We start from the raw sequence: 72,089 nt of genomic DNA on the forward strand, positions 1-72,089 counted from the left end.
ATGTTTCTATAAGTTCCCCTCTCATTCTTCTGAACTCCAGAGACTATAGTCCCAGGCAACTCATCTCTCCTCATAAGTTAACCCCTTCATCCCTGGAATCAACTTGGTGAACCTCCTCTGCACCGCCTCCAAAGCCAGTATATCCTTCCTTCCTCAAGTAAGGAGACGAGAACTGCACACAGTACTCCAGGCGCATCCTCACCAGTACCCTGTATAGTTGCAGCATGACCTCCCTGCTCTTGAATTCAATCCCTCTAGCAACGAAGGCCAACATTCCGTTTGCCTTCTTAACAACCTGTTGTACCTGCAAGCCAACTTTTTGCGATTCATGAACAAGTACTCCCAAGTCCCTCTGCACAACAGCATGCTGCAATCTTTCACCATTTAAATAATAATCTGCTCTACTATTATTCCTTTCAAAGTGGATGATCTTGCATGATGGAATTGATGGCTTTATTGGAAAGTTTGCAGACGATATGAAGATCGGTGGAGGGGCAGGTAGTTCTGAGGAAGTAGAGAAGCTACAGAAGGACTGAGACAGATTAGGAGAATGGGCAAAGAAATGGTAGATGGAATACAAGTGTGGGGAAGTGTATGGTCATGCACCTTGGCAGAAGAAATGAAAGGGTAGACTATTTTTGAAACAGAGAGAAAATATAAAAACTTAGGTGCACAGACTTGTGAGCAATGTTCCCTCTAACTTTCAGTAGTCAGTGTGCGCAAAAATCTTATGTTGTACAAATGTTTTTCCTGTGACAAAAGTATATGCGCACTGAATGCACACGTGGCACAGTTTATGTAGGTTTACAAAATATGTAGGTGCACAAAATGACATACATGTTTAAGTCACTGTTATTTTTTCTCTCTCCTGTCTTTGGCATTTACCCATTCTTTGTAAACTCTATTTCGACTAATAGAACTTTCATCCAATTGATAGCTTTTGATTCTCATTAACATATCCAAATGACATTCACCTAAACAGTTTCTCAGCTTGTTTTTGAGTTGATTCATTAGGATAAAGCCTCGCTCACAGTCTGCACCAGCCGCAAGAAAGGTTCCCCCAATGTCCATCAACTGTGCAAGGTCGCAAAACTGTTCATTTTGAAGTACAAATGCCACCATTTGAGCAAAGTTTGAAATCAGTTTAGATTTAATTTTTTCTTGCACGGAAAATTTGAGATCATTAAACTGTCTAACTATTACAGTATTTTCAGCTAGAAAATCATGATATTTTAGACGTAAGGCATTAACTTGTTCATCGCCAAATGTGAAGTCACTATCTGCAATTGCGAAGAAATCAAAAGCTGACCATTCTTGTACCTCATCTTCAGGAAACATTTCTTCTAAATGAACACAAAGTCCATTTATAGAAGTCAACAGCGAACTTGTAGCTATTGTGAGGTTTTCTTCACGTTGTTGGCTTAACAAAACTTTAACTTTGTCACTCCACGAAACATTGTCTCCCAGATACTACTTTCTTATCTTGTTAATTTTGACTTGCGCAAAATAAAGTGAATCAATCGATGACGTGCATTGTGGTATTTGAAAAACCGACTAACTAGTTAACAGAAACATTTAGCTGAAAGATTATTTTCAATAAGTATAATTATTAATTAGTACGTTATTTTAGGTAACTAACCTTTTGTGCACACACTAATTACCTTTGTGCGCTGGTTGAAAAACGTGTGTGCGCACACACGCACACAGCTTAGAGAAAACACAGCTTGTGAGTCCTTGTGCAGGAGTCCCTAAAGGTTAATTTGCAGGTTGTGGTGAAAAAGGCAAATACAATGTTAGCATTCATTTCCAGAGGATGAGAATGTAAAAGCAAAAATGTAATGTTGAGACCTTATAAAGCACTGGTGAGGCCTCACTTGGAGTATTCTGAGCAATTTTGAGCCCCTTTATCTTCTAAAGGATGTGCTGAAACTGGAGAGGATTCATAAAATGATTACAGGATTGAATTGCTTGTATATGAAGATCGTTTGATGGTTCTGGGCCTGTATTTGCTGGAATTCAGAAGAATGAGGGTTGGCTTCTTTGAAACCGTATACTCCGTCACCCGCTCCTCTGATGCCCGCTCTGTAAATCTCTCTTCCTTTTATATGGTTTATATGGTTAAACCTATCGAATGGTTAAAGGCCTTGAATCCTTTTCAGAAAGGTGCAATAGCAACCATTTATAATATAATTATGAAAATACGTCCAGACTCATCTGATAAAATTAAGAATGATTGGGAAAGGGAACTTAAGCTTACTTTACCTATTGAACAATGGGACCAAATTCTTCAATTAGTTAATTCATCCTCTATATGTGCTAAACATGCGCTGATATAAAGTAGTACATAGGGCCCATATGTCTAAGGATAAATGAGCTCATTATTACTCTCATATAAATCCTGTATGTGATAGATGTCACTCTGAGATAGCTTCTTTAACTCATATGTTTTGGTCATGTCCTGTTTTGAAAAATTTTGGAAAGATATCTTTGATATTATTACCCCTTGTTCAATCCCTTCCGACCTATGTTCGTGACACTTCTCACACTCTTAAACTTTTCGATGATTTTAAGTTCCCTGGCCCCCACCGCTTTATTTTCACCATGGATGTCCAGTCCTTATATACTTCCATCCCCCATCAGGAAGGTCTCAAAGCTCTACGCTTCTTTTTGGATTCCAGACCTAATCAGTTCCCATGTACCACAACTCTGCTCCGTCTAGCGGAATTAGTCCTTACTCTTAATAATTTCTCCTTTGGCTCCTCCCACTTCCTCCAAACTAAAGGTGTAGCTATGGGCACCCGTATGGGTCCTAGCTATGCCTGCCTTTTTGTTGGGTTTGTGGAACAATCTATGTTCCGTGCCTATTCTGGTATCTGTCCCCCACTTTTCCTTCACTACATCGACGACTGCATTGGCGCTGCTTCCTGCACGCATGCAGAACTCGTTGACTTTATTAACTTTGCCTCCAACTTTCACCCTGCCCTCAAGTTTACCTGGTCCATTTCCGACACCTCCCTCCCCTTTCTAGATCTTTCTGTCTCTGTCTCTGGAGACAGCTTATCCACTGATGTCTACTATAAGCCTACTGACTCTCACAGCTATCTGGACTATTCCTCTTCTCACCCTGTCTCTTGCAAAAACGCCACCCCCTTCTCGCAATTCCTCCGTCTCCGCCGCATCTGCTCTCAGGATGAGGCTTTTCATTCTAGGACGAGGGAGATGTCTTCCCTTTTTAAAGAAAGGGGCTTCCCTTCCTCCACTATCAACTCTGCTCTTAAACACATCTCCCCCATTTCACATACATCTGCTCTCACTCCATCCTCCCACCACCCCACTAGGAATAGGGTTCCCCTGGTCCTCACCTACCACCCCACCAGCCTCCGGGTCCAACATATTACTCTCCGTAACTTCCGCCACCTCCAACGGGCTCCCACCACTAAGCACATCTTTCCCTCCCCCCCTCTCTCTGCATTCCACAGGGATCGCTCCCTACACAACTCCCTTGTCCATTCGTCCCACCCATCCCTCCCCACTGATCTCCCTCCTGGCACTTATCCGTGTAAGCGGAACAAGTGCTACACATGCCCTTACACTTCCTCCCTTACCACCATTCAGGGCCCCAAACAGTCCTTCCAGGTGAGGCAACACTTCACCTGTGAGTCGACTGGGGTGATATACTGCGTCCGGTGCTCCCGATGTGGCCTTTTATATATTGGCGAGACCCGACGCAGACTGGGAGGCTGCTCTGCTGAACATCTACGCTCTGTCCGCCAGAGAAAGCAGGATCTCCCAGTGGCCACACATTTTAATTCCACATCCCATTCCCATTCTGACATGTCTATCCACGGCCTCCTCTACTGTAAAGATGAAGCCACACTCAGGTTGGAGGAACAACACCTTATATTCCGTCTGGGTAGCCTCCAACCTGATGGCATGAACATCGACTTCTCTAACTTCCGCTAGGCCCCACCTCCCCCTCGTACCCCATCTGTTAATTATTTTTATGCACACATTCTTTCTCTCACTCTCCTTTTTCTCCCTCTGTCCCTCTGAATATACCTCTTGCCCATCCTCTTGGGTCCCCCCCCCCGCCTTTCTTCCCGGACCTCCTGTCCCATGATCCTCTCGTATCCCCTTTTGCCTATCATCTGTCCAGCTCTTGGCTCTATCCCTCCCCCTCCTGTCTTCTCCTATCATTTTGGATCTCCCCCTCCCCCTCCAACTTTCAAATCCCTTACTCACTCTTCCTTCAGTTAGTCCTGACGAAGGGTCTCGGCCCGAAACGTCAACTGTACCTCTTCCTAGAGATGCTGCTTGGCCTGCTGCGTTCACCAGCAACTTTGATGTGTGTTGTTTGATATTATTTCAACTGTTTTGAGTATTGATTTACAACCTCACCCTATTAAGGCAATTTTTGGTTTACCAATGATAGAACCAATTCATCTAACCTCTTCAGCTTGTCGGCTGATTGCATTTGTTATATTAATGGCTAGAAGATCCATTTTGCTGAATTGGAAAGAGATTAATCCGCCCATTATATTTCACTGGTTCTCTCAAACTATGTTGTGTTTAAATTTAGAGAAAATTAGAAGTGTCATTTATGATCCTTCTATTAAATTCCAAGAGACTTGGAGGCTATTTATTCAACACTTCCATATGATGTAATTTGACCTTTTCCAAACCTACTCTATTAATTTCAAATATATGGAGAGAGGAGCGGAGTTAATGACACTAATGGCCCTATTTGACGTAACATAACACCCCTTGTCTTTTTCTTTTATTAGTTTAGTTTATTTTTTTTGGGGGGGGCATTTTGTTTTTTTTTCTTTTCTTTTTCTATGCTACTTTTACATTTTTTTTACTTATACTTGTATTTGTATTTTGCAGGTCTTTGGGAGGTTTAATATCCGTGTGTTAACTGAGTTTATATTTTTACATGCTAATTATTAATAATGTAATCCCAATAGCTTTGTATTAATATTATGTTATGTTGAACATTTTGATATCAATAAAAAGATTGGAAAAGAAAGAAAGAAAAAGTCCTTGATAGAGTGGATGTGGAGAGAATGTTCCCTATGGTGGGAGAGTCTTAGACTAGAGGACACAGCTTCAGAATAGAGGGGAGTACTTTTAGAGCGGTGATGAGGAGGTTTCTTCAGTGGTTTGAACGGGGCACGACTGCGCAAGCGCGTGGAGGTCAGCCAGTGAGAACAGCGGGAAGAGTTTAAAAGTGAGAAGAGTTGAAAAGGTGACAGTTATTTTTTAGTGGTTTGAACGGGGCACAACTGTGTAAGCACGTGGAAGTTGGCCAGTGAGAACAGCAGGAAGAGTTTAAAAGGAAGACAGATTTACAGAGCGGGCGTCGGAGGAGCGGGCCACGGAATAGTGGGAGACAGAATAGCTTTGGCTCAACGGGGCTTCGGCAATAAAGTGTTGAGGCCAGGTAGGTTATCTGTTTAAAATAAAGACAGAAAGTATGTGTGTGAGGCCGGTTTTCTATGCTCGGTGTCAGATGTGGGAGGTCCTGGAGACTCCCAGCCTCCCAAACAGTCACATCTGCACCAAGTGCGTCGAGCTGCAGCTCCTTAGAGACTGCGTTAGGGAACTGGAGCTGCAGCTCGATGACCTTCGTCTGGTCAGGGAGAGTGAGGAGCTGATAGAGAGGAGCTATAGGCAGGTAGTTACCCTGGGACCACAGGAGACAGAGAAGTGGGTAACAGTTAGGAGATGAAAGGGCAAGAAGCAGGTACTAGAGAGTACCCCAGTGGCTGTCCCCATTGACAATGTACTCCTGCTTGAGTACTATTGGGGGGGACGGTCTGCCTGGGTGAAGTAACAGTCGCTGCGCCTCTGGCACAGAGTCTGGCCCTGTGGCTCAGAAGGGTAGGGAAAGGAAGAGGATGGCAGCAGTGACAGGGGACTCTATAGTTAGGGGTTCAGACAGGCGATTCTGTAGATGCAGGGAAGAAACACGGATGGTAGTTTGCCTCCCAGGTGCCAGGGTCTGGGATGTTTCGGATGCGTCCACGATATCTTGAAGTGGGAAGGAGAACAGGCAGAGGTCGTGGTACATATTGGTACCAATGACATAGGTAGGAAAAGGGAGGAGGTCCTGAAAACAGACTACAGGGAGTTAGGAAGGAAGTTGAAAAGCAGGACCTCAAAGGTAGTAATCTCAGGATTACTGCCAGTGCCATGTGACAGTGAGTATAGGAATAGAATGAGGTGGAGGATAAAAGCGTGGCTGAGGGATTGGAGCAAGGGGCAGGGATTCAGATTTCTGGATCATTGGGACCTTTTCTGGGGCAGGTGTGTCCTGTACAAAAAGGATGGGTTGCACTCGAATCCCAGGGGGACCAATATCCTCACGGGGAGGTTTGTTAAGGCTATTGGGGAGAGTTTAAACTAGAATTGCTGGGTGGTGGGAACTGAACTGAAGTGACAGAAGAAAGGGAGGTTGGCTCACAAATAGAGAAGGTTTGGAGACAGTGCGAGAGGGAGGATAGGCAGGTGATAGAGAAGAGATGCGCTCAGTCCAATGGTTTGAGATGTGTCTATTTTAATGCGAGGAGTATCATGATTAAAGCAGATGAGCTCAGAGCGTGGATCAGTGCTTGGAGCTATGATGTTGTGGCCATTACAGAGACTTGGATGGCTCAGGGACAGGAATGGTTACTTCAAGTGCTGGGTTTTAAATGTTTCAGAAAGGATAGGGAGGGAGGCAAAAGGGCATGGCACTGTTGATCAGAGATAGTGTCACGGCTGCAGAAAAGGAGGAAGTCGTGGAGGGGTTGTCTACGGAATCTCTGTGGGTGGAGGTTAGGAATAGGAAGGGTCAATAACTTGACTGGGTGTTTTTTATAGACCACCCAATAGTAACAAGGACATCGAGGAGTCGACAAGGACACAGATCCTGGAAAGGTGTAATCGTAACAGGGTTTTTGTGGTGGGAGATTTTAATTTTCCAAACATTGATTAGCATCTCCCTAGAGTGTGGGGTTTAGATGGGGTAGAGTTTGTTAGGTGTGTTCAGGAAGGTTTCTTGACACAATATGTAGATAAGCCTGCAAGAGTCTGTACTTGATCTGACATTGTGAAATGAACCTGGTCAGGTATCATGTCTCTCAGTGGGAAAGCATTTTGGAGATAGTGATCACAATTCTATCTCCTTTGGTTCTGAGTAGGTACATTCCAAGGAGACATAGAAACATAGAAAATAGGTGCAGGAGTAGGCCATTCGGCCCTTCGAGCCTGCACCGCCATTTATTATGATCATGGCTGATCATCCAACTCAGAACCCAGCCTTCCCTCCATACCCCCTGACCCCTGTAGCCACAAGGGCCATATCTAACTTCCTTTTAAACATAGCTAATGAACTGGCCTCAACAGTTTGCTGTGGCAGAGAATTCCACAGATTCACCACTCTCTGTGTGAAGAAGTTTTTCCTAACCTCGGTCTTAAAAGGCTTCCCCTCTATCCTCAAACTGTGACCCCTCGTTCTAGACCTCCCCAACATCGGGAACAATCTTCCCGCATCTAGCCTGTCCAATCCCTTTAGGATCTTATACGTTTCAATCAGATCCCCCCTCAATCTTCTAAATTCCAATGAGTACAAGCCCAGTTCATCCAGTCTTTCTTCATATGAAAGACCTGCCATCCCAGGAATCAATCTGGTGAACCTTCTTTGTACTCCCTCTATGGCAAAGATGTCTTTCCTCAGATTAGGGGACCAAAACTGCACACAATACTCCAGGTGTGGTCTCACCAAGGCCTTGTACAACTGCAGTAGTACCTCCCTGCTCCTGTACTCGAATCCTCTCGCTATAAATGCCAGCATACCGTTCGCCTTTTTCACCGCCTGCTGTACCTGCATGCCCACTTTCAATGACTGGTGTATAATGACACCCAGGTCTCGTTGCACCTCCCCTTTTCCTAATCGGCCACCATTCAGATAATAATCTGTTTTCCTATTTTTGCCACCAAAGTAGATAACTTCACATTTATCCACATTAAATTGCATCTGCCATGAGTTTGCCCACTCACCCAACCTATCCAAGTCACCCTGCATCCTCTTAGCATCCTCCTCACTGCTAACACTGCCACCCAGCTTCGTGTCATCCGCAAACTTGGAGATGCTGCATTTAATTCCCTCATCCAAGTCATTAATATATATTGTAAACAACTGGGGTCCCAGCACTGAGCCTTGCGGTACCCCACTAGTCACCGCCTGCCATTCTGAAAAGGTCCCGTTTATTCCCACTCTTTGCTTCCTGTCTGCTAACCAATTCTCCACCCACACCAATACCTTACCCCCAATACCGTGTGCTTTAAGTTTGCACACTAATCTCCTGTGTGGGACCTTGTCAAAAGCCTTTTGAAAATCCAAATATACCACATCCACTGGTTCTCCCCTATCCACTCTACTAGTTACATCCTCAAAAAATTCTATGAGATTCGTCAGACATGATTTTCCTTTCACAAATCCATGCTGACTTTGTCCGATCATTTCACCGCTTTCCAAATGTGCTGTTATCACATCCTTAATAACTGACTCCAGCAGTTTCCCCACCACCGACGTTAGGCTAACCGGCCTATAATTCCCCGGTTTCTCTCTCCCTCCTTTTTTAAAAAGTGGGGTTACATTAGCCACCCTCCAATCCTCAGGAACTAGTCCAGAATCTAACGAGTTTTGAAAAATTATCACTAATGCATCCACTATTTCTTGGGCCACTTCCTTAAGCACTCTGGGATGCAGACCATCTGGCCCTGGGGATTTATCTGCCTTCAATCCCTTCAATTTACCTAACACCACTTCCCTACTAACATGTATTTCGCTCAGTTCCTCCATCTCACTGGACCCTCTGTCCCTTACTATTTCTGGAAGATTATTTATGTCCTCCTTAGTGAAGACAGAACCAAAATAATTATTCAATTGGTCTGCCATGTCCTTGCTCCCCATAATGAATTCACCTGTTTCTGTTTGCAAGGGACCTACATTTGTCTTTATCAGTCTTTTCCTTTTTACATATCTATAAAAGCTTTTACAGTCCGTTTTTATGTTCTCTGCCAGTTTTCTCTCATAATCTTTTTTCCCCTTCCTAATTAAGCCCTTTGTCCTCCTCTGCTGAACTCTGAATTTCTCCCAGTCCTCAGGTGAGCCACTTTCTCTGGCTAATTTGTATGCTACTTCTTTGGAATTGATACTATCCCTAATTTCTCTTGTCAGCCACGGGTGCACTACCTTCCTTGATTTATTCTTTTGCCAAACTGGGATGAACAATTGTTGTAGTTCATCCATGCAACCATTAAATGCCTGCCATTGCATATCCACCGTCAATCCTTGAAGTGTCATTTGCCAGTCTATCTTAGCTAATTCACGTCTCATACCTTCAAAGTTACCCCTCTTTAAGTTCAGAACCTTTGTTTCTGAATTAACTACGTCACTCTCCATGTTAATGAAGAATTCCACCATATTATGGTCACTCTTACCCAAGGGGCCTCTCACGACAAGATCGCTAATTAACCCTTCCTCATTGCTCAAAACCCAGTCCAGAATAGCCTGCTCTCTAGTCGGTTCCTCGACATGTTGGTTCAAAAAACCATCCCGCATACATTCCAAGAAATCCTCTTCCTCAGCACCTTTACCAATTTGGTTCACCCAGTCTACATGTAGATTGAAGTCACCCATTATAACTGCTGTTCCTTTATTGCACACATTTCTAATTTCCTGTTTAATACCATCTCCGACCTCACTACTACTGTTAGGTGGCCTGTACACAACTCCCACCAGCGTCTTCTGCCCCTTAGTGTTACGCAGCTCTACCCATATCGATTCCACATCTTCCCGGCTTATGTCCTTCCTTTCTATTGCGTTAATCTCTTTTTTAACCAGCAACGCCACCCCACCTCCCCTTCCTTCATGTCTATCCCTCCTGAATATTGAATATCCCTGAACGTTGAGCTCCCATCCCTGGTCACCCTGGAGCCATGTCTCTGTGATCCCAACTATATCATAATCATTAATAACAATCTGCACTTTCAATTCATCCACCTTATTACGAATGCTCCTTGCATTGACACATAAAGCCTTCAGGCACTCTTTTACATGGAAAGGATGTTAGGGTACAAGATCCGTGGTGTACAAAGTCTGTTGTAAATCTAGTCAAGAAGAAAAGAAGAGCTTACGAAAGGTTCAAATAACCAGGTGATAATAGGAATCTAGAAGATTATAAGGCTAGCAGGAAAGATCTTAATAATGAAATTAGGAGAGCCAGAAGGGGCCATGAGAAGGAATTGGCGGACAGGATTAAGGAAAACCCCAAGGCATTTTACAAATATGTGAAGAGCAAGAGGATAAGACGTGAGAGAATAGGACCAATCAAGTGTGACAGGGGAAAAGTGTGTATGGAACTGGAGGAAATAGCAGAGGTACTTAATGAGTACTTTGCTTCAGTATTCACTATGGAAAAGGATTTTGGCGATTGTAGAGATGACTTATAGTGAACTGAAAAGCTTGAGCATGTAGATATTAAGAAAGAAGATGTGCTGGAGCTTTTGGAAATCATCAAGTTGGATAAATCACCGGAACTGGATGAGATGTACCTCAGGCTACTGTGGGAGGAGAGGGAGGAGATTGCTGAGCCTCTGGTGATGATCTTTGCATCATCAAAGGGGATGGGAGAGGTTCCAGAGGATTGGAGGGTTGCGGATGTTGTTCCCTTATTCAAGAAAGGGGGTAGAGATAGCCCAGGAAATTATAGACCAGTGAGTCTTACTTCAGTGGTTGGTAAGTTGATGGAGAAGATCCTGAGAGGCAGGATTTATGAACATTTGGAGAGGCATAATATGATTAGGGATAGTCAGCATGGCTTTGTGAAAGGCAGATCGTGCCTTACGAGCCTGATCAAATTTTTTGAGGATGTGACTAAACACGTTGATGAAGGTAGAGCTGTAGATGTAGTTCATATGGATTTTAGCAAGGCATTTGATAAGGTACCCCTGGAACCTACCAGCCTTCTCCTTCCCACCCTCCCCTCACCTTCTTTATAGGGCCTCTGCCCCTTCCCTCTACAGTCCTGACGAAGGGTTCTGACCCGAAACGTTGACTCATCGTTTCCACAGATGCTGCCCGACCTGCTGACTTCCTCCAGCATGTTGTGAGTGTTGCTTTGACCCCAGCATCTGCAGATTATTTTGTGTTAATGAGAGGTATTGATCGTGTGGATAGTCAGAGGCTTTCCTCAAGGGCTGAAATGGCTAGCACGAGAGGGCATAGTTTTAAGGTGCTTGGAAGTAGGTACAGAGGAGATGTCAGGGGTAAGTTTTTTATGCAGAGAGTGGTGAGTGCGTGGAATGGGCTGCCCATGGCATTGGTGGAGGCAGAAACGATAGGGTCTTTTAAGAAACTCCGAGATGGCTGCATGGAGCTTAGAAAAAGAGAGGGCTACAGGTAAAGCCTAGGTAGTTCTAAGATAGGGACATGTTAGGCACAGCTTTGTGGGCCGAAAGGCCTGTATTGTGCTGTCGGTTTTCTACGTTTCTATGTTTCTATGAATTTCTTTAGCCAGAGAATGGTGAATCTGAGGAATTCTTTGCCACAGGCAGTTGTGGAGGCCAAGTCTTCATGTATATTTAAGGAAGAGGTTGATAGATTCTTGAGTGTTCAGGGCATGAAGGGATACGGGGAGAAGGCAGGAGATTGGGGCTGAGAGGGAAATTTGATCAGCCATGATGAAATGGCGGAGCAGAATTGATTTGCTAAATGGCCTAATTCTGCTCCTATGTCTTATGGTTTTATTGACAATGAGACAGCCTTCTACACTATCCACAAATTGGGGAATTTTGTCATTGAGTTGAAGTGGAAAAGCAGAAAGACTCTAGTTACAATTGTGCAAATACACTTTAACTTAAGTGGTAATTGCAGAATTAGAAGGATATAGATCCCTTGCAGTAATTCCTACGAAGTCTTCGATAACGCAAGAAAATAAGAATGCATTGCAATACGAATGCAAGGATGTGATGCTGAGCCAAAGTACAGCTTGAGTTCATTTGCAATGAGCTCTGGTTGAAGATGGTGCTGCTGAAGGTGAGTGACACCTCACTGGTGGTTAGCCAAACAAGAAATACAGCTAAATACTTTATTCATAACACTTTCACAGTGAAGAATTGTAGTAAACGACCATTGCAAACAATAAAGAGGCAAGCAAAGATGAGAGTGAGTTGAGGATTAAAATCGCTGGGGTTGAGGTGATGAGGTTAGAACGAGGTCGAGGCAAGTTTGGGGCGAGCAGAGCAAAGTCGGAGTGGAGGAGACACAGATTCTGGCCCTGTCCACCAAAACCGAGAGCAAGGTTTGATTGATCTAAATGCTGGGCCGATTTGGAAAAGTTGAGTACAGGCTTGAACATGGCAGCAGGGTCCTGGTCCAGAGTGTATCGATGTAACAAAGGTCTGGTCATCATGTGAGGAGTTGTACGATGTTTGGATGATTTAAACACCGGGCCGGATGGATTGAAAAGACAGGGTGTCGGGACAGATCTGTTCGCTGTTCTGCAACGTTTACTCCGCTCTGCACTGAACTGAGGCTAAGGCTGTGGCCTGCTCTGGGCTTTGTGTCTGCGGGCTCCATGACATTTGCTGTGTGTTGCACTGTGGCTGACCTGTGGCCTACTCCGGGCTGCTCCAGGCTTCGTGTCTGAGCATGTGGCCTACTCTGGGCTGCTTCAGGCTTCGTGTCTGAGCATGTGGCCTACTCTGGGCTGCTTCAGGCTTCGTGTCTGAGCATGTGGCCTACTCTGGGCTGCTCCAGGCTTTGCGTCTGAGGATTCACTTTTGTTCTAAATGGTATTTGTTTACTTTTATTGTTTGCATGATTTGTTTTTTTTTCTCTCTCTACACACTGGGTGTCTGACGGTTTTCTTTATATGTGTTTTTTTTGGGTTTCTTTGTATTGTTGCTCCCTGGCAATGAATCTCAGGGTTGTATAATGTATTCTTACTGTACTTTGATAATAAGTGTACTTTGAAATTTGAACTTATAAAGAATTAGTATGACCACATTTGGGGAACTGTAGGCACTTTTGGGTCCCTTATCTAAGAGAAGATGTGCTGACTTTGGAGATGGTCCAAAAGGAGGTTGATGGGAATGAAAGGCTTATCGTCTGAGGAGCGACTGATGGCTTTGGGCCATCACTGGAATTTAGAAGAATGAGGTGGGGGGGGGGGATCTCATTGAAACCTATCAAACATAGAAAGGCCTAAATATAGTGGATGTGGAGAGGATGTTTCTGATTGTGGGGAGTCTAGAACCAGAGAGGCCAGCCTTAGAATAGAGGGATGTCCATTTAGATTAGAGATGAGGAGGAACTTCTTTAGCCTCTGGGTGGTGAATCTGTTGAACTAATTGTCACAGGCAGTTGTGGAGGCCATTGAGTATATTTAAAGTGGACTTTGATAGGTTCTTGGATAGTCAGCATGTCAAAGATTATCGGGGGAAGGCAGGAGAATGCGGTGGAGAGGGAAAATAAATCAGCCACGATGGAATGGCGGAGCAAAAACCCTGCTCCTATGTCTTATGGTCTTACGGTCCATAATAGCATCCAGCAAGGAGCTGCAGATGTTGAACGGAGTGGTGCTCTAGGTTAAGCATGAATTTAGATAAGAACAGGGGAGAAGGCTAATACGGAATAAACATATTCCTTGATTCCCAGAGATTAGCAACGTGGATTGAGGATTACAGGCAGATGTAGAAACATCTCAGTCTGAAAGGCTGCTAATCTGAAATGTTGTCTTTTTCCATTTCCATAGAGGCTGGCTGACAAGCTGAGTATTTTCAAAGTCAAAGTCAAAGTAAATTTATTATCAGTATACGTACACGTCACCATATACAGTCCTGAGATTCATTTTCTTGCAGGCGTTCACAGTAGAACAGAGAAATACAACAGAATCAATGAAAAACTACATACAAACAAAGACAAACAGCCAATGTGCAAAAGAAGACAAATTGAGCAAATAAATAAATAATACTGAGAACATGGGTTGCAGACTCTGTGAAAGTGAGTCTGTAGGTTGTGGAATCAGGTCAGAGTTGAGGCGAGTGAGGTTATCCACACTGGTTCAGGAGCCTGATGGTTGAGGGGTAATAACTGTTCCTGAACCTGGTGGTTTTGGACCTAAGGTCCATAGTGTTTTAATTTTGGATATTTTTGCTTAATGAAGAGGAGCTAAAATAAAATCTGAAATGACAAGAGACTCAGCAGTTAGCAGCACACACAAAATGCTGGAGGAACTCAACAGGTCAGGCAGCATTTATGGAAAAGAATAAAAAGTTGATATTTCAGGTAGAGACTCTTCATCATGACTGGAAAGCAAGGGGGCAGGGGCCAGAATAGGAGGATAGGAGGAGGAGGAGGAGAACCAGCTGGCAGGTAATAGGTGAGATCAGGTGAGGGGGAAGGAATGAGGATGGAAGAGAGTGGATGAAGTAAGCAACTGGGAGGTGATAGGTGGGAAAGGTAAAGGGCTGAGGAAGAAGGAATCGGAGAGAAGAGGAGAGTGAACCATGGGAGAAAGCGAAAGAGGAGGGGCACCGGGGGAGGTGATGGAGATCTAAGGAGCAGAGAAGGGGTGAGAGGAGAACCAGAATGGGGAATGAGAAAGGAGAGAAGGGGAAAGGGGGAAGTAATTGCTGGAAGTTAAAGAAATCAATGTTTATGAAGTTATCCAGATGGAATATGAGGTAACCTGATTGTGTCTCCTCCAGCCTCATCGTAGCACTAGAGGAGACCACGGCCCAACTTGTCAGCATGTCCATTTTATAAAGTATTCATTGATGATATAGACAAAATAATAAGCAACTTTTTAAAAATGTACACATAAAAATAACAAGTAATAGCAATCAAGACCACCATTAAATAATAATTTGTCATTACTTTTTTGGAAATAATGAAAAGGTATGGCAATTAAAAGGTTAAAATGTTTTTGAACCTCTAAAATCTTTAAGGTAATAAAAGCAAATAGATTTATTTTCCTCACCAATACTGTGGAAAGGCTTTATTCCTTTGAAGTTAGATGGAAGATAATGGGGGTTGGTGGTGACTGCATTATGGTTGTGAAATATAGTCATGTTCTGAATCAGTCAGCCTACTGCAGCAGATTATTTAGTAACTCGGATAGATTGGAATCGTGCAGTAATAATTATGAGGATCGCAGGGTTTTGATGAGAACATGTTACAAAGCACCATCTTTAGAGGTTTCCTTTAGATGATATTGAAGAGACTCGATATGTCACCAAAGACACTCACAAATTTCTACAGATGTACAGTGACGAGCATTCTAACTGGCTGTATCACTGTCAGGAATGGAGGGGACACCGCTGACGATTGGAAAAAGCTCCAGGAAGTGGCAAACTCAACCAGCTCCATCATGGGCACCAGCCTCCCCAGCATTGAGGACATCTTCAACAGGCGATGACTCAAAAAGGCAGCATCTGTCATTAAGGACCCCATCACCCAGGACGTGCCCTCTTCTCATTGCTACCATCAGGGAGGAGGTACAGGAGCCTGAAGACCCAAACTCAATGTTTTAGGAACAGCTTCTTCCTCTCCACCATCAGATTTCTGAATGGACAATGAACACTACTTCACTTCTTTCTCCTCTTTTTGCACGTCTTATTTAATTTAATTTTTATATATCCAATGCTTCTTATTGTAATTTATAATTTTTATTATTATGTATTGCAAAGTACAGATGCCACAAAACAACTAATTTCATGACAAACAACAGGAATTCTGCAGATGCTGGAAATTCAAGCAACACACATAAAAGTTGCTGGTGAACACAGCAGGCCAAGCAGCATCTCTAGGAAGAGGTGCAGTCGACATTTCAAGCCGAGACCCTTCGTCAGGACGTTTCAAGCCGAGACCCTTCGTCTGAAACGTCGACTGTACCTCTTCCTAGAGATGCTACCTAGCCTGCTGCGTTCACCAGCAACTTTAATTTCATGACATATGGTATTATTAAATACTATATTTAATAATTATTAAACTGATTCAGATTCTCCTCGGGTATGTCATTTACAATAATCAGCTTAGAGATATTGCTATTGTTGTTATTTTGAATTTTCTGTAAAGAGCAACCATACATTTAAAAGCATTGTTCGGAAACTTGAGTAAGTGGAGAAATTACAGTGAAGGACAGTTCAAAATGGGAAATGTTTAAGTTAGACAATATATTGGAATGTATTTTTTTGCAAAATAATTCTCTATGCTTTAAAGACAAGAGATCCTGCAGATGCTGGAAATCCAGAGCAATACACACAAGATGCTGGAGGAACTCAGCAGGTCAGGCAGCATCAATGCGGGTGTCAAAACATCCTAACTTTCCCGGCCTCATGGGACCCAAGTCATATCAACTCTAGATGTACGGAGTTCGAGGAAGGTGATTTCTCACCGCTGAGTCTATTGCCTTGTTAGTGAGGGGCTAACCAGAGGAGCCCGGTAAAAAGGGGTTTCACTTATCAGCATCCTGTCGAAGGGTCTCAGAATGAAATGTCAACTGTTTATTCCCTCCATAGATGCTGTCTGACTCTGTATTAATGAACTTTTAAAAAACGACTAATGGTCCCAATTGGTTCATATCTTTCAAAAATACATATCTCCACCAATTGAGATAGAAATATGAAACATACTTTTCAGTTTCTAGGTTTTGTCTTTGTCTTGATGGGACATTTAGTTTAAACTAGAAGAATGGCTAACTCTGCCATGCACGGTCCCAAGCCAAGCTGTGAGAGGAGGAGGGCTGGACATGGGGCTAGTTCTGGACTTTTCCCTCGGGGTTTACTCCCAAAGCCTTCCCCATGAGTGGGTGTAGCCACAAGGCAGCGGAGGTTTGAGATCAGAGTTTTCATTCTCCTAGACAAACTGCCAACCACGACTGATGAGCCTCATCTGCCCAAAGCAACTGGTTTTAGGGTTCCACTGGGCTGAATAACTAAACCACACATGAAGGCCAGGAGCTGGACTTAGTTATAGAGTCATGGAAAAGTACAGCATAGAAACAGGCCCTTCAGCCCATCTAGACAATGCCAAACTATTAAAACTGCCTGCTCCCATCGACCTGCACCAGGACCACAGTCTTCAATTCCCCTACCATCCATGTACCTATCCAAAGCTCTTTTAAATGTCGGAATTGAGCTTGCATTTACCACTTGTACTGACAGTTCATTCCACACTCTCACAGCCATCTGTGTGAAGAATTTTCCCCTCATAATCTCCTTAAACTTCTCACCTTCCACTCTTAACCCATGAGGTGCATGCCTTTGGGAGCATCTAATAAGTAGTGGGAGCTAACCCCCTCCCCTGACTATGAGAACCTTAAAGAACCTAAAGGTATCATTGTACACTGTCAGTAAGTAATGACAAGGCCAGTCTGGGGGCTTCAGTGAACTGAGGAGAGCCTGTTGATATTTGTTACTCCTGGTGCAGGGTTGCAGGGTTTCAACGTGAAACACAGATATTTCCTTTCCCTGCACAGATGCTGTCTGAACCGCCAAGTTCCACCAGCATCCACCGTCTCTTGTCTCTCCCAGAGAGAATGACTAACTGAGGTCGGCTGCAACGTGTGTCCAGATCACTGTCACAAAACGGTGCAACAAAATCTCAAAGTTCAAAGTAAATTTATTATCAAAGTATGTATTCCATTTACAAAATCTTGAGATCCATCTTGTTGTAGGCAGCCACAAATCAAAGAAGTACAATGTGCAAAAAGAAAGAACAAATCATGTAAACGATAAAATGTTAACAAATACCACACAGAACATGAACTGCAGAGTCCCTGAAAGTGAGTCCACAGCAACGGAGACAGTTTTGTCCTGTAGCCGGCCCAGGAGCCCAGTGACTGCAGGCCGCAGCCATGGAGACAGTTTTGTCCTGTAGCCGGCCCAGGAGCCCAGTGACTGCAGGCCGCAGCCATGGAGACAGTTTTGTCTTGTAGCCGGCCCAGGAGCCCAGTGACTGCAGGCCGCAGCCATGGAGACAGTTTTGTCCTGTAGCCGGCCCAGGAGCCCAGTGACTGCAGGCCGCAGCCATGGAGACAGTTTTGTCCTGTAGCCGGCCCAGGAGCCCAGTGACTGCAGGCCGCAGCCATGGAGACAGTTTTGTCCTGTAGGTGGTCCAGGACCCTGATGACTGCAGGCCACAGCCACGGAGACAGTTTGACAGTGAGGCGAGTGCTGATGGTTGTGTGATTGACAAGTATCATAGCTGCCAATTTCACACAAAGCTATCGAACCGTGGAACAGTTCAGCTGAGCCTTGGGGCTTAAAGCTATTCATAGTGCAGGCTGCCTCTAGCATATCCTTAGGTTATGTTAGTTGTTGATGCAGCTAACAGAGTTCATTGTATGTACATGTGATGAACAAATTAATCTGAATCTGAATGGTGTTAGGGAAAGAGTTCTGAGATTGTGACCAGCGATGGTGAAAGAAGAGCTGTATACATGCAGTGGTAGCAACTCAATGCATAAAAGCATGCTGACATAGTCACGAGGTTCAGTTGTTGTTCAGCCCAAACATCAGAATGGGGAAGAAATGTGATCAAAGTGACTTTGACCATGGAATGGTTATTGGTGCCAGATGGGTGGTTTGAGTATCTCAGAAACTGCTGATCTCCTGGGATATTCACACACAACAGTCTCTATAGTTTTACAGAGAATGGTGCAAAAATTAAAAAAACACCCAGTGAGCAGTAATTCTGTGGGTGAAAATGCCATGTTACTGAGAGAGGTCAGAGGAGAATGGCCAGACTGGTTGAAGCTGACAGGAAGGTGACAGTAACTCAAATAACCTCACGTTACAACAGTGGAGTTCAGAAGAGTATCTCCGAACATACAACATGTAAACCCTTTAAGTGGATGGGCTACACCAGCACTACTTGCAAACTGTTTCCCTACACAAACTTCTCATTCCCTAACAGCAGATCCAGTATCACACACTCTCTCATTGGGACTTCTCCGTACTGATGAAGGAAACTTTTCTGAGTACATTTGAAAAACTTCATCCAATCTAGTCCTTTTGCGACCATCTACTATATCAACCTTATATTTCTTGCAATCTCTCCGCAAATTTGTTCTAAGTCCCTCAGACTTCTGGGTGGTTTGTGGTATCACCCATTAACATGATGATACCTTTCTTATTTCTCAGTTCCACTCATAATGTCTCATTAGGTGAGTTCTCCAGTCATTCCTGACGGAGCACTGTTGTGACATTTTCTTTGACTAGTAATGCCACCTCCTCTAACCCCCTCCTGCTCTGTTGCATCTGATACAACGGAACCCTAACATATTGAGCTGCCAATCCTGCCCCTCCTGCAACCATCTCTTGCTAATGGCTGCAATATCATAATTCCAGGTATTGATCCATGCCCTGAGCTCATTTACCTTTCCTATGATAGTTCTTGCATTGAAATACAGGCAGCTCAGGACACTAGTCACAACCTTTTGATTCCTGACTTTGTCAGAGGTCTTACCAACATCTGTCTCCACTAACTGTTCTAGCACTCTAGTTCCCATCCCCTGCAACTCCAGTTTTAACCCTTCCCCTCCACCCCATGTAGCTCCAGCAAACATTCCTGTGAGGATATTAGTCCCCCTTCAGTTCAGGTGCAAACTGTCTCTTCCGTACAGGGCCCGCCTTCCCTGGAAGAGAGCCCAATGATCCTCCCATTCTCCTAATGTGTCTAACTCTTTCTGTACTTCCTCAAAACTAGCTGCCCCTCCACCAATCTTCATATTGTCTGCAAACTTTGCAACAAAGCCATCAATTCCATTATCCAAATTATTGACATATAACATAAAAAGAACCCCTGTAGAACACCACAAGTTACTGGCAGCTATCCAGAAAAGGTAGCCTTTATTCCCACTCTTTGCCTCCTGCCAATCAGCCACTGCATTAGCCATGCTAGGATCTTTCCTATAATACCATGGGTTCTTAACTTGTTAAGCATCCTCATGTGTGGCACCTTGTCAAAGACCTCTTGGAAATCGAAGGGCACAATATTCACTGATTCTCCTTTGTCTATCCTGATTGTTAGTTCTTTGAAGAATTCCAGCAGATTTGCAGGCAAGATTTTCCCTTAGGAAACCATAATAACTTTGGCCTATTTTATTATGTGCCTCCAAGTACCCTGAAACCTCATCCTTAACAATCAAATCCAACATCTTCCCATCCACTGAGGTCAGACTAACTGGTCTATCATTTCCTTTCTTCTCCCTACCTCCCTTCTTGAAGAGTGGTGTGACATTTGCAATTTCCAGTCCTCAGTGATCTAGTGATTCTTGAAAGATCATTACTAATGCCTCCACAATCTCTTCAGCTATTTCTTTCAGAATACTTTGGTGTAGTCCATATGGTCTAAATGACTGATCTACCTTCAGACCTTTCAGCTTCCCAAGCACCCTCTCCCCAGTAATAGACATTGCACTCACTTCTGCCCCCTGATACTTTCAAACTTCTGGCATTCTGATAGTCTCACAGTGAAGTTGGATGCAAAATACTTATTCAATTTGTTCACCTTTCTTTCTTTGTCCCCCATTAATACCTATCCAGCATAATTTTCTAATGGTCCAATATCTACTATCACCTCTCTTTTACTCTTCATATATTTGAAAAAACTTGGAATCCTCTTTGATATTATTGGCTATCTTTCCTTCATATGTCATCTTTTCCCTCCTTATGGACTTTTAGTTGCCTTCTGTTGGTTTTTAAAAGCTTCCACTAATTTTTGGTCTATTATATGCCCCCTCTTTTGTTTTTATGTTCTTTTTGATTTGTCAGCCACGATTGCATCATCCTGCCTTTAGAATACTTCTTTGGGATGTATCTATCCTGCACCTTCCGAATTTCTCCCAGAAACCCCAGCCATTGCTGTTCTGCCATCGTCTCTGCTGGTGTCCCATTCCAATCCACTTCCAAGCCTCTGTAATTCCCTTGCCTTCATTGTATTGCTGATACATCTGACGTTAGCTACTCCCTCTCAAATTGCAGGGTGAAGTCTATTATGATTACTGCCTCCTAAGGGTTCCTTTACCTTTAGAACCCTAATCAAATTCAGTTCACTGCACAACACCCAATCCAGAATAGCCTTTCCCCTAGTGGGCTCAGCTTGCATATTGAAATCCCCCATGACTATTGTAACCTTTCCCTTTTGACATGCGTTTTCTATCTTTCAATGTAATTTGTAACCCATATCCTGGCTACTGTTCGGCAGCCTGTATATAAGACCGTAAGTCATAGGAACATAATTAGGCCATTCACCACATTGAGTCGCTCCACCATTTCATTATAGCTGATCCTGGATCCCATTCAACCCCATACACCTTCCCTCTCACCATATCCCTTGATGTTTCAACCAATCACTAATCTATTAACTTCCACTTTAAATATACCCATGGACTTGGCCTCTGCTGCAGTCTGTGGCAGAGCATTCCACAGATTTACTACTCTCTGACAAAAAATTCCTCCTTACTTCTCCTCCAAAGGATTGCCCCTCAATTTTGAGGTGGATACCCCCACCAGAGGAAACATCCTCTCCACATCCACCCTATCTAGTCCTTACAACACTCAGTAGGTCTGAATGAGATCCCCAAGCATTCTTCTAAATTCCACTGAGTACAGGCTCAAAGCTACCAAACACTCCTCATATGTTAATGACAGGAATTCTGCAGATGCTGGAAATTCAAGCAACACACATCAAAGTTGCTGGTGAACGCAGCAGGCCAGGCAGCATCTGACGAAGGGTCTCGGCCTGAAACGTCGACTGTACCTCTTCCTAGATATGCTGCCTGGCCTGCTGCGTTCACCAGCAACTTTGATGTGTGTTACTCCTCATATGTTAACCACTTCATCCCTGGAATCATCCTCATGAACCTCCTCTGGGCTCTCTCCAATGACAATACATCCTTTGTGAGATAAGGGGCCCAAAACTTTTGACAATTCTCCAAGTGTGGCCTGACTAGTGTGTTATAAAGCTTAACCGTTGTCTCCTTGTTTTTGTATTCTATTCTCATTGAAATAAATGCCAACATTGTATTTGCTTTCTTTACCACAGGCACAACCTGTAAATTAACCTTCTGGGAGTTTTGCATGAGGACTCCCAAGTCCCTCTGCACCTCTGATGTTTGAATTTTCTCCCCATTTAGATAATAGTCTGCACCATTGTTCCTTTTACCAAAATGCATTATCATACATTTCCCAACGCTGTATTCCATTTGCCACTTTTTTGCCTATTCTTCCAATTTGTCAAATTCCTGCTGCAATTGTATTGCTAGGTGTATAAGATGATGAGAGGCATTGATCATGTGGATAGCTAGAGGCTTTTCCCCAGGGCTGAAAAGGGCTAACACGAGGGGGCACGTTTTAAGGGGATTGGAAGTAGGTATGGAGGGGCTGTCAGTTTTTCACACAGAATGGTGGGTCTGTGGAATGCACTGCCCACGATGGTGGTGGAAACGGATACAATAGGGTCTTTTAAGAGACTCTTAGATAGGTACATGGAGCTTAGAAAAATAGAGGGCTATGTGCTAGGGCAATTCTAGGCAGTCTCTAGAGTAGGTTACATAGTTGGCACATTATGGACACATTACAGTCCACTGTAAACACTTTAAACCACTTTTTTATAAAGCTCTTTACATTGTAAATACATGCTGGTATTTATGTATTTATGCGCATTTTATTCCATATTCGTACTTTAACCTCTAAACTTATTTTTAAATAATTCTTTATAATTGTTGAAAGTTGTATTTTGTTGCATGTCTCTCCCTGACCAACACTCTACTGCAAATTCCTCATGCATGCAAAATTTTCTGTGAGTAAAGTTGATGCTGGATCCTGAAAGCTGATTGAAAATGTGGGCAGATAAACTCCAGGTGGACACATCAACGTTTGCTGATATCACCCTGCAACAGTTCAATCTTATGCATGTTTTGATCATAAATAGTCTGATAAATTACACTGACATTCTGTCAAGAAATATCTTACGGGACTAAAACTGAACTGTAAAAGGAAGTTGGACAGGACAACTTACACTGCCAAAAAATCTGCAAAACTTTAATTTCCTTGGGGATATCAGTTGTCAAATGCAAAGCCTACAAGAAGAAATGCTCCCTGTAAAACTCCTTTTTCATCTAAAGAAGTCAAGCAAGAACTGCAAGCCTTAATTTAATATTACAATACACATTATGCAACTGTTATTGTACGTTTTCCACAGATGGATATAACAGAACCAGAAATGTTGCGTTGTACAGATTGTTTGATCACCCACAGTTGTTGCTCAACTTCTTCAAGCTCCCTTAAAATCTGAAACACATCAGTACCTTCGCCAAAGAATGTACACATTATTTCCATAACGTGAGTGGTAATCTATGCCACATGCCTACAAGTTAGTCTCCAATATCACTTCAGATTTCTAATACCACGTTTATGTCCTTAATTATGTGGCCAAAGTTCAATATACCCCTTGTGTGCTATTGATATTAAACTAATTGATCTGTGATTTGGTTCCAGATCTCCTTTCAAGTATGCGATAAGTTGAACCACATTTAAGATGTATAGAGTAACTAGAATTTCCCCTATTTTTCTCACTTCTTTCCTGCCTCCATAGTCTATTCCATCTGCCTTTTTCCATCTATAGACAATCACCCCGTGTACAGTGAGGTTACCTTACAAACACTAATGAGGGCCAAATGTTGTTTGGAGCAGTGATCTTTTATTTCATTTGATACTAACCACTTTTTCTGTAATTGAATTGAAAAGAATTACCACTATAGCGCTGAGACTTTATAAAACATTGGACAAACTGCACTTGGAGTATTGTAAGCATTTTAAGTTATTAATCTATCTACCTATCTATCGGGATATTGTGCTGAACAGGCTGTTGCAGCTCTTTGAGCCACGCCACCCAGCAATCCCTGATTTAACCCCAGCCTATTCACGGGACCATTTACAATGACCAACCATTACGTCTTTGGTCTGCGGGAGGAACCCGGAGCACCCGGAGGAAACCCACGTGGTCACAGGAAGAACGTACAAACTCCTTACAGGCAGTGGCAGGAATTGAACCTGCGTCTGTGCTACTGTAAAACCTTGTGCTAACCACTACACTACCATTCAAAAGTTCATTTATTATCAAAGCATGTAGCCATATCATCATCATCATCAGGTGCCGTGCCCAGTTTGAGCTTTGACTGCCATGGCCCACACACTCCTGTTTTGGGTCAAGTGGATCAATTCATTGGTATTCATTTCCAATTCTCTGGCTGCTGTCTCCATCATCATTTGTCTTTGTCTTCCTCTTGCTTTCTTCCCTTCAATCTTTCCCATAATTACCATGCATTCTAACTCCTCTTTCCTAATCACAAGTCCAATGAAGTTACGTTGCCTTTTCATGATCTCATACATTATCTCTCTTTTTGTGTTTGCTCTGTTCATGACATCCTCATTAGAAATTCGTTTCATCCATGATATTCTTTGCATCCTCTTCAAAAACCACATCTCTGCTGGTTCAATTTGTTTCCTCATGTTACTAGATATTGTCCAACATTCTGAGCCATATAACATAACTGGATAAACGTAACATTTCAGTACTCAGAGGCAGGTTGTCATGCCTAGTTTAGTATTGGTCAGTATACTCTTCATTCTCATAAAAATTTTCAAATTTCAGAGTTGTATCCATATACAACTTTGTCTTCTCCAGATAGCCACAAAACAAAGTACATGAAAGTCGTATAGGGAGGAACATCAAACCAACCCCTCCCCCATACAAAAAAGCACGGCATCCCGATCATCAATCCCAAAATACCCCTCCCCCACACAAAAACTAACAGAATGCAACAGAACATCAATCCCCAAACACCCTCCCCTTGCACAACAAAATGGAAAAGGAACAGGCGATCATAAACAGAACATAAAAACCATAAGTCTGAAAAAGTCCACAGTCCATAAACACAGTAGTCCAATCCATAAACGCAGAACCACAATATCATCCTCCGATATCACTGACACTTATCGAATGAGAGGGGCACCGCACAAGGCAGAGGCCTACCTGCCTGCCACGGGGAACCACCCAGCGATAGGCTGCTCTCAGACTTTCTCCAGCAGGTTCCACACCTTATCTAAGAAAGGATGTGCTGTCATTGGAGAGGATACAGATGAGGCTTATGAGAATGATTCTGGGAATGAAAGGGTTAACATGTGAGGAGTATTTGATGGTTTTGGATCTGTACTCAGTAGAGTTTAGAAGAATGGTGGGGGGTGCGGTGGAACTCATTGAAACCAATCGAATATTGGAAAGTCTAGAGAGGGTGGACATGGAGAGGATGTTTCCTGAAGTAGGGGAGTCTAGGACCAGAGGGCACAGCCTCAGAATAGAAGGAAATCACTTTAGATGGCTGTGGAGGCCAAGCCATTGGGTATATTTAAAGCGGCGATTGATGGGTTCTTGGCTAATCAGGGTGGCAAATGTTATGGGAAGAAGGCTGGAGAGTAAGGTTGAGAGAGAAATGGATCTGCCAATGGGAAATTGCACAGCAGACTTAATGGGCTGAAAGCTTAATTTTTCTCCTATGTCTTATGGTCTTAATGGCTTTGGTTCCAGATCTACTTTCAAGTATGCGAACCATATTTCAGATGTTTAGAGTAATCAGAATTTTGCCCATTTCTCTGCTTCTTTCATTAGACCATAAACCAAAAGAGGTGAGAGCAGAATTAGGCCATTTGAGTCTGCTCTGCCATTTCATTATGACTAATCCAATTTCCTTTTAAATCCTATTCTCCTGCTTTCTCCCCATAGCCTTTGACACTCTGACTAATCAACTGTCAGCCTCCACATTAATTATGCCCATTGACTTGGCCTCTACAACTATCTGTGGTAATTCCACAGATCCACCATCCTCTGCCTAAAGCAATCCCCCCTCATCTTCATTCTAAATGAACATCCCTCTATTCTGAGACTGTGCCCTCTGCTCCTAGACACCCCCACTAGAGGAAGCATCCTCTCCACATCTACTCTATCTAGGCCTTTCAATATTTGATAGGTTTCAATGAAATTCCCCTCTTTATAACACCTGTATTTATAACCCTGTATTCTACCTTTCCAATTTAGTCCCTCTGTTACACTACAATTCATCCCACTGACTGTAATTTTGCCCTGTCATCTGCCTGTCCTTCCTGACTCTCTCATTGCATACTGCGTCTGCTTGTACACCAACTGCCTCATTCTCAGCCCCATCACTCCAGTTCCCAGCCTCTTGCCAAATTAGTTTAAACCCTCCCCAACAGCTTTAGCAAACCTGTCTGCAGGCATATTAGGTTCCCTGGGGTTCAGGTTTCAGGTGTAACCTATCCCTTTTGTACAGGCCAGACCTTCCCCATAAGAGATCCCAGTGATCCAGAAATCTAAAGCCCTGCCCCTGCACTGGTTCCTCAGCCAGTCATTTACCTGCCAAATCATCCTATTCTTACCCTCACTGGCATGTGGCACAGGCAGCCATCCAGAGATTACTACCCTTTTCAGCTTCTCACCTCACTCTCTATATCCTCTCTTCAGGGTCTTCTCCCTTTTCTACCTATATCTTTGGTGCCAATATGTGCCAAGGCCTCTGGCTGTTCACCCACCCTTTAGAATGCCATGGACACTATCCGTGTCATCCCTGACCCTGGCACCTGGGAGGTAAGATCCCATCCGAGTGCCCCTATCGTGCTCACAGAATCTCGCCCGTGTTCCTGACTATGGAACCAGTGGTGACTGTCACCACTGCAGTCCTCATCACCTCTCTTCTCTTCTGAGCCGCAGCACCAGACTCACTGCCATTTTAATATTTCTAAGAGTTGTTTACAAGAACATAATCATTCTAAAAATAATTTTCAGATATATGAGCAAACATAGTGTCAGAGAGCACTCCGACACAGAAATGGGCCCTTCGCCCCATCTAGTCCACACCCAACTATTAATTTGCCAAGTCTCACTGACCCACACTGGACCATAGCTCTCCATACAGCTCCCATCCATGTAGCTATCCAAACTCCTCTTAAATGTTGAAATCGAACCCACATCCACCACTTCCACTGGCAGATCATTCCACACTTCATCACCCTCCGACTGAAGAAATTCCCCTCATGATCCCCGTAAACCTTTCAGCTTTCACCCTCAACCCATTATCTCTAGTTGTGGTCCCACCTAACCTCAGTGGAAAAAGCCTGCTTGCATTTATCCTATCTGTACCCTTCATGCCTCTATCACATCTCTCCTCAATCTCCTACTCTTCAGGGAGTAAAGTCCCAAACTATTCAATCTTTCCTTATAACTCAGGTCCTCCAGTCCCAGCAACATTCTTGTAAATTTTCTCTGCACTCTTTCAATGTTATTGGTATCTTTCCTGTAGGTGGGTGACCAGAACTGCACACAATACTCCAAATTAGGCCTCACCGATGTCTAATACAATCTCAACATAACATCCCATCTCCTGCACTCAATGCATTGATTTATGACCAATGTGCCAGAAGCTTTCTTTACGGCGCTATCTACCTGTGACACCACTTTCAAGGAATTATGGACCTGTATTCCCAGATCCCTTTGTTCTACCGCACTCCTTAGTGCCCTGCTATGTAAGGGCTACCCTGGTTTGTCCTCCCAAAGCGCAACACCTCGCACTTGTGTGCATCAAATTCCATCTGCCAAAATGCAAAGCACTTTGGGACATTTTTCAGTAAGAACATGGATATAAAATAAAATTCCAAACTAGTAATAATAGGATGATAAAATCTAGAAAAAGCATTTTTCATCTTTCTCCGTTTCTGAACTTGTTCAGATCTTGTGATGAGCTTCCTATTAACTTGCTTTCCCATATTGATTTTACGTCACATTGGTATTGTGTAATCAAGTCTCCACATTCCTATTATCTTGTACTTGATCTTTATGATCTACCTTTCACTTAATCCTCCCTTCTCATAGTCACAAAATCTGTTCTGGATTCTATTATTTTTGGCCATAGTCAAAATTTTGAATAATGAATCTGACAATAAATTGAAGACAGAGAGCCAAGTTGTTTCCATGACAGAGATATTAATCAGTTTATTGCACAATTAAATGTAACATGGGTTTTGTTGTTATACCCTCTGTGACACACTGACAGTCAGAGTGTCATTGTCTCTATTCAGTTTGTTGCCTTCTGCACTCTGGTTGAAATCTCTAGTTGATTCTGTTATGATTGTTATTATATAGGATTATTGAGTATGCCTGCAAGAGAATGAACCTCAGGTTTGTATATGGTGACATATATATACTTTGATAATAAAGAGTTTACTTTGAACTTTTGAACTTGTTGATGTTCTTTGGAACTTCTTTGGAATGTGGGAGGAAACCAGAGGACCTGGAGGAAATCTACGTGGTCACGGGGAAGAAAGTACAATCTCCTTACAGGCAGTGGTGGAACTGAACCTTAATTAAGGGGATTTAAGAGACTCTTAGACAGGCACATGAATGATAGAAAAATGGAGGGTTGTAAGGGTTAGATTGATCTTGGTGTAGGTTAAAGTTAGCACAATATGATTGGCTGAAGGGCCTGTACTGTGCTATGTTTATATCTTAATTACTAACTTCAACGTTACCATGCCACCCCTAGTATTTGAATCTTGTCATTTCATACCATGTTCATTTAGAAACAATTCTGATAGGACATGCTCTTATCGTTTATAATATTAATGCTAGATGCCTCTGACATTGGTTACATTAACACTTTGACCATTCAAAATCAACAATTCTCCCGCTAAACAAACGGGTCTGTTATGTCAACTTATTTTCATTCTGCTTGGAGTATTGTGAGCAATTTTGAGCCTCTTATTTGAGAAAGGATGTGCTGGCATTGGAGAGGATCCAGAGGAGGTTCACAAGGATGATCTTGGGACTAAAAGTGTGAATGCATGAGGAGTATTTGATGGCTCTGGGCCTGTACTCGCTGGAGTTTCGAACACTGAGGGGGGATCTCACTGAAACCTATTGAATATTGAAAGGCCTAGATAGAGTGGATATGGAGAGGATGTAGGGGAATCTAGGATCTAGAAGGTACAACCTCAGAATACAGTGATGTCCATTTAGTACAGCAAGGAGGGATTTCTTTAGCCAGAGGGTAGTGAATCTGTGGAATTCATCATCAGTTGGTTGTAGAAACCAAGTTGTTTGGTATATTTAAAGTGGTTAATAGTTTCTTTATTAGTATGAGCATCAAAGGCAGACTCAATTACCTAAGCAACACACATCAAAGTTGCTGGTGAACGCAGCAGGCCAGGCAGCATCTCTAGGAAGAGATACAGTCGATATTTCAGGACGAGACCCTTTGTCAGGACTAACTGAAGGAAGAGTTAGTAAGAGATTTGAAAGTGGGAGGGGGAGGGGGAGGGGGAGATCCAAAATGATAGGAGAAGACAGGAGGGGGAAGGATGGAGCCAAGAGCTGGACAGGAGATTGGCAAAAGGGATATGAGAGGATCATGGGACAGGAGGCCTAGGGAGAAAGAAAAGGGTGGGGGGGGGAAACCCAGAGGATGGGCAAGGGGTATAGTGAGAGGGACAGAGGGAGAAAAAGGAGAGAGAGAGAAAGAATGTATGTATATAAATAAATAACGGATGGGGTACGATGGGGAGGAGGGGCATTAGCGGAAGTTAGAGAAGTCAATGTTCATGTCGACAGGTTGGAGGCTACCCAGACGGAATATAAGGTGTTGTTTCTCCAACCTGAGTGTGGCTTCATCTTTACAGTAGAGGAGGCCGTGGATAGACATATCAGAATGGGAATGGGATGTGGAATTAAAATGTGTGGCTTTACCCCTTGCCCATCCTCTGGGTTTCCCCTCCTCCCCCTTTTCTTTCTCCCTGGGCCTCCTGTCCCATGATCCTCTCATATCCCTTTTGCCAATCACCTGTCCAGCTCTTGGCTCCATCCCTCCCCCTCCTGTCTTCTCCTATCATTTCGGATCTCCCCCTCCCCCCCCCCAGTTTCAAATCTCTTACTAGCTCTTCCTTCAGTTAGTCCTGACGAAGGGTCTCGGCCCAAAACGTTGACTGTACCTCTTCCTAGAGATGCTGCCTGGCCTGCTGCGTTCACCAGCAACTTTGATGTGTGTTGCTTGAATTTCCAGCATCTACAGAATTCCTCGTGTTTGCACTCAATTACCTAATTCTGCTCCTATGTCTTTTGGTCTTATGGTTGTATATCTGCTTGAGAACCACAAGGACAGAACTGGTAGTATGATCTTTTCATTTTGCTTAAGCTGTTCTCGTTTTTGTGAAATCCTGCATTAATAATACCATAGTCAATTTCCTAAACAAAGCTTCTCTCGATAGCTCCCAAGTTCTTCCAGTGGACCTTCCAAACTTCAAAAGATTGGGTGAGCGAGAGCTTTCTCTTTGATAGGGTTCAGGAAGAAGGTACAGGACCCTCAGGAACCATCTGGGAGAAGGAAAACTCTGACCTCAAACCTCCGCTGCTCAGTGGCTATACCCACTCATGCAGGAGGCTTCGGGAGCAAACCCTGAGGGGAAAATTGGAGCTGGGGTCCCTAAGGCAGTGCGACGTTGAGTTCAACGCTGACCGGCAACTCCCGCAACACAGCTGGTGCCAAACTGTGTTGGTCTCTGCTGCGTGGGGAGGGGTTCCTGCTGCACGGGGAGGGGATCCTGCTGCGTGGGGAGGGGGTTCCTGCTGCACGGGGAGGGGGTTCCTGCTGCGTGGGGAGGGGGTTCCTGCTGCATGGGGAGGGGGGTCCTGCTGCGTGGGGAGGGGGTCCTACTGCACGGGCAACAGCTTGCTCTCCATATCGTATGGCCCTGGCTTGTGTACATGAGGACAGCCAGGACACAATATCCATGGTTGACCACAACCAATGGAGGGCCTCCTTATCCCTCATAATTTTGTACATAGTGAAGGAATTTCTGTTGCATTGATAACAGGGCTCAGTACAACCGTACCCTGAGGACTGTGCCCAATCTTCTTACTTCAGGACTGATTTCCTTGCCTTAGCGGGGTGCCTGAAAGATTAACTGGACTGATCCTCAGATTAGAGGCTTTTCCATGAGCACAATGGCTTACATTCTCGAGACTTCAGAAGGGTGAAAAGTGATCTCATTAAACCATATATCACTCTTAGAAGATTTGACAGATTAGATGCTAAAAAGCCAGTTCACCTGGCTGAAAAGATATGAACAAGGGCTCATAGTGTGAGAGATTATCCATTTTGGACAAAGGCAAGGAGAAAATAAGAAGGATGTGAGGCTCTAGAAACCTCTACCACTGATATAAAGCCCACCAGCATCTTTAATTTTGTAGTCGGGTAAGGAGGCTCAGCTTGTCACCAACACTCTAACAAACTTCTCCAGATGTCGCAGGGATCCTAGCTGGTTGCATCATGGTCTGGTTTGGTCAAGGCAATGCCTCACAAAGGTGCCATGTATCTTTAAGGACCCTCACCACCCTCTTCTCATTGCTACCATCAATAAGGAGGTACAGAAGCCTGAAGGCACACACTCAGTGTTTCAGGAACAACTTCTTCCCCTCTGCCATCTGACTTCTGAATGGACAATAAACCCATGAACACTACGTCACTATTTTTTGCTTTCTTTTTGTACTACTTAATTAATTTAATTTTCAATATCTTCTTCTTACTGTAATTTATAAGATTTATTATTATTATTATTAGTATTGCAATGTACTGCTGCCGTAAAACAACAAATTTCATGACATATGCCAGTGACAGAAGATGAAGTTGGCAGAGTTGGTCTTTGAAATGTCAGCTGAAATTGATACCCGTCCCCAGCTGGAAGGGTTTATCCATCATATGTGCTGGGAAAGCACCAGATCCTTTTCATAAGCCAGTGATGTTAAACCTGATTCCAGTTCTGATTCAATTTGACTTGACTGGAACCTAAGAAACTGGAGAGAGTAGTGATCACTCCCCAATGTATCATGGGCTCATCCCACCTCACCATCAGAGATCCTCACCATCCGGGCCATGTTGCCTTCTTGCAGCTACCACTGGGCAGGAAGTACAGAAGGCTGAAGTCCCACAACACCAGGTTCAAAATTAGGTCACTTGTCATTAGGTCACAAGTCTGCTCTACCAGTCCATCATGGCTGATCCATTTTCCCTCTCAGTCCCAGTCTTCTGCTTTCTCCCTGTATCCCCTCATGATCTGACCAATTGAGAATCTATCAATCTCTGCCTTAAATATACACAATGACTTGGCCTCCACAGCCGCCGGTGGCAACAAATTCCACAGATTCACAACTCTCACTCTCAGGTATGGCAACCTTCAGAAGCCACTTTGATCAGTTTACACTAATATAAGATCAAAACCAAAACTGAATTATTTTTGGTTCTGTTCATGTTCTTTTGTTGTAAATATTGTGCACAAGAAATTCAGGAGGCACAGGATATCTACATCCCAAAGAGGAAGAAGTATTCTAAAGGCAAGATGACACAACCACGGCTAACAAGAGAACTCAAAGCCAACAAAATAGCCAAAGAGAGGGCGTATAATAGAGCAAAAATTAGTGGGAAGTTAGAAGATTGGGAAGATTTTAAAAACCAACTTAAAAAAGTCATTAAGAAGGTAATGATGGAATGCGAAAGTAAGCTTGCCAATACTATTAAAGAGGATACCAAAAGTTTTTTCAGAAACAAAGTATACAAAAGGGTGAGAGTGGATATCAGACTACTGGAAAGCGATACTAGAGAGGTAGTATGGGGGACAGTGAAATTGCAGATGAACTGAATAAATATTTTGCATCAGTCTTCACTGTGGAAGACACTAGCAGTACGGTGGAAGTTCCAAGTGTCAGGGGGCATGAAGTGTGTGAAGTTACCATTACTAGAGAGAAGGTTCTTGGGAACCTGAAATAGGTCTGAAGGTAGATAAGACACCTGGACCAGAGTAGGTACACCCCAGGGTTCTGAAAGAGGTGGCTGAGGAGATTGTGGAGGCATGGGTTTTCATGAATCACTAGATTCTGGAATAGTTTCAGAAAACTGGGAAGTTGTAAATGTCACTCCACTCTTCAAGAAGGGAGGGAGGCAGAAGAAAGGAAATTATAGTCCAGTTAGTCTGCCTCAGTGGTTGGGAAGATATTGAAGTTGATTGTTAAGGTTGGTAGCAATGAGAAGAGAACATGTCTGATTGATGGGAGTCCTTATTGATTGATGCTGCCTTTTTGAGGCATTGCCTTTTAAAGATGTGCTTGGTGTTGGGGAGGCTAGTGTCCATGATGGAGCTGGCTGAATTTACCACTTGCTTTTTCCAATCCTGAGTAGGGGCCCTTCCATACCAACAAAACAGACAGCGGTGTCACAACCTTGATATCAGATGGTAACATCTTTGTTTCAATGACTATGTTGTGTCCTGCCCCCAGCCTTTGCTGCCGCAAATTATCACTCTATTATACTGCACTGTTGGGAGTCTGCTGATACTAGTTTTCTTCATGAAGACAGTGACGTGCAGAATAGCCTGTTCTGGGCTCCTTTCCAGCACACTGCTGTCACAATAGCTTTTCTTTGTGTTAGCACAGAACCACAGGTGGTAACATAAAACTGAAGTTTACTTGCCTTATCTCGAGAAGTTTCTTCACTGGAATTCACTTCTCTCCGAGACCTGGCATGGAATGCTGTGTAAATTTTAAAGGAAATATAAGAGGCAGGCAAGTCTCACTGTGTGTGCCTTCATCTCCTGTACCCTGTGTTTCATTGACCAGTCGAAAGTAAATAATCTCAATTATAGCACTGTCACAACCGTGGACACTGCCGCAGAGTCCGGGCGCTCTGGCTGGCGGGCAGCTGAAAGAAGTCAGCAATCACGCACATGAGAATGTGCACATTCCAGCCAGTTAGGGATTCTTTGTCATTGTATTTAAAACTTCTTCCTTTCGTTTCCTTCCTGTCAGGTCTTGATCAAAGCACAGTGATGACAACGTTCCCTGCTCACCTGAGTCCACGTTCTGGGAAGGAAGATTAGTGATTTAGCTAGGTGCTGTTAAAAGATCAGGATAAATTTTAGTTCTATGTTACTGATTTTGAGCTGCAGTGACAGGTTAGTTAGTTTTAGAGTTTAGTTATCGGCACTGTTGGCCTGGCATCTATTATTTTCCTTTGTTCTGTACAGTTCTGAAGAAAACTCAAAGAACAGTTTATTCCGTGTCCGTGCCTCTCCCTCTCTCTCACTGAACTCCTGTCGAGGGTGGTTAACTGTTCACTCTGTGCCTCTCCCTCTCCCTCACTGAACTCCTGTCGAGGATGGTTAACTGTTCACTCTGTATCTCTCCCTCTCCCTCACTGAACTCCTGTCGAGGGTGGTTAACTGTTCACTCTGTGCCTCTCCCTCTCCCTCTCCCTCACTGAACTCCTGTCGAGGGTGGTTAACTGTTCACTCTGTGTCTCTCCCTCTCCCTCACTGAACTCCTGTCGAGGATGGTTAACTGTTCACTCTGTATCTCTCCCTCTCCCTCACTGAACTCCTGTCGAGGGTGGTTAACTGTTTACTCTGTATCTCTCCCTCTCCCTCACTGAACTCCTGTCAAGGGTGGTTAACTGTTCACTCCGTGCCTCTCCCTCTCCCTCACTGAACTCCTGTCGAGGGTGGTTAACTGTTCACTCTGTATCTCTTCCTCTCCCTCACTGAACTCCTGTCGAGGGTGGTGAACTGTTCACTCTGTATCTCTCCCTCTCCCTCACTGAACTCCTGTCGAGGATGGTTAACTGTTCACTCTGTGCCTCTCCCTCACTGAACTCCTGTCGAGGATGGTTAACTGTTCACTCTGTGCCTCTCCCTCTCCCTCACTGAACTCCTGTCGAGGGTGGTTAACTGTTCACTCTGTGCCTCTCCCTCTCCCTCTCCCTCACTGAACTCCTGTCGAGGATGGTGAACTGTCCATTGTGTGTCTCTCCCTGACCCTCTCCGTTGCTGAACTCTGTTTTCGCACGTCGTTTGTGTATGGGAAGCGATGCACGGTTACGATCATTCGTTTCTCCATTGTACTTTGCTACAGCCATTGATTTGGCAATTCAGGTCCTTGTGGCCCTCCGAGCCAGACTGCTCCAGCAGCCCCAGACAACCCTCATTGAACCCTAGTGCAGTCGCAGGACCAGTTATCCTATCCGGTACATCTGTGGGCGGAAACTGGAGCATTCAGAGAAAGCCATGCGTTTCACAGGGCGGACGTACGAGACTCATTACAGAATGGTGCCAGAATTGAGCTGTGAAGTCTGGAATGCCCTGAGCTACGATCGCACCACGTCCAGGCTGGCCAGTGCACTATGGTGCTGCCTCTTATTTACCTCACAGGGTTTGCTGACAGATTTTACACTTTACCAACAGCCTAACAGAGAACTACAGGGAGCACGAGGGAAATGTAAGATCACACAGATGGTCCCAAGATGCATTAGCGGGATTGGTTGTTCCCAAATATCACAAATACCTTGACTTTCATTTCCAGCTGATGACTGAGGACAATACCATGAAATCATGGAACATAGAACATTTCAGCACAGTACAGGCCCTTTGGCCCATCATGTTGTGTCATCCCTTTAGACCATAACATCATTAGCTACAGGAGCAGAATCAGGCCATTTGGCCCATCAAGTTTGCTACACTATTTCATCATGGCTGACTCATTTTCCCTCACAGCCGCAATCTCCTGCCTTCTCCCCATAGCCACATTCAGCCACACCTTTCAGAATCCTGGGATGTACACCATCTGGTCCAGGTGATTTATCTACCATCAGATCTTTCAGTTTCCCAGAAACCTTCTCCCTAGTAATGGTAACTTCACACTCTCATGCCCCCTGACAACTGGAACTTCCACCATGTCTTCCACAGTGAAGACTGACTCACCTGAACCCGAGGGGGACGGATATTCTCACAGGCAGGTCTGTTAGAGCTGTTGGGGAGGGTTTAAACTAATTTGGCGAGGGGGTGGGAACTGGTTTGAAGGGATTCAGGATAAGACGGATGGTGAAAAAGCAAAGGTAGCGTGCAGTCAGATGATCAGGAAGGGCAGGCAGAAGGCAAGACAAAATTGCAGCCAGCAGGGTAAGTATCAGTGCACTGGGGATGCAAAATCAAAAAATGATGGCAAATACAATACTCAAAGTGTTATATCTCAATGCATAGACTATAAGAAATAAGTTGGATGATCTTGTTGCACTTTTACAGATTGTCAGGTATGACGTTGTGGCCATCACTGAATTGTGGCTGAAGGATGGTTGTAGTTGGGAGCTGAATGCCCAAGGTTACAAGTTGTATTGGAGGGATAGGAAGGTAGGCAGAGGGGGTGGTGTGGCTCTGCTGGTAAAGAATGGCATCAAATCAGTAGAAATATGTGACATAGGACTGGAAGATGTTGAATCCTTGTGGGTTGAGTTAAGGAACTGCAAGGGTAAAAGGACCCTGATGACAGTTATATTACAGGCCTCCCAACAGTGGCTGGGATGTGGTCTGCAGATTATAATGGGAAATAGAGAAGGTGTGTCAAACGGGCGATGTTACGGTAGTCATGAGATATTTTAACATGCAGGTGGATTGGGAAAATCAGGTCAGTGTTGGATCCCAAGAGAGTGAATTTGTTGAATGTCTATGAGATTTTTTTTTTACAGCAGTTTGTCATTGAGCCTACTAGGATATCAGATATACTGGATTGCGTGTTATGTAATGAACTGGAGGCAATTAGAGAGCTTATGGTAAAGGAACCCTTAGAAGGCAGTGATCACAAAATGATTGAGTTCAATTGAAATTTCATAGGGAGAAAGTGAAGACTGACATAGCAGTAATTCAGTGCAGTAAAGGAAATTACAGTGGTATGAGAGAGGAGTTGGCCAAAGTAAATTAGAAGGAGATGCTGGCAGGGATGACAGCAGAGCAGAAAGTTTCTGGGAAAAATGAGGAAGGTGCAGGAGAGATGTATTTCGAAAACAAAGAAATATTCAAATGGCAAAATAGTACAACTGTGGCTGACAAAGGAAGTCAAAGCTAATGTAAAAGCAAAAGAGAAGGCATACCACAAAGCAAAAATTAACAAGAAGGCAGAGGACTGAAAAGCTTTTAAAAACTCACTGAAAGCAACTAAAGAATCATTAGGAGGGAAAAGATGAAATGTGAAAGCAAGCTAGCAAACACTAGCAAGGTGGATATTGTTGATACTTTTATATCAAGTATATAAAAAATAAAGGAGAAATGAAGTGGATATAGGACCACTATAAAATGAGACTGGAGAAAAAATAACAGGGGCCAAGATGATGGCAGATGAACTAAATGAATATTTTGCATCAGTCTTCACTGTGGAAGACACTAGCAGTGTGCCAGATGTTGTAGTGTGTGAAGGAAGATAAGTGAGTGCAGTTACTATTACAAGAGAGAAGGTGCACAAAAAGCTGTAAGACCTAAAGGTACATACATCACCCAAACCAGATGAACTGCACCCCCTAGGGTTCTCAAAGAGATAGCAGTAGAGATTGTGGAGGCATTAGTAATGATCTTTCAAAAATCATTGAACTCTGGCATGGTGCCAGAGGACTGAAATATTGCAAATGTCACTCCATTCTTTAAGAAAGGAGGAAGGCAGCAGAAGGGAAATTATAGACCAGTTAGCCTGACCTCAGTGGTTGGGAAGATATTGGAGTCAATTGTTAAGGATAAGGTGATGGAGTATTTGGTGACACTGGACAAGATAGGATAAAGTCAGCACGGTTTCCTTTAGGGAAAGCCCTGCCTGATGAACCTGTTGGAATTCTTTGAGGAAATTACATGTAGAATAGACAAAGGGGATGTTGTATATTTGGACTTTCAGGAGGCCTTTGACAAGGCCACACATGAGGCTGCTTACCAAGTTAAGAGCCCATGGTATTACAGGAAGTTACCAAATGGTTGGAGCATTGGCTGATTGGTAGGAGGCAGCAAGTGGGAATAAAAGGATCCTTTTCTGGTTGGCTGCCAGTGAATTATAGTGTTCTGTAGGGGTCGGTGTTAGGACTGCATCTTTTCATGCTGCATATCAATGATTTAGATGATGGATTAGATGGCTTTGTTGCCAAGTTTTCAGATGATACAAAGACTGGTGGAGGGGCAGGTAGGGTTGAGGAAACAGGAATGCTGCAGCAGGACTTAAACAGATTAGGAGAATGGTGGCAAATTAAATACGATGTTGGAAAATGCATGATCATGCACTTTGGTAGTAGAAATAAATGTGCAGACTATTTTCTAAATGGGGAGAAAATCCAAAAATCTGAGATGCAAAGGGACTGAGAGTCCTTGTACAGAACACCCATAAGACCATAAGACCATAAGACAAAGGAGCAGAAGTAGGCCATTTGGCCCATCGAGTCTGCTCCGCCATTTTATCATGAGCTGATCCATTTTATCCTATTTAGTCCCATTGCCCTGCCTTCTCACCATAACCTTTGATGCCCTGGCTATCAGATACCTATCAATCTCTGTCTTAAATACACCCAATGACTTGGCCTCTACTGCTGCCCGTGGCAACAAATTCCATAGATTCACCACCCTCTGACTAAAAAAATTTCTTCGCATTTCTGTTCTGAAAGGGTGCCCTTCAATCCTGAAGTCATGCCCTCTCGTACCAGACTCCCCCATCATGGGAAACAACTTTGCCACATCCACTCTGTCCATGCCTTTTAACATTCGAAATGTTTCTGTGAGGTCTCCCCTCATTCTTCTAAACTCCAAGGAATATAGTCCAAGAGTGGACAAACGTTCCTCATATGTTAACGCTCTCATTCCCGGAATCATTCTAGTGAATCTTCTCTGTACCCTCTCCAACGTCAGCACATCCTTTCTTAAATAAGGAGACCAAAACTGCCCACAGTACTCCAAGTGAGGTCTCACCAACGCCTTATAGAACCTCAACATCACATCCCTGCTCCTATACTCTATTCCTCTAGAAATGAATGCCAACATTGCATTTGCCTTCTTCACCACTGACTCAACCTGGAGGTTAACTTTAAGGTCCAACCTGATGGCATGAACGTCGACTTCTCTAACTTCCACTAATGCCCCACCTCCCCCTCGTACCCCATCTGTTACTTATTTTTATACACACATTCTTTCTCTCAATCTCCTTTTTCTCCCTCTGTCCCTCTGAATATACCCCTTGCCCATCCTCTGGGTACCCCCCCCCTTGCCTTTCTTCCCAGACCTCCTGTCCCATGATCCTCTCGTATCCCCTTTTGCCTATCACCTGTCCAGCTCTTGGCTCTATCCCTCCCCCTCCTGTCTTCTCCTGTCATTTTGGATCTCCCCCTCCCCCTCCTACTTTCAAATCCCTTACTCACTCTTCCTTCAGTTAGTCCTGACGAAGGGTCTTGGCCTGAAACGTCGACTGCACCTCTTCCTAGAGATGCTGCCTGGCCTGCTGCGTTCACCAGCAACTTTTATGTGTGTTTCTGGAGTATTGTGTTCAGTTTTGGTCACCAAATTACAGGAAGGATATAAATAAGGTTGAAAGAGTGCAGAGAATGTTTACAAGGATGTTGCCGGAACTTGAGAAACTCAGTTATGGAGAAAGGTTGAATAGGTTCGGACTTTATCCCCTGGAGCGTAGAAGAATGAGGGGAGATTTGATAGAGGTATATAAAATTATGATGGGTATTGATAGAGTGAATGCAAGCAGGCTTTTTCCACTGAGGCAAGGGGAGAAAAAAACCAGAGGACATGGGTTAAGAGTGAGGGGGAAAAAATTTAAAGGGAACATTAGAGGGGGCTTCTTCACAAAGAGAGTGGTGGGAGCATGGAATGAGCTGCCAGACGAGGTGGTAAATGCGGGTTCTTTTTTAACATTTAAGAATAAATTGGACAGATACATGGATGGGAGGAGTATGGAGGGATATGGTCCGTGTGCAGGTCAGTGGGACTAGGCAGAAAATGGTTCGGCACAGCCAAGAAGGGCCAAAAGGCCTATTTCTGTGCTGTAGTTTCTATGGTTTCTATGGTTTCTAATGGCCTAATTCTGCTCCTATGTCTCATGGTGTTATGGTCTTAATGTATCTGCCTCTACCATCACTCCTGGCAGTGTGTTCCACACACCCACCACTCTTTGTGAAAAATTTACCTCTGACATCCTCCTGTACTTCCCTCAATTACCTTAAAATTCTTCCCCCTTATATTAGGCATTTCCATCTTGGGAAAAATCTCTGGCTGTCCACTCGATACATGCCTCTTATCATCTTGTATATCTCTATCAAGTCACCTCTCATCCTCCTTTGAGAAAAGCCCTATCCTTATAAGACATGCTCTCTAATCCAAGTAAAACTCTGCTGCATCCTCTCTAAATCTTCCACATCCTTCCTCTAATGAGGTGACCAGAACTGAACATAATGATTCATAATTTTAATAATTCATATTAGGGCCTGTGATTTAGGAGATTTATTCTTTTGGGTGATTTCATATACTGGGGATCTGTAGAAATGTCACTCTACTCTTTAGAAAGGGAGGGAGGCAGAAGAAAGGAAAGAAAGGAAAACTGACTTATTGGTTTGGGTAATGTGGGAGTCTATTATTAAGCATGAGGTTTTGGGGTACTTGGAGGCATATGATAAAATAGGCTTGGTTTTCTGAAGTGGAAATCTTGCTTGACAAGTCTGTTGGAATTGTTTAAGGAACTAACAGGCAGTATGGACAAAGGAGAGTAAGTGGATGTCGTATTCGGTGCAAGAAGGCTGTGAGTGAACAGCTGATTTTTTGGAGCGAAGCAAGTTTTTTAACTACTCGGGGTAAAAGAGAGGCGAGACTGCACAGGTGCGTGACATCAGCCAGTAGAGCGCGAAAGGATTAAAAAGAAGACCGCCACATCCAGTGGGCAGCGTTTGGAGCAGGCAGTGGAGTGGGAGGCGGAGTGATAGGGCTTTGGCTCAAAGGGCTTAGGTGGTAACAGGAAGAGATGAGGTAGGTTTACCTGTGTTAATTGCGGAAAGGAAGTAGTATGAGTGTGAGGCCAGTTTTCAGTGCTTGGTGTCAGATGTGGGAGGTCCTGGAGTCTCCCAGCCTCCTGGACAGCCATATCTGCACCAGATGTGTCGAGCTGCAGCTCCTAAGGGACTGAGTTAGGGAACTGGAGATGCAGCTGGATGACCCTTGCTTGGTCAGGGAGAGTGAGGAGTTGATAGAAAGGAGTTATAGGCAGGTGGTCACACCAGGGCCGCGGGAGACAGACAAGTGGGTCATAGTCAGGAGGGGGAAGGGGAAGAGTCATGTACTAGAGAGTACCCCTGTGGCTGTACCCCTTGACAATAAGTACTCCTGTCTGAGTACTGTTGGGGGGGACAGCCTACCTTGGGGAAGCAACAGTGGCCATGCCTCTGGCACAGAGTCTGGCCCTGTGGCTCAGAATGGTAGGGAAAGGAAGAGGATGGCAGCAGTGATAGGGGACTCTATAGTTAGGGGGGGTCAGACAGGTGATTCTGTGGACGCAGGAAAGAAACTCGGTAGTTTGCCTCCCAGGTGCCAGGGTCTGGGATGTTTCAAGTCGTGTCCAAGATATCCTGCAGTGGGAGGGAGAACAGCCAGAGGTCATGGTACATATTGATACCAATGACATAGGTAGGAAGAGGGAAGAGGTCCTGAAAAAAGACTACAGGGAGTTAGGAAGAAAGTTGAGAAACAGGACCACAAAGGTAGTAACCTCGGGATTACTGCCTGTGCCACGCAACAGTGAGAATAGGAATAGAATGAGGTGGAGGATAAATGCGTGGCTGAGGGATTGGAGCAGGGGGCGGGTATTCAGTATTCTGGATCATTGAGATCTCTTTTGGGGCAAGTGTGACCTGTACAAAAAGGATGGGTTGCACTTGAATCCCAGGGGGACCAATATCCTGGCGGGGAGATTTGCTAAGGCTACTGGGGAGAGTTTAAACTAGAATTGTTGGGGGGTGGGACCTGAAATGAAGAGACTGGGGAAGAGGAGGTTGGCTCACAAATAGAGAAAGCTCGTAGACAGTGCGAGAGAGAGGATAGGCTGGTGATAGAAAAGGGACACGCTCAGACCGAAGGTTTGAGATGTGTCTATTTTAACGCAAGGAGTGTTGTGAACAAAGTGGATGAGCTTAGAGCGTGGAACCGTACTTGGAGCCATTACAGAGGCTTGGATGGCTCAGGGACAGGAATGGTTACTTCAAGTGCTGGGTTTTAGATGTTTCAGAAAGGACGGGGAGGGAGGCAAAAGAGGTGGGGGCGTGACACAGTTGATCAGAGATAGGGTCACGGCTGCAGAAAAGGTGGACGCTATGGAGGGATTGTCTGCGAAGTCTCTGTGGGTGGAGGTTAGGAACAGGAAGGGGTCAATAACTTTACTGGGTGTTTTTTATAGGCCGCCCAATAATAACAGGGATATCGAGGAGCAGATAGAGAAACAGATTCTGGAAAGGTGTAATAATAACAGAGTTGTCGTGATGGGAGATTTTAATTCCCCAAATATCGACTGGCATCTCCCTAGAGCGAGGGGTTTAGATGGGGTGGAGTTTGTTAGGTGTGTTCAGGAAGGTTTCTTGACACAATATGTAGATACACCTACAAGAGGAGAGGCTGTACTTGATTTGGTGTTGGGAAATGAATGTGGTCAGGTGTCAGATCTCTCAGTGGGAGAGCATTTTGGAAATAGTGATCATAATTCTATCTCCTTTACAATAGCATTGGAGAGAGGTAGGAACAGACAAGTTAGAAAAGCATTTAATTGGAGTAAGGGGAATTATGAGGCTATCAGGCAGGAAATTGGAGGCTTAAATTGGAAGCAGATGTTCTCAGGGAAAAGTACAGAAGAAATGTGGCAAATATTCAGGGGATATTTGTGTGGAGTTCTGCATAGGTACGTTCCAATGAGACAGGGAAGTTATGGTAGGGTACAGAAACCCTACCTTTGTACATACAAAGGTGTACAAAGGCTGTAATAAATCTCGTCAAGAAGAAAAGAAAAGCTTACAAAATGTTCAGAGAGCCAGGTAATGTTAGAAATCTAGAAGATTATAAAGCTAATAGGAAGGAGCTTAATAAGGAAATTAGGAGAGCCAGAAGGGGCAATGAGAAGGCCTTGGTGGGCAGGATTAAGGAAAACCCCAAGGCATTCTACAAGTATGTGAAGAGCAAGAGGATAAGACGTGAAAGAATAGGACCTATCAAGTGTGACAGTGGGGAAGTGTGGATGGAACCAGAGGAAATAGCAGAGGTACTTAATGAATACTTCACTTCAGTTTTCACTATGGAAAAGGATCTTGGTGATTGTAGTGATGACTTGCAGCAGACTGAAAAGCTTGAGCATGTAGATATTAAGAAAGAGGATGTGTTGGAGCTTTTGGAAAGCGTCAAGTTGGATAAGTCACCGGGACCGGATGAGATGTACCCCAGGCTACTGTGGGAGGTGAGGGAGGAGACTGCTGAGCCTCTGGCGATGATCTTTGCATCATCGATGGGGACGGGAGAGGTTCCGGAGGATTGGAGCGTTGCAGATATTTTTAAGATTATGAAGACACACAGTCCCCTTTTATTGTCATTTAGTAATGCATGCATTAAGAAATGGTACATTATTTCCTCCGGTGTGATGTCACAAAAACACAGGACAACCCAAGACTGAAAAAACTGACAAAACCACATAATTATACGTATAGTTACAACAGTGCACAATACCATAATTTGATGAAGAAGTCCATGAGCACAGTAAAGTTCAAAGTTTCTCAAATGTCCCACATCTCACGCAGACGGGGGAGGGAAGAAAAACTCTCCCTGCCATGCCGACCACAGTCTGACTCTGAGTCATCCGAAAACTTTGAGCTCTGATCAGCTCTCCGACACCGAGTACTGAGCGCCATCTCTGTCTGAGCGATTCGACCTCTTTCTCGGTCGCCAAAAGCAGGCAAGGCTGGGGATTTTGAGGCCTACCCTCCGAAAGATTCCCGATCATGCAGTAACGACAGCAGCAAACGAGTGTTCAGAAATTTCTCCAGATGTTCCTTTGTGCTTTCACGTCTACCTCCATCAAATCAGAAATTGTCTACGGCCCTTATTTAACAGATACGATATCATTTTTCACCGGAGAGCTATTGTTCCTTTATTCAAGAAAGGGATTAGAGATAGTCCAGGAAATTATAGACCAGTGAGTCTTACCTCAGTGGTTGGTAAGTTGTTAGAGAAGATCCTGAGAGGCAGGATTTATGAAGATTTGGAGAGGTATGATATGATTAGGAGTAGTCAGCATGGCTTTGTAAAGGGCAGGTCATGCCTTACGAGCCTGATTGAATTTTTTGAGGATGTGACTGAACACATTGATGAAGGAAGAGCAGTAGATGTAGTGTATATGGATTTCAGCAAGGCATTTGATAATGTACCCCATTCAAGGCTTATTGAGAAAGTAAGGAGTAATGGGATCCAAGGGGTCATTGCTTTGTGGATCCAGAACTGGCTTGCCCACAGAAGGCAAAGAGTGGTTGTAGACGGGTCATATTCTGCATGGAGGTCGGTCACCAGTGGTGTTCCTCAGGGATCTGTTCTGGGACCCTCACTCTTCTTGATTTTTATAAATGACCTTTATGAGGAAGTGGAGGGATGAGTTAGTAAGTTTGCTGATGACACAAAGTTTGGAGGTGTGGATAGTGTGGAGAGCTGTCAGAAGTTACAGCAGGACATTGATAGGATGCAAAACTGGGCTGAGAAGTGGCAGATGGAGTTCAACCCAGATAAGTTTGAAGTTGTTCATTTTGGTAGGTCAAATATGATGGCAGAGTATAGTATTAATGGTGAGTCTCTTGGCAGTGCGGAGGATCAGAGGGGTCTTGGGGTCCGAGTCCATAGGACACTCAAAGCAGCCACGCAGGTTGACTCTGTGGTTAAGAAGGCATACAGTGTGGCCTTCATTAATCATGGGATTGAATTTAGGAGCCGAGGGGTAATGTTGCAGCTATATAGGACCCTGGTCAGACCCTACTTAGAGTACTGTGCTCAGTTCTAGTCGCCTCACTACAGGAACGATGCGGAAGCCATAGAAAGGGTGCAGAGGAGATTTACAAGGATGTTGACTATATTGAGGAGCATGCCTTATGAGAATAGGTTGAGTGAACTCGGCCTTTTCTCCTTGGAGCGATGGAGGATGAGAGGTGACCTGATAGAGGTGTATAAAGTGATGAGAGGCATTGATCGTGTGGATAGTCAGAGGCTTTTTCCCAGGGCTGAAATGTTTGCCACAGGAGGACACAGGTTTAATGTGCTGGGGAGTAGGTACAGAGGAGATGTCAGGGGTACGTTTTTTTACACAGAGAGTGTTGAGTGCGTGGAATGGGCTGCTGGCAACGGTGGTGGAGGTGGATACGATAGGGTCTTTTAAGAGACTTTTAGATAGGTACATGGAGCTTAGTAAAATAGAGGGCTATGGGTCAGCCTAGTAATTTCTAAGGTAGGGACACGTTCGGCACAACACTGTGGGCCAAATGGCCTGTATTATGCTGTAGGTTTTCTATATTTCTATGTATATGTGGATTTTCAGGAAGCCTTTCACAAGGTGCTGCATGTGAGGCAACAAAACAAGCTATGAGCCGATGAGTTGGCCAAAATTCATTGGAAGGAGATGCTGATAGGGATGACAGAAGAGCAGTGTGAGTTTCTGGTAAAAATGAGGAAGCTGCAGGATAGAGGTTTTCCAAAAACAGAGCAATACTCAAATGACAAAATAGTACAAGTCAAAGCTAATGTAAAAACAAAAGAGAGGGAGTAAAACAAAGGAAAAATTAATGGGAAGGCAGAGGATTGGTAAGCTTTTAAAACTTACAAAGAGCAACTAAAAGAATCATTAGAAGGGAAAAGATGAAATATGAAAGCAAGCTAGCAAACAATATCAAGGTGGACAGTAAAAGCTTTTTCAAGTCTGTAAAAATAAAAGAGAGATGAGAGTGGATAGAGGACTCCTGGAACATGAGGCTGGAGAAATAATCATGGGGGACAAGGAGATGGCAGATGAACTAAATGAGTATTTTGCATCAGTCTTCACTGTGGAAGTCACTAGCAGTACGCCTGATGTTGTAGTGTGTGAGGGAAGTGAAGTGGGTACTGTCACTATTACAAGGGAGAAGGTGGTCAAAAAGCTGAAAGACCTAAAAGTGCATGTCACCCGGACCAGATAAACTGCACCCTAGGGTTCTGGAAGAGGCAGCATTAGAGGCAATAGCAATGATCTTTCAAAAATCATTGGACTCTGGCATGGTGACAGAGGACTGGAAAACTGCAATTATCACCCCACTCTTTAAGAAAAGAGGGAGACAGCAGATTACAAGTAGGATAGATAAAGGGGATGCAGTGGATGATGTATATTTGGACTGTCAGAAAGCCCTTGACAAGTTGCCACACATGAGGCTGCTTACCAAGTTAAGAGCCCATGGTATTACAGGAGTATTACTAACATGGTTGGAGCATTGGCTGATTGGTAGGAGGCAACAAGTAGGTATAAAAGGATCCTTTTCTGGTTGGCTGTCAATGACTAGTGGTGTTCCATAGGGGTGGGTGTTGGGACCACTTCCTTTTATGCTGTATATCAATGTTTTAGATGATGGAATAGATGGCTTTGTTGCCAAGTTTGCAGATGATACGAAGAATTTTGGAGAGGCAGGTAGTATTGAGGAAACAATTAGGCTGCAGAAGGACTTAGACAGATTAGGAAGATGAACAAGAAAGTGGCAAATGAAATACAATGTTGGAAAATGCATGGTCATGCACTTCAGGAGTAGAAATCAACGTGTCAGCTATTTTTTCCACAGGGAGAAGATTCAAGAATCTGAGATGCAAAGGGAATTTGAGGAATTTGATACCACAGGCAGCTGTGGAGGGCAGGTTGTTGGGTGTATTTAAGGTAGAGTTTGACAGGTTCTTGATTTGACACAGCATCAAAGGTTACGGGGAGAAGGCTGGTAAATAGGGTTGAGGAGGGGCAAAAAAGGATCAACTATGATGGAATGACGGAATAGATTCGATGGGCTAAATGGTATAATTCTGCTCCTGTGTGTTCTGGTGTTATGGTTTTTAAAGGAAAGATACTGGGATGGATAGAAGATTGGCGAACTGGCAGGAGGGAAAGAATGGGAACAAGTGGAGCCTTTTCTGGTTGGTTGGCTACCAGTGACTAGTTGTGTGCTGCAGTGGTCTGTGTTGGGACTGTTTCTTTTCATGTTAAAGGACATTGATTTGGATGACAGAATCGATGGCTTTGTGGCCAAGTTTGCAGCTTATATGAAGACAGGTGGAAGGGCGTGGAGTATTGAGTAAGGAGAGGAGCGACAGAAGGACTTGGACAGATTGTGAGAATGAAGTGCTGGATGGAATATAATGTAGGGAAGTGTATGGTCATGCATTTTAGTAGAAGGAATAAAGGTGTGGGCTACTTGCTAAACAGGGAGAAAATTCAAAAATCTGAGGTGCAAAGGGATTAGGGAGTCCTTAGCAGGATTCCTTAAAGGTGGTGAGGAAGGTAAATGCAATGTTAGCGTTCATTTTGAGAGGACTAGAATACTTTATACATATACTTTATACTTTATTGTCACCAAACAATTGATACTAGAACGTACAATTATTACAGTGATATTTGATTCTGCGCTTCCCGCTCCTTGGATTACAAATATTAAATATTAAAAATAGTAAAAATTGGTATATATTAAAAATTTAAATTATAAATAATAAATAGAAAATAGAAAAATGGGAAGTGAGGTAGTGCAAAAAAACCGAGAGGCAGGTTTGGAGGGTACTACCCAGATCCGGGTCAGGTTCCGTTCAGCGGTCTTATCACAGTTGGAAAAAAGTTGTTCCCAATTCTGGCCGTACGAGTCTTCAAGCTCCTGAGCCTTCTCCCGGAGGGAAGAGGGACGAAAAGTGTGTTGGCTGGGTAGGTCGTGTCCTTGATTATCCTGGCAGCACTGATCCGACAGCATGCGGTGTAAAGTGAGTCCAAGGATGGAAGATTGGTTTGTGTGATGTGCTGCGCCATGTTCACAATCTTCTGCAGCTTCTTTCCGTCTTGGACAGGACAACTTCCATACCAGGTTGTGATGCACCCTGGAAGAATGCTTTCTACAGTGCATCTATAAAAATTAGTCAGGGTTTTAGGGGACAGGCAAAATTTCTTTAGTTTTCTCAGGAAGTAAAGGTGCTGGTGGGCCTTCTTGGCAGTGAACTCTGGTTGGACCAAGTCAGGTCATTTGTGATATTGACCCCAAGGAACTTAAAGCTTTTGACCTGTTCCACTTGCGCACCACCTATGTAATTTGGGTCGTGCGGTCCGCTACTCCTTCTGAAGTCAACAACCAATTCCTTCGTCTTGCTGACGTTGAGGGATAGGTTATTGTCTTCACACCATGCCACCAGGTTCTTAATTTCCTCTCTGTATTCAAACTCATCATTACCCGAGATACGGCCTACAATTGTTGTGTCATCAGCAAACTTATATTGAGTTTGATGGAAACTTGGCTACACAATCATGGGTGTACAGTGAGTACAGCAGGGGGCTGAGTACACAGTCTTGTGGGACACCGGTGCTCAGAGTGATTGTAGAGGAGAGCTTGTCCCCTATTTTTACAGCCTGGGTCCTGTCTGTGAGGAAGTTGAAGATCCAGCTGCAGATCTGAGTGCTAAGGCCCAGGTTCCGGAGCTTAGGAATCAGTTTATTTGGAATGATGGTATTAAAGGCAGAGCTGTAGTCAATGAAAAGGAGCCTTACGTATGCGTCTTTATTCTCCAGGTGTTCTAAGGAGGAATGTAGGGCTAGAGAGATGACATCTGCCGTTGACCTGTTGCTCCGGTAGGTGAATTGCAAAGCGTCAAGGTTGACCGGTAGGCTGTGGTTGATGTGTGCAATAACCAATCTCTTGAAGCACTTCATAGCAATTGGTGTCAGAGCCACAGGTCGATAGTCATTCAGGCATGCTACCTTGCTCTTCTTCGGCACTGGGATTATCGTTGCCTTCTTAAAACATGAGGGGATCTTAGACTGAAGCAAGGAGCAGTTGAAGATATCAGCAAACACTCCAGCTAGCTCGCTTGCACAGGCCTGGAGAACCTGTCCTGGGATGCCATCTGGGCCCGTCACCTTCCTTGGATTTATCTTCAGGAAGGTCCTTCTAACGTCCTCCTCGGTGACGATGAATCTCGATGCCACTAGGTCCGGTTCATCCGGAGGGAGCAGGACACTCCTCTTCTGTTCGAATCTTGTGTAGAATACATTAAGTTCATCAGGAAGAGAAGCACCACAGTTATTGACATTCCCAGCCTTTTCTTTGCGCCCAGTGATCTCATTTAGACCCTGCCATAGTCTATTGGCATCCCTCTGGTTAGCCTGGGCTTCCAACTTGGCTTAATATTGCCTCTTGGCACCCTTAACGGCTTTCTGGAGTTCACGCCTGGATTCCGTGTATCGACTGGTATCCCTGGACCTAAAAGCCCCAGCTCTAGCCTTTAAAAGGGACTTGACCTCATAATTCATCCTGTGCATATCCTCAATAAATCTATAGAATAATAACCATAACAGAGTTAATGAAAGACCACCCAACTTGGGTGTTCAACCAGTGTGTAAAAGATGACACAATTGTGCAAATACAAAAATAAATAAATAAAAATAATAAATGAATAAGCAATAAATATCGAGAACATGTGATGAATGAATCTGTGGAACTCATTGCCACAGTCAAGTCATTGAGTGTACTTACAGTGGAGGTTGGTAGATTTTTGATTAGTTAAGGGCATCAAAGGTTACTAGGAGAAGACAGGAGAGTGGGATTGAGAGGTTTAATAAAACAGCCTTGACGGACTGAATGGCCTAATTCTGCCTCCATGTGTTATGGTCTTATGGTCTAATATTAGGGCAGTTAAAGCTCCCCACTATAACTACACTGTTGTACCTGCACCATTCTATAATCTGTCTACATATCTGTTCCTCCTCCGCAGCCTGACAACATAATCCCATCAGCGTAAATACTTTATACTTTATTGTCACCAGACAATTGATACTAGAACGTACAACCATCACAGTGATATTTGATTCTGCGCTTCGCGCTCCCTGGAGTACAAATCAATAGTAGATATTAAAAATTTAAATTATAAATCATAAATAGAAAATAGAAAAGGGAAAGTAAGGTAGCGCAAAAAACCGAGAGGCAGGTCTGGATATTTGGAGGGTACGGCCCAGATCCAGGTCAGGATCCGTTCAGCAGTCTTATCACAGTTGGAAAGAAGCTGTTCCCAAATCTGGCCGTACGAGTTTTCAAGCTCCTGAGCCTTCTCCCAGAGGGAAGAGGAACGAAAAGTGTGTTGGCTGGGTGGGTGGGTGAGGCCTTCTTATTTCAGAGCTCCTCTCAAATTGCCTCTGAGGATGACCCCTGCCCCTTTATGTGCTATCTGAATACTGTTGTGACATTCTCCCTAATCCGTCATGTAACTCCTGCACCTCTTCCCCCGCCTAACGAAACACAGGAACGTTGATCTGCCAGTCCTGTCTGTCTCTGTACTGGCAACATATCATTGTTCCATGTACTGATCTGGGCTCTAAAGTTCAAAGCTCAAAATTCAGAGGAATGGGTGAAAGGTAAAAGGTTTAAGGGGAATCTGAGGGGGAATATCTTCACTCAGAGGGTGGTGAGAGAGTGGAACAAGCTGCTGGCACAGGTGGTGGACGTGGGTTCAATTTCAACATTTAAGAGAAATTTAGAGAGATACATAAATGGGTGGGGAATGGAGGGCAGGTCGAAGGGAGTAAGTAGATTAATAGTTCATCATGTACAGAAGGGCCTGTTCTGTGCTGTCGAACTCTTTGACTGTATGACTTATATGCACAATCTCCTGATGGTTGATCATTTAAATGGCCAAGTGGTAACATCAAAAAGTGAGACCTGGCCCATTGTTTACACAATAGGCTTCTTCCGTCTCTATAAGCAGCTGTAACCACTTCCCAAATGTCCTGAGGCTTTTTGAATAAAGATATCCTGCTGTTTAAAATAAATGCTTAAAATGTGCTATTATTTGGGAGGATCATGCTCTATGCTTTATGTAAAAGTGCAAGGAAAACTATTTCTTGTTTTCTTGGAACAGGAAAAATCTGTGGTTTGAATGGGGAATGTATGCTGGGAAAGGACACAGTGAGAGGTGAATCTTGTTTGCCAAAGCAACGACTGTATTCCAGGATATCTTATACAACCTCTAATTTGTGATGAAAAACATTGTCATAAATTGTTAACGTTTGTTGAAGTAGTTTCACAATATAAAATCGTTCCTAAAACTGACTGTCACAACACTTTGGGATTTTCAGGCATATGGTGGCCAGGACTTTTGGTCTGTAGAGCAGTCATCCTTCCGACATTGCTGTGTGAAGCTGAATCGTCAATCTACTGGAGGCACCTCAAAGCCCTGCAATAATACCACTAAAGGTCCTTATGAGATTTTTTGAGAATCAGCTGGATGTTCAGATGGACCACAAAAACCTACAGCCGAGAGTAAAAAACCACCCAGAGGATCACCAGGGTCTCCCTCTCCCCATTTGTGATGTTTACCAGATCGTAGGCAGAGGACCTGAAGCATTGTTGAGGATCCCTACCACCCATCCCACAGTCTCTCTGACCCACTACCACCAGGAAGGAGGTACAGGAGCATCAGGACTAGAACTGCCAGACTGGGTAACAGCTTCTTCCCTCAGGCTGTGAAGTTAATGAACACCCTGTCTCTGCTGATATCTCATCACCAGGGCAACAGGCTGTTTACTGTTTACCTGTACTGCACTTTACTACATGTATTTTGAATTATAATTTATTTGTGGTACTAGGTTGTTTCATGTGCACGTGTGAATATGTGTTTTGTGGGTGCACTGTGGTCCGGAGGAACATTGTTTCGTTTGGTTGTATATATGTACAGTCAGATGACAATACACTTGAACTTGAACACCAGCGTGCTGGAGAAGGCCAACATGAACAGCATCTCCACCACAAAAAAGCAACACCAACTCCGATGGATAGGTCATGTCATCCGAATCTCTAACTCACGGATCCTTCACTCCTAGTTGAAGGAAAGTCACTGAGCTGCTGGTGGGCAAAGGGACTGGGAAGACATTGCACTCAGTAGATACACCTGGAGCGAACCTGTTCAAGAGGGAGCTGTGCTACATGAGGACAACCTCCTCTGTGCTGCAGAGAACAAACAGCAGCTGTGAACGGAGAGACTGAATAACCAGAAGACCCAAACACTAACCACAGACACCACTTACTCGTGCCCATACTGAACCAGAATATGTGGATCCTGGATTGGCCTCTCCAGACACCACTTACTCGTGCCCATACTGAACCAGAATATGTGGATCCTGGATTGGCCTCTCCAGACACCACTTACTCGTGCCCATACTGAACCAGAATATGTGGATCCTGGATTGGCCTCTCCAGACACCACTTACTCATGCCCACATTGAACCAGAATATGTGGATCCTGGATTGACCTCTACAGACACCTGAGGGCAATAAGAGAACATCATACTTGACTCGAGTGATTTTTATAATATCAATTTTGGACCTTATATGTATTGTTTAGGGAAGCAGGGAGGAGATTTGTCTCTATCTAAGGGAGTGCAAGATGCTCCTTCCCTCTGCTAGCCTTGGGTAAAGTGTATCACCTGCTTAACTCTCCCAGTCAGTGTCACGTGAAGGCATGGGAGGAGGTCGTATGAGCTGCTGGTGCACATCACAAGTCGTAATAATGCGACCACTGATACCAGACAGACGATCTCTGAAGAGTATTGATAATGGTTAGGGTCTCCCGTCTTGTAAAGATACTGCCCAGAAGAAGGCAATGGCAAGCCACTTCTGTAGAAAAGTTTGCAAGTCCAGATCACCCATGTCATATGACGCAGCACATGACAAGCAAACTTATTATTAAGGGTGAACCTTGTTTATATTTTTTCATTTCGTATCTGCACCCTAATGCATAATTTACTTGGGACTTACCCAAACCCAATGCTCTTCCTGCACAGATAGAAGAAATAAGAACACCCATCTCGTTGGCCAGATCAGGTTTTCTTGGTACCTGCTGTTGAGAGGTTCAATGATTACATTTAGTTTCGGAGAATGTATACAGCATACGATCTCAAGATTTTACTCTTCACAGACATCCACAAAACAAAAAAAAACACAAAGAATGAATGACAGAAAAATGTTTGAACCCCAAACCCCCCGCCCTCCTGCTACCTGCCTCAGCAAAAGCATCAGGCCTCCCACCACCAGCCAGGCAAGCAAAGGCAAAGCCCCCAGAGAGCCCACCAAAAGAAAGCATCCCTACACTTCGACATGCCACAGGCTTTTGCCCTCACTAACGAGGGAGAAAGAAGTATCACTCCTGCCAGAGTGAGAAGCTGTTGACAAGAACTCTGCCTGCCCGAGGTCATGCATTTCCCAATCCTTTACAGCAGGAAGTCAAAGATCTGTAAAGACAGATGTTAACAGGCCCTAATAAATAATTTCTAGACCATAAGACATAGGAGCAGATTTGCCCATCAAATCTGCTCTGCCATTTAATCATAGCTGATTTATTTTCCTTTCCAATCCCATTCTTTTTCCTCTGACCCCTTACTAATCAAGAATCCGTCAATCTCCGCTTTAAATATACACAGTACCCTGGCCTCCACTGCCGTCTGCAGCAATGAACTCCATCCTCTGGCTAAAGAAATTCCTCCTCACCTCTGTTCTAATGGATGTCCCTCTATTCTGAGGCTGTGCCCTCTGATCCTAGACTCCCCACTTCAGGAAACATGCTCTCCACATCCACTCTGTCGAGGCCTTCCAATATTCCATAGGTTTCAGTGAGATCCCCCCTCATTCTTCTAAACTCCAGAGCCATTAAATGTTTCTCATACATAATCCTTTCTTTCCCAGGATCGTTGTTATAAATGTAAAACTTTTTTTATAATTAGGTGATATTCCAAGTGATCCTCTGTTAAATTAAAAGGCAGAAAAAGAAGTAGCTATCTGTTTATAGCTGTCACTGGGGGACCACTCAGATTACATCCGCAGGCATCGTACAATGTAGAAAAACTGCAGAAAATCTAAACAGAACAGAACACTGCATCAAACATCAAAGGCTTTATACACAATGATTCCTCACAATTCAACAACAGAGAAACCCTTTCAGAATGCTAACAATACACATGAGGCAGCTAATGGTAAATTGAAGGAACCATTTAATAACAGGATTAAGTTGATAGAAGTGCTATACTGTAGGTGACAGTGAAAAGGTTCCATAAGTGGAACTGCAAACCCTTGTGGATAGTGCAGAAAGCTGTCGTAGGTTACAGCAGGACATTCAGAGCTGCACTGAGAAGTGGCCGGTGGAGATGAATCCTGAGAAGTGTGAAGTGATTTACTCTGAACGGTCGAATTTGAAGTCAGAATGCAGGATTAATGGCAGGGTTATTATCAGTGTGGAGGAACAGAGGGATCTTGGTCCACATCCGTAGATCCCTCCAAATTTCTGTGCAAGTTGATAAGGTGGTTAAGAAGGTGTATGGTGTGATGTGGTTGAGTTCAAGAGCTATGAGGTGGTGTTACAACTCTATAAACCCCTGGTTAGACCACACTTGGAGTATTGTGTTCATTGTGGAATGTGGAAGCTCTAGCGAGGGTGCAGAGATTTACCAGGTGCTGTCTGGATTAGACAGTGTGTCTTATGAGGATAGGCTGAGTGAGCTAGGGCTTTTCTCTTTGGAGAGAAGGAGGATGAGGATGAGAGGTGACTTGACAGAGGTGCACAAGATAGTAAGAGGCATCGATCGAATGGACAGCCAGAGACTTTTTCCCAGGGTGGACATGGCTAATACCAGAGGGCATCATTTTAAGGTAATTGGAGGAAGGTGTAGGAATGTCAGAGTTAGGTTCTTTACACAGAGAGTAATGAGTGTGTGGAACGCCCTGCCAAGGATGGTGGTAGAGGCAGATACATTAGGGGCATTTAAGAGACTCATAGATAGGCACATGGATGATAGAAAAATAGAGTCCTGTGTGAGAGGGAAGTGTTAGACTGGTCTCAGAGTAGGTTATAAAGTTGGCACAACATTGTGGGCCGAAAAGCCTGTATTATGCTGCAGTGTTCTATGTTCTAAACATATTGGATAGTAGCTTCCTGAACCATTGACCTGGTTTGAATGGCATAAAATTGATGATCAGAAAACTTCATACTTTAACACCAGTCTTCATTTAGCCTGTTACTCTACAACCTTATCAATCTTTATGTGAAGCAATAAAAGGTTTATTTAAGATTTAAGAAGAGATCCATATAGATGTAACATCAAATTTAATTTATTTACTTTCTTCTGAGTCATTTTATGGAGCTGAGGAACATTAAAGCAATCCAAGGACCTGCAGTATTTCATACCGACCCTGCAGTATTCAGAAAGGAAATTTTTATTTCCTGCACAAAACCTCCATTTCAAATTACAGTTCACATTTGATTTACATCTAAAATTTTATTCATAAGAGCACCTCGACTTTAACCAAAATGGCTGTCGGATTACCAGTCCTGCCATCTATGCTGTGATGGGTTTCAGAGATATTGGGAACCCCTCGTGGCAGAGGTGATGATGTATGCAATGGTACGGTTTCACGCCTGACGCTCCTTTCGGAAATAAAGCACAATTGCCATACAGCTCAAATTTTAGAGATGGCACATTAAATTTCATGGAGTTTCCTTTGTGTACAGCCCACAGAACTTTGATTTTTCTGAGCAGGTATAGTTAATGCACCTTTCAACAGTGACCAACTTGTAGACTTTGCAACGCTGGCTACAGCAAATTAATGTCAAGAATTTTTAAGCTGTTTTCCAAATTAGAATTGGCAATGGAGTTCTTTATTCAGCCTGGGACGTGGCCGTCAATCAAATGATTAGATCTTGGAAACATGTTTTAACCTGAAACAATGTGGCATACAAAACAGTACGCGATCTTAGTTAGACTTGTGCCTTCCTGTTATAGTAGGATGGGTTGCAGGAGTTAGGGCTTTTCACTTTGGAGCGAAGGAAGATGGGAGATAACTTGATAGAAGAGCCACCAGCATCATCATTATGTGCCGTGAGTGATCGTAGTCTTGGCCATGACTGTTCTTGGCAAAGTTTTCTACAGAAGTGTAGATAGTGTAGTATTGTATAACTCTACAGATAGAGGTAAACAAAATCTACAAAAGGCATAGATTGAGTGGGTAGCCAGAGACTTTTTCCCAGGGTGGAAATGGTTAATATGAGGGGGCATAATTTTAATGTGATTGGAGGCAAGTATACAGGGGATGTCAGAAGGAAGTTCTTTACACAGAGATTGGCCTCTTACCTATTTTGATAGGAAACAAATCTGATAAGAGAGCGGACTGATGTGTCTGTGCAAATACATATCAATTAAATAAAAGCACTCACACGGGAGACGGCTTTAACTGGTGTATTCACATTGCAGTGAGAGAGAGAGAGAGAGAGGGAGGGAGGGAGCAGATCAATGTGCATGCATAGACAACAGATCAATGTGCATAGATAATTATCAGTCCACACATAGTGCTGAGAGGAGTCATTGCTCTAAAAGAAATAGATCCATACCTTACACTTCCTCCCCCTTTAGATTAATGTAACATAAAACTGTATATGCACAAAACATTCAATTTCCCTTTCTCAAACCATATTCAAATGAACGTGCTTTCACAATAATGGCCCATAACTAACTTCACTATACTAAAGGTTCTGTTTTATTGTGTACTGCTCTGTTTCTTTCAGGATAGTACCTCTGGACCTGTGGAGTGGTATTAGGTTTGGCAGGTAACTTGTCCAAGACAACCTTCTCGTTGCCGGTGTCACGTTGCTGTTGGTGACACGATCATCACTGAGAGGTAAGTCCGGATATGCAATATGTCCGTCCTGTTGGCTCAGGTTTGCTCTTTGACTGAGCACCAGTGTCCAGCTTTTTCTGATCCTGTGCAGCCATCGCTCCTTACCCGAGGGTGAACAGCCAGTTAGAATGCTCTCCATGGTACCTCTTTGGTGACATTCCAAATCTCCTCAAACTCCAAATGAAATGTAGCTGCTGTCATGCCTTCTTCATAATTACATCAATATATTGCACCTCAGTTGGATCCTCAGAGGTGTTGACACCCAGGATCGTGAAACTGTTCACTCTTTCCAATGCTGACCTCTTGATGTTCCCTCGACATCCCCTTCCCGAAGTGTGGTGTGTCTGTACAACTACATATCAATTAAATAAAAGCACGCATGCAGATGTGAGGTTAGCTGGTGTGTTCACTTCGTAGAGAGAGAACAACAGATCTAAGAATATGGGTAAATTATCAGTCCTTACGTAGCGCTGAGGGGAGTCATTGCTCTCAAAGAAATAGATCCATACATTACACTTCCTCCTCCTTTACATTAATGTAACATAAAACTGTATATGTACAGAACATTAAATTTCCCTTTCATAAACCATATTCCAAATGAAATGCTTTCACAATAACAGTCCATAACTAACTTCACTATACTAAAGATTCAGTCTTTTGGGTGGTGCTTTCTTTCTTTCAGATTACCCTCTGGACCTGTGGAGTGGTATCAGGTTTGTCAGGTGTTTTGTCAACCACAATGTTCTCAGTAGTAGGCGTCACGTTACTGTTAGTGATATGATCATCACTGAGAGGTAAGTCTGGAGGCTGTAATGAGTTCATCTTGTTGGGTGCAGTTGACTCAGGTGTGTCCTTCAGCTGGGCATCCAGTAGCTGGTCCACATGGCGTCTCCATGTCTGATCTCCAACATCCACTGTGTACGTCAGTGATCCAGTTCTTGTAGCTATCCCATCAGGTGTCCACCTGCCTTCTCGGTAATCATGCGCTAGAACTTCCTGTCCAATGTTGAAGCTCCTTGCGGATTCACTTGGCAACTGGATGAGCTGTTTATTCTTCACTTCCCTTCGGTTTCAGGAGGTCTATGTGAGATCTCAGATTCCTGTTCATGAACAGCATTGCAGGTGTTTGATTTGTTGTCGCATGAACAGAGTTCCGATACACAAAAGGGAAGTTGTCCACCTTGTGCTGCAGAGAAACGTCCTCCTTGTTCATCACTTTAATGGACTTTTTGAAGGTTTGAACAAACTTTTCAGCTAACCCATTCATTTCTGGATGGTGAGGAGCTGATTTGAAATGTTTGATGCCATTTTGCTTCATGAATAGTCTGAACTCTTCTGATGTGTATAGTGGTCCATTGTCACTCACAACTTGTTCACATCTCTCTGACCATTCCCACTTTGCTCCTGTCTGTAACAAGGCATTCAATGGGTGCAGCACTGTAGCGATGTTTGGAGAAGTCAGTGGTAGGAGTTTACAAGGCCAAATGTCACCTGAGTTGTGACACATTTTCCAGTTTGGGTGTCTGTAGCACTGCTTCAATCTTCTCTTAGAAATATAGAAAACCTGCAGCTCAATACAGGCCCTTCGGCCCACAAAGCTGTGCCAAACATGTCCTTACTGGAGAAATTACCTAGGGTTACCAATAGCCTTCTATTTTTTTGAGTTCCATGTACCTGTCCAGGAGTCTCTTAAAAGACCTTATCATATCCACCTCCACCACCGTCGCCGGCAGCCCATTCCACGCACTCACCACTCTCTGCGTAAAAAACTTACCCCTGACATCTCCTCTGTACTTACTTCTAAGCACCTTAAAACTGTGCCCTCTCATGCTAGATGGAGTTCACCCAGATAAGTGTGAGGTGGTTCATTTTGGTAGGTCAAATATGATGACAGAATATAATATTAATGGTAAGACTCTTGGCAGTGTGGAGGATCAGAGAGATCTTGGGGTCTGAGTCCATGGGACACTCAAAGCTGCTACGCAGGTTGACTCTGTGGTTAAGAAGGCGTACGGTGCATTGGCCTTCATCAATCATGGGATTGAGTTTAAGAGCTGAGAGGTAATGTTGCAGCTATATAGGACCCTGGTCAGACCCCACTTGGAGTACTGTGCTCAGTTTTGATTGCCTCATTATAGGAAGGATGTGGAAACCATAGAAAGGGTGCAGAGGAGATTTACAAGGATATTGCCTGGATTGGGGAGCATGCATTATAAGAATAGTTTGTGTGATCTCGGCCTTTTTTTCTCTTGGAGTGACAGAGGATGAGAGGTGACCTGATGGAGGTGTATAAGATGATGAGAGGCATTGATCGTGTGGATAGTCAGAGGCTTTTTCCCAGGGCTGAAATGGCTAGTGCAAGAGGGCACAGTTTTAAGGTGCTTGGAAGTAGGTACAGAGGAGATGTCAGGTTTTCTATGTTTCTATGTCTATTTTTCTAAATCTGCTGGAATTCTTTGAAGAAATAACAAGCACGATAGACAAAGGTTAATCAGTTGATGTTGTGTACTCGGAATTTTAGAAGGCCTTTGACAAGGTGCCACATATGAGGCTATAAGCCCATGGTATTACAGGAAAGATTCTAGCATGGGTAAAATAGTGGCTGATTGGCAGGAGACAAAGAGTAGGAATAAAGGGAGCCTTTTCTGGTTGGCTGCTGGTGACTAGTGGTGTTTCACATGGGACTGATTCTTTTTATGTTATATGTTAATGATTTGAATGATGGAATTGATGACTTTGTTGCAAAGTTTGCTGACATTACGAAGGTAGGTGGAGGGGCAGGTAGTTTTGAGGAAGTAGAGAGGCTACAGAAAGACTGAGACAGATTAGGAGAATGGGCAAAGAAATGGCAGATGGAATAGAGCATCAGGAAGTGTATAGTCATGCACTTTGGTAGAAGAAATGAAAGGGTTGACTGTTTTCTAAGTGGAGAGAAAATACAATAACTGAGGTGCAAAGGAACTTGGGAGTCCTTGTGCAGGATTTGCTGAAGATTAATTTGCAGGTTGAGCCTGTGGTGAGGAAGGGCTATGCGATGTTAGCATTCATTTCAAGAGGACTAGAATATAAACGCAAGGGTGTAATGTTGAATCTTTATAAAACACTGGTGAGGCCTCACTTGGAGTATTGTGAGCGGTTTTAGGCCCCTTATTTTAGAAAGGATGTGCTGAAATTGGGAGAGGGTTCAAAGGAGGTACATGAAAATGATTCTAGGATTGAATGGCTTGTCATTCGAAGAGCATTTGCTGGCTCTTGACCTGTGTTCACTAGAATTCAGAAGAATGAGGGGTGACCTCATTGAAACCTATCGAATGGTGAAAGGCCTTAATAGAGGGGATGTAGGGAGGATGTTTCCTATGGTGGGAGAGTCTGACCAGAGGACACAGCCACAGAATAGAGGAGCGTCCTTTTAGAATAAATATGAGGAGGAATATCTTTAGCCAGAGAGTGGTGAATCTATGGAATTCTTTGCCACAGGCAACTGTGGAGGCCAAATCTTTATGTTTATTTAAGGCAGCGTTTGATAGATTCTTGCTTGGTCAGGGCATGAAGGGCTATGGGGAGAAGGCAGGAGATTGGGGCTGAGAGGAAAGTTGGATCAGCCATGATGAAATGGTGGAGCAGACTCGAAGGGCCAAATGGCCTAATTCTGCTCCTATGGTCCTATGGAGTGATGATTCAATAACAACTTCTCTGTTCCTACATTTAAAGTTCAAAATTCAAAATACATTTATTATCAAAGTGTGTATACTTTATACAACCTTGAGATTCGTCTCCTTACAGGGAGCCGTAAAAGAATGAAACTCATTAGAACCCATAAAAAAAAGACCATCAAACACCCAATGTGCAGAAAAAAACCAAACCCTGCCAAGAATAAAAGTAAGCAAGCAGCATTCACAACTGAATATCACAAAAGTGAGTCCACAGTCATGAAACCCTGTCATCAATAGCAGCCGATCCAGGAGCAGGTCACAGCCTCAGAGCACTGCAGAGATTGTGGAGCAGCGAGCTGAACCAGCCCATCCCTGACCCCCAGCCCCGACACCCTTACCTTTTCAATCTGGCCTGGTGTGGTAAACCATGTATATATGTTGTAACTCGGTTACCTGTTTGGACACACCCCTCTGCTGACTGCCCCTCTGGCTCCTCCCACAGAGTCCTGTATAAAGGTGTTCGCCTTGCCCCTCCCCCTCAGTCCGGGGGCAGACACTCACTGTGGAGGTCGTATTGTACAGCGAATAAAAGCCTTTCAGTATGTTAACAAACCTCAGTCTTTTGGAGTAATTGAAGGTGCTTCAATTTTATTCGCTGTACGTTTTAAAACATGGAACAGTCCCTGAGACCAGAAAAATTAGACCTCAATCCGCAAACACCTGGAGCTGGAAACGCTTTCGAACTCTGGCTGGCCTGCTTCGAAGCGTATCTAGAGGAGATTAAAGCGACCGACTCCGTAGTGAAGCGCAGAGTTCTACTCTCCAGGGTCAGTCCACGGGTCTATTTGCTGATCAGAGACCAGCCAAACTACGACGGCGCGATGAACGCACTCAAAAGACAATACCTGCGGCCGATAAACAGCGTCTATGCTCAGCATCGCTTAGCGACATGGCAACAACGGTCCGGGGAATCCAGTGCTGAGTTCGTCCAGGCTCTACGGACGCCCGTGCGAGCCTGCAATTGCCAGGAGCTGTCGGCGGCGCAGCATGCAGAACTCCTAGTGAGAGACGCCTTCATCACGGGGACCAGGTCAGTGTACGTGCGCCGGCGGCTGCTGGAAAAAGCCGATCTTACCCTAAGTTTGGCGATCGAGCTGGCTGATACGTTGGAGGCCGCTCTGCATAACTCCGAGGCTCTCCGGGCACGTGATCCCCCGATGGCCTCGTGGGTGCCGCAGACCCCGCAACCTGCTGGCGAATCGACCTCGGCTGCCGCCAGTCGTGAGTCCGCGAAGTGCTACTTCTGCGGACTGGAGAAGCACCCCCGGAAATGCTGCCTGGCCCGACAAGCTACCTGTTCCAGCTGCGGAAAGAAGGGCCACTTCGCCAAGGTCTGTAAGTCAAAACCGTGAGCGGGATCGAGCAGCGCTGCGTGCGAGACGTGGGGGCCGCCATCTTCCCTGCACACTGCCACCACGTGCGAGACATGGGGCCGCCATCTTCCCTGCACACCGCCACCACGTGCGAGACATGGGGCGGCCATCTTGGTCGGCTCCACCTCCCACGACCAACGGGTGCTCACGGGGCACCCCACCACGCCGGACCAAGACAGCGACTCCACCCTGGCTTCCATGACCCTTGACCAAAGTGCTCCCCACTAGCTCGCAAGGTCAATGATGGACATCCTGGTGGAGGGGCACAGGACAAGCTGCCTGTTTGACACAGGCAGCACGGAGAGTTTTATCCACCCGGCCACGGTGCAGCATTGTGGACTCATGATACGGCCGGTAAGTCAGAGGGTCACCATGGCCTCCGGGTCGCATACAACAGACATCCGGGGGGGTTGTGTAGCGACGCTAGTGGTGCAGGGCACAGAATATCGGGACTTTAAGTTACTGGTCTTGCCTCAACTGTGTCCCCCTGTGCTGTTGGGGTTGGACTTCCAGAGCCACCTGAAAAGCGTGACAATGAAGTATGATGGGCCCCTCCCACCAATTACTGTCATAAATCCCCTGTTTTGTAGAGATATGTCACGTACCCCGCTACTGACCACACACACACACCGACCCGCGCATCCCACCCAACATCATGCCAACTGCCACACTACCGACACCACTTGCGGCCTCTCCACCCTCAGGATCCCTCCCCCACCGCTGTTCGCCAACCTGACCCCTGACTGTAAACCCGTGGCAACTAAAAGCAGGAGGTACAGCGCGGGGGACAGAGCTTTCATTAAGTCGGAGGTGCAGCGGCTGCTCAGGGAGGGGGTCATTGAGGCTAGCACAAGTCCTTGGAGGGCGCAGGTGGTGGTTGTTTGGAACGGGGAGAAGAATAGGATGGTCGTGGACTACAGCCAGACCATCAATAGGTTCACGCAGCTCGACACGTACCCTCTACCCCGCATCGCGGATATGGTCAATCAGATAGCACAGTACAAGGTGTACTCGACCATAGATCTAAAATCCGCTTACCATCAGCTCCCCATCCACCAGGAGGTCCGCCCTTACACTACCTTCGAGACGGACGGCAGGCTTTATCTATTCCTGCGCGTCCCCTTTGGTGTCACGAATGGTGTATCTGTCTTCCAGAGGGCAATGGACCGGATGGTGGACCAGTGCCGACTGAAGGCCACGTTCCCGTATCTGGATAACATCACCATCTGCGGTCACGATCAGCAGGATCACGACAACAACCTCCAAAAATTTCTCCAAGCGGCCAAATCTTTCAACCTCACCTATAACAAGGACAAGTGTGTATTTGGGACCACCCGACTTGCTATCCTTGGGTGTGTTGTGGAGAATGGAGTCATCGGCCCTGACCCCGACCGTATGTGCTCCCTGTTGGAACTCCCTCTTCCCAATACCCTCAGAGCCCTCAAAAGGTGCCTGGGCTTCTTTTCATATTACGCCCAATGGGTCTCTAACTACGCAGACAAGGCCCGCCCCCTGGTCAAGTCCACCACATTCCCCCTCTCTGCCGAGGCCCACGCGGCCTTCAACCGCATAAAAGGGGACATTGCCAAAGCAGCAATGCATGTGGTGGACGAGGCCATTCCCTTCCAAGTAGAGAGTGACGCCTCCGACTTTGCGCTGGCTGCTACCCTCAACCAGGCGGGAAGACCAGTGGCGTTCTTCTCCCGTACCATTCAAGGCCCTGAAATTCGGCACTCTGCGGTAGAGAAAGAGGCCCAGGCCATAGTGGAAGCTATAAGGCACTGGAGGCACTATCTTGCCGGCAAAAGGTTCACCCTGCTAACTGACCAGCGCTCTGTCGCATTCATTTTAAATAATCAGCAGCGGAGCAAAATCAAAAATGATAAAATTCTGAGGTGGAGAATCGAACTCTCCACCTACAACTATGACATCATGTACAGGCCTGGGAAGCTCAACGAGCCCTCCGATGCCCTATCCCGGGGAACATGCACCAGCGCGCAGATTGACCGGCTATACACCCTACATGTAGACCTTTGCCACCCGGGAGTCACCCGGCTTTTCCACTTCGTGAAAGCCCGGAACCTGCCTTACTCCCTTGAGGAGATCAGGATGATGACCAGGGACTGCCAAGTCTGCGCAGAGTGCAAACCGCACTTCTACCGACCTGAAAAGGCACCACTCATCAAGGCCACCCGCCCCTTTGAGCGACTGAGTGTTGACTTTAAGGGCACCCTTCCCTCCTCCGACCGCAATGTGTACTTTCTTAATGTAATTGACGAGTACTCGCGGTTCCCCTTCGCCATCCCCTGCCCCGACACCACTACCACGTCAGTTATAAAAGCCCTGCACAAGCTCTTCACTCTGTTCAGATACCCATGCTATATCCACAGTGACAGAGGGTCCTCGTTTATGAGTGACGAGCTGCGCCAATATCTACTGGCTAGGGGAATTGGAACCAGTAGGACCACGAGCTATAATCCCCGGGGGAATGAACAGGTAGAGAAGGAGAATGGCACAGTGTGGAAAGCCACACTCTTAGCCCTCAGGTCAAAGGGACTGCCGGTCTCCCGCTGGCAGGAGGTCCTTCCCGAGGCACTCCGCTCCATCCGCTCCCTGTTATGCACAGCCACCAATGCCACCCCTCATGAGCGGCCCTTTTCTTTTCCCAGAAAATCAACCACTGGAACCACCCTACCATCTTGGCTGATGTCCCCGGGGCCAGTGCTGCTCCGGAAACATGCGAGGAGCAATAAATACTCCCCGATAGTCGAGAGGGTTCACTTACTTCATGCGAACCCCCAGTATGCCTACGTGGTTTTACCTGATGGGCTGGAGGACACGGTCTCCATCCGCGACCTGGCGCCCGCAGGAGCTCTGGGCCCCTACCCTGAACACTCCGTGGTGACTATTGACCCCGTACCCACCAATGTATGTACCTACGAGACACCGTGCACTCCAAACCCTATACAGACACCACACGACACTCCCATACCGGGCGCGACGCACACGCACGAGGGATTACCGACGCCTAACGTGCTGGCACCTGAAGTCAGGCCGGAGCCAGCACAACCGCCATCGCCGGTGCTACGTAGATCACAGCGACGGACTCGACCGCCTGATAGACTTAACCTGTAAATATACTTCTTGTAAATATTGTCAGTCACTTCACCTCGCGGGACTCTTTTTAAAAAAAGGAGGGGTGAATGTGGTAAACCATGTATATATGTTGTAACTGGGTTACCTGTCTGGACACACCCCTCTGCTGACTGCCCCTGTGGCTCCTCCCACAGAGTCCTGTATAAAGGTGTTCGCCTTGCCCCTCCCCCTCAGTCCGGGGGCAGACACTCACTGTGGAGGTCGTATTGTACAGCGAATAAAAGCCTTTCAGTATTTTACCAAACCTCAGTCTTTTGGAGTAATTGAAGGTGCTTCACCTGGCTCTTAAATCATCTAAATAGCGGGTTGTTCTTTGATTTCAGAATTGGACCGTGCCGTTTCGATACACTCTCAGACCCGGGCCCGTATCGTCTGAGTGTGACTGCACTTGGAATGTGCAATTGCACAGATATAACTGGATTCCATTGGCATTGTCATCACTACAGTTAATATTTGGTCCTCAGAATGAAATATCATGAAAGTGAATGTAAGCAACATGGAGATGATGAGTTTTGCCACCTCATGTACACGTTAGTGATCTATTATAGTTGTAACCCTCTCACTGTGGCTCGTAATAAACTCAGCTCGTTGGCTATCACTGGGTAACAGCCACGTGCCTCAGCATTACATGGGTAATGGTGAAAAGGCCAAGTTCTACAAACAACACGTCGAGGGTTAATATGATTCAGGTTCTACTAAACAGGAAAGTTGTTATTTTCCATTGAGGGAATGAAAATTATGGTGAATGCTATGCAAATACTGCTCCACGCAAACAGGAAAAAAACAGAACTTACACCAGCATAAAATGGAAGTACGTTTACAAATATTTCAACTTTAGCAAACAGCTCAGAAAAAGGGGGCCCATTACACTTAAACCAGTCTATAATGTACATATAAACGTTGGAGCCGATTGCTGGGTAGTCGGTAGTCAGGTGCTTCGCTTTAATTATTCATGGCACTGAACCCATGTTCCGTGTGAAAAGTTTGAACTTCTCTCGAAGTACATTCGGAACAAACTGGCTATCTCAGCAATACTGGCATTTCCTCTGTGAAACCATTTGTCTGCACAGAGCTCTTCTTACACTGGTGTCTCTCCTTCAGGTGGAGTTCCGCAAATGTCTTTCCTTCTTCTTCTCCCAACGCCTGCCAAAAAGACCCAAAAGCAACCCACTGTCTCCATCCAGCTCTCTCCAATGTTCCATTGCATCCCATCGGGCAGAATATTATTAAGACAAACCCGACTGGTGCACATGACATTCCGAAATTGGTCAAATGACTCCTTATCTTCGCAGAAGCCAAAATACTGGACTGTGAATCTTAATTAACAGAACACACTGAGTTTTACAGAAAAGCTGCAGAAAATAAAATATACAGCAGCATGTCAATTGTAACACAATAACCACATTCTTAACTAGGGCATTACACACTCCTAAGACGATGAAAGGGACATTTCTCCCCCATATCTTTTATATGATGAGAAATCCAATATTAAAGAACAGAAAAAAAATCACAGTAACGACAGTTAGCATAACACTGTTACATCGCTAGCTATCATTGACTGGGGTTTAATCCCTGCCCTGTCTGTAAGGAGTTTGTACATTTTCCTGTGACCACATGGGTTTCCTCTGGGTGCTCTAGTTTCCTCCCAGTCTAAAGATTTACGGCTTAATGTTATTAAGTTATGGGCTTGCTATATTGGTGCCAGAAGCGTGGTGATACCAGCATAATCTTCAGATAAAACGACACATTTCACTGTATGTTTCGACGTACATGTGACAAATAAAGCTGAAGCCCCCTCACCGGGCTCTAATGGAAACTTGGCTCATTTCCTGCCCCGCTAATAGCCACGGGACTCAGCGGTGAGGAGGCCACATTTCATAATCAGTAGGCGTCTACGGTCAACCAAACAGGAATGTTGTGATGTTCCAATTAAAGAAACTCCAATTTGAGTGAATGTTCCTTAAATATTCCCCATACACAATAGGTGGGTGGCAAGAAATAACAAATTGTACATTGCATAAAATAATAAAGAAAGTATATTTACAGATTTCAGCTTTACCAAACAGTTAGTGGGAAAAAGAAATGTTAAAAGCGGGCCCATTACAGTTAACATATCCAAATGTGCACATAACATTGGAGCTCATCTTGATGTTGCTTTTTCACTTATGTAATGGGCCCACGGTCTGTGCGAAATCACACACACCGTATTCCAAACATTGCTTGAAATCCTGCTTGAACAAATGGGCACTCTAATTGGGTGTATTAGCCCTTCCTCCTTTGAGCTATTCATCCACACAAAGCACCTCTGTCAAGTCACCTCTCATCCTCCGTCACTCCAAGGAGAAATTATAATGGTAGACCAGAAATTCCATGGAACCAGGCGAATGAGGATGGTTGCTGATGTTTCCAGTCGTGGCTATCTCTCGAGGTCGAAGACGCCTGGGCGTGTATTTGTTTAACGTGTACTTGATGTTTCACTCCAAGAAGCACACGATACTTCACAAATCAACCAACTGATTCTAATGGCATGGAAACCACGACGATTGGAGCTGATGGATTTGTTGCAGCCTTCATCCGCCTTCACAGCCGTTGAGTTCGAAGTAACTTCGTCCGCCTGTTCCACCGTTGAGGTCTTGGTTGGATTGTTCTTCGTCAGGGACCTCACCCTCGACCTTACCGTCATGGGTGACCCTACCAGGAGCATAGCTCCAGACGGCATTGCTCTCGGGATCTCAGGACCGCACAAGCCTTTCCACCACGACAAGGTGACAATCCACGGAGAAGTCCATCCACTGTTTCCAGTGTGATGGTCACCATGCTGGTGCAACTCATACGCAGGGACCCACCGTTGGTGATTACCACTGGCAGGTAGAACCATTTCCGTTCCCTGACACTTGCAGGCTGCTCTCGCTGGGCTGATCTGGCACAAACACACGCTTCACTGTATGTTTTAATGTACATATGACAAATAAAGCTAATAAAGAAAATCTTTTAAAATAATCCATCTGTGAGCTAAGGAGGGTGGTAATGGATCAGCATGGTATGGTAGTGCAGTAGTGGGCATAACACTTTACAGCGCTAGGTTCGATTCCTGCTGCTGTTGGTAAGGAGTTGGTTCAGTTTAGAATAGAATAGAATTGAACTTTATTGTTGCTCCTCAGATTGCAGTGCTACTCCAGTCAATGTAAAACAGATATTTACAATTCTTCTGGTATGGCTTAATTTTTAAAAAATCCCATATTTACATGCAACAAGGGACTTTGATAGTCCATAACACTGAAAGACCGTTGTCAAGCTGGGGTGTAGTATAGCTACACAACCACCCTCGGGAAGAAGCTGCTCTTTAGTCTGCAGAAGGAACTCAGCAGGCCAGGCAGCATCTATGGAAAGGAGTTGACATCTGACGTTTCAGGCCGAGTCCCTTCGTTAGGACTCCTGAGTTCCTCCAGCATTTTGTGTGTGTTGTTTGGATTGCCAACACCTGCAGATTTTCTATTTCCAGCTTTATTGTCTTGGGTAAGATGTTTCTGTATCTCCTTCCAGATGGCAGGAGATTGAACAGACAATGTCCAGGATAGGATGGGTCTTTAATGATGCCGCATGGGTTAACAGGTCACATGGGTGTAATTGAGCAGCTTGAGTTCTTTGTTCTGGAAGGCCTGTTACCGTGTTGTATCTCTAAACAAAATAAATGTAATCACTTTTCTCATACACATTTTAATTTAATCAATAGATCATAGTGACCAGTGCTAAAATAACTTGAGTCAACTCGTTCCCACAAGCCGAACTTAACACCACCTCCGAGGCATTGCACTTGGCTGAAGAGTAATGAAACTCATTAATAAATGCGCCTAATGAGAGGCTCTGCTTATAAAATTATATGCCCTTATGTAGGAAAATAATGGATATACACAAAAGGACTATCATGTTGTCTTGTGTAGGAAATGAAACATGCACTCATTGGCCACTTTATTAGCTTCCTCCTGAGTGTATGTTCGTGGTCTTTTCTTTCTGTAGCCCATCCACTTCAAGGTTCAACGCGTTGTGTGTTCAGAGATGATCTTCTACACACCACTGTTGTAAGATGTGGTTATTTGAGATACTCGAGCAACACACATCAAAGTTGCTGGTGAACGCAGCAGGCCAGGCAGCATCTATAGGAAGAGGCGCAGTCGACGTTTCAGGCCGAGACCCTTCGTCAGGACTAACTGAAGGAAGAGTGAGTAAGGGATTTGAATTTTTTATTTGAGATACTGTTGCCTTCCTGTCAGCTTGAACCAGTCTGGCCATTCTCCTCTGACCTCTCTCATTATTAATAAGGCATTTTTCCTACAGAACTACCACTGCTTACTCAATGTTTTTTGTTTTCTTGCACCATTCTCTTTAAACTCTGGAGATCGTTGTGAATGAAAATCCCAGGAGATCAGCAGATTCTGAGATACTCAAACCATCCCATCTGGCACCAACAATCATTCCATGGTCAAAGTCACTTAGATCACATTTCTTCCCCATTCTAAAGATCGGTCTGAGCAACAACTGAATCTTTTGATTCATTTGGAAGGTGTGTGATAATTTCCTCATGGTAAGTCATTCAGGAAATCAGGATGTATCTAGGGAAACGGATTCCGAACTGGCTTGTTCACAGAAGGCAGAGGGTGGTAGCAGTTGGAGCATATTCTGCCTGGAGTTCGGTGACCAGTGGTGTTCTGCAGGGATCTGCTGTAGGAGCCTGTCCTTTGCGAGACTTTTATAAATGACAGATGAGGAAGTGGAAGGGTGGGTTAGTAAGTTTATAGATGACATGAAAGTTGGCGAAGTTTTGGTTTGTGTAGAAAGTTGTTGTAGGATACAAAGAGACATTGAGCGGAGCTGGGCTGAGAAGTGGCAGATACAGTTTATCCAGAAAGTTGTGAAGTGATTCACTTTGGAAAGTGGAACTTGAAGGCAGAGTACAGGGTTAATGGCAGGATTCTTATCAATGTGGAGGAACAGAGGGATCTCGGAGTAAACATCCACAGATCCCTCAAAGCTAGCATTCAATTTGATAGGCTGGTTAAGGAGGAGTATGGTGTGTTGGACCACACTTAAGATATTGTGTTCAGTTCTGGTTGTCTCATTATAAAAAGGATGTGGAAGCTTTAGGGAGGGTGTGGAGGAGGTTTACTGGGATGCTGCCTGGATTAGAGAGCATGTCTTATGAGGGTAGGTTGAGTGAGCTAGGGCTTTTCTCTTTGAAGTCAAGGAGGATGTGAGGTGACTTGATCAAGGTGTACAAGATGCTAAGAGGCATAGATAGAATGGATAGAGCATAGAGCTTAGAACAGTACACAGGAAATAGTTCTTTTGTCCACAAAAACCCTGAGTGGAAATCACTAAAAAGTCGAGTGGACAGCCAGAGACTTTTTCCCAGGGTGAAAATGGCTAATACGAGCGGACATAATTTTAAGTGACTGGAGGAACGTATCGGGTGGGGGTGGGGTTGGGAATGTCAGGCATGTTTTTATTTTACACAGAGTGTTGGATGCATGGAACTCTCAGTTTGTGGTGGTGCTAGAGGCAGATACATTAGGGACATTTAAGAAACTCTTAGATAGACACACGGGTGACAGGAAAATACTTTACTTTATTGTCGCCAAACAATTGATACTAAAGCATACAATCATCAGACCGATATTTGATTCTGCGCTTTGCGCTCCCTGGAGTACAAATCAATAGTAAATATTAAAAATTTAAATTATAAATCATAAATAGAAAATAGAAAAGGGAAAGTAAGGTAGTGCAAAAAAACCGAGAGGCAGGTCCGGATATTTGGAGGGTATGGCCCAGATCCGGGTCAGGATCCGTTCAGCAGTCTTATCACAGTTGGAAAGAAGCTGTTCCCAAATCTGGCCGTACGAGTCTTCAAGCTCCTGAGCCTTCTCCCGGAGGGAAGAGGGACGAAAAGTGTGTTGGTTGGGCGGGTCGTGTCCTTGATTATCCTGGCAGCATTGCTCCAATAGCGTGCAGTGTAAAGTGAGTCCGAAGATTGGTTTGTGTGATGAGCTGGGCTGTATTCATGATCTTCTGCAGCTTCTTTCGGTCTTGGACAGGACAATTTCCATACCAGGTTGTGATGCACCCTAGAAGAATGCTTTCTACGGTGCATCTATAAAGATTAGTGAGGGTTTTAGGGGACAGGCCAAATTTCTTTAGTTTTCTCAGGAAGTAAAGGTGCTGGTGGGCCTTCTTGGCAATAGACTCTGCTTGGTTGGACCCAGTCAGGTCATTTGTGATATTGACCCCGAGGAACTTAAAGCTTCTGACCTGTTCCACCTGCGCACCATCGATGTAGAAGGGATCGTGTGGTCTGCTACTCCTTCTGAAGTCAACAACCAATTCCTTCATCTTGCTGACGTTGAGGGATAAGTTATTGTCTTCGCACCATACCACCAGGTTCTTAATTTCCTCTCCGTACTCAAACTCATCATTACCCGAGATACGGCCTACAATTGTGTTGTCATCAGCAAACCTATATATTGAGTTCGATGGAAACCTGGCTACACAATCATGGGTGTACAGTGAGTACAGCAGGGGGCTGAGTACACATCCTTGTGGGGCACTGGTGCTCAGAGTGATTGTAGAGGAGAGCTTGTCCCCTATTTTTACAGCCTGGGTCCTGTCTGTGAGGAAGTTGAAGATCCAGCTGCAGATCTGAGTGCTAAGGCCCAGGTTCCGGAGCTTAGGAATTTACAGGAGCTTACAGACTTCCCCTGTAAGAGTGTGTCTGTCCTTCCCGTGACAATGTGGGTTTCCTCTGGGTACTCCAGTTACCACACACATTCCAAAGACATACCTGTAAGTAGGTTACAGTAATTGGTCATTGTAAATTGTGCTGGGATTAAGCTAGGGTTAAATAGGCAGGATGCCTC

This window comes from Mobula hypostoma, chromosome 1 (genome assembly GCF_963921235.1).
Source record: "Mobula hypostoma chromosome 1, sMobHyp1.1, whole genome shotgun sequence".
Lineage (NCBI taxonomy): Eukaryota > Metazoa > Chordata > Chondrichthyes > Myliobatiformes > Myliobatidae > Mobula > Mobula hypostoma.